Genomic DNA, 72,089 nt, shown 5'->3' with positions numbered 1-72,089 from the left:
GATTTGTTGGCAAGATTCTGTGAAGTATGACAAGCAACATCTGAGCTATGTGCTTTTGTAAGTTGTTATATTTGATTTATAGACTGTATGGAGTGTAAACTGCACTGCTCTGCTTAATATCAAGAGTATAAGGGGCCCTGAAACAACAAAGCTGTTTATATTCTTCAAGTGTTGATATCCAAGGAATGCATCAGAGTGAGGTTTGCTACGAACACAATGTATTTATAACTTTATATTATATATTTATAACTTATAACAGTTATAAATATAACTGTTAAAATGGCACAGCCAACCATGTGGAACTTGGAACTATATAACTGGTATTGTTCTTCTGATACACTGAAAGGATATCTTGCATCCCAGAACCTTCTTGATGCAGCTCTATTGAGTAACTATGTCCTAAAATATGACTGGATAATTACAAAAATGAAGGTATACTTTGTAGAACCAAAAGAACAGTCTATGTTTGGCATAATATAGTTCAAGCATTAAGTCAGACTGACTTCTGGTATTTGCTCCTGGTAGGAAAAAAAATCAGAAAACCTGCAAATTACACTGTTATGATTTTAAATTACTAGATTTCTAAACTGGTGAGCATTGTATTAAAACCAAATCAGAGTGATTTCTATGTAATATAGCAGTTTATCAAGTGTGCACAGTGGGGCACTTCTTATCTTGAAAGTGATCTTCTCCCTGTTTGTCCTACAATGCACCAACATGGAAGGTTCTCCACACACCCAGAACTAAACAAATTTATGTCAATTTTTTGTGTTTGAACTTAGGGGTTCAGAATTGCAGAGGAGGCTACATCCCTGCTGAAATGTCACAGAGCTCAATACTCAGCTGAATTGGTCATTCACTCAAAATTCTTTCAAAAAACCCCCAACCAAATCCAAAAACAAGAGTCTTCAATTTTCTAAAAATTGCCTATTGGGAAAATTTCTCTAGTAAAAATCCCATGTATGTAATTTACATAATATGTAACTTTATATATATCATATATATATATATATGTATATGTATATGTGTATATATATGTGTATATATATATATATATATACACATATATATACACATATACATATACATATATATATACACATATATATGTATGTGTGTATATATATATATATATATATATAAAGCTATTGCCTAGCTTTAGGTGGGTGCAACCTTTGTTGCACTTTGTACATTTTCATGGTTTACATATGAGAGTAATTGCAATAGCTCATGGCATCTGATAAAAATTTAATATGTCATGTATTAATTTTCAGTGCCTTCTACAACAGTAAGAAAACCAAAACAGCCCACCAACCACAAATAAACCCTGTCAAAAATTCCTCTGTCAAGCGGTGAGCAAATTCCTTGTCAAGAAAGGATTTGTGATCCAAATATAGGAAATTCAAATGCCCCAAAGTTTCTAGCAGAAAAACAGAGAGCTAGTCAATGTGAATTGTAAATGTACAAAGAGGAGCCTGATCCAAATTTAATGAGGCTAAAAAATGTTTTTGTAATTGTTAAATTAAGGGGGTCTAAACTTTAACATTAAATTCTGGGTTGGATCTATAACATTGTTATATTTGTTTTCTACATAGGTCTTCAAAATCTTTAATATAGATAAAGTTATTGAAAATACATTAAATTATCCCCAGTAATCTTAATTTCTAGATCAAAGCAGTCAATGCTTTTGGGAAGGAAAAAGCTGAACTAATGTTTTCCAAAATGTATCTGAATGTGACTTGTTAACTGGGGATTTTTTTCAGCAGTAATGAAATCTGTGCTGGCTCATCCATTAGACAGAGATTTTTACTGGTGTGTTTTTTAGGACTAACCTTTCCATCTCTCACAAATAGCTATCTTATCTGTGTTATTTTCAGTTTCTAACGGGTCTTATTCTTGGTTTATGACTATTCTTAAAAATGCATATTGTGTCTGCACCTTTGTGCATAGATGGCACAGTGTTTGTGCATGTTGGACAGCCCAGGACAGAGATGCTGTGGGTTGGGGTTCCGTGCGCCGTGGGGTCGCTGCAGCAGTGCCTGAACAGCCGCGGAAGCCAGCTGAGGTATGACCCTGCACAGCCACTCCTTTCTCTCAGGAATCTGCTGGGATACCACCACACCCTCTCCCAGGCTGCCCCCACACACACCTCCCTTCTCTCTTTTCCAATGCTAGCTCAAGAATTACTCTTCCCCCAGTTTTTCCAGGTTACTCCTGCAATTGTATCTTGCTATTTGAGGTAGAAATGTTGCCTGCCAGCTGGAAACTGCTGGAAACAGGGAGGCCTTTTATGGAAATGCTGACACAACTTTATCTATAGCATAGCAGTGTAAAACATCTGTTTCCAATAAGGTGGTTGTTATCTTTTCTTGTCAAACTTATCACTACAAAAATATTTTCAGTTTCTTCAATAAAAAGGGGTGCAGTTATAGACATGATAAGAAGGAGCTTTATGAAGGATGGTTTTCCCTTTTGATACTAATTTATGCGTGTTTATTTCATTGCCAGAGGCAAAAAGCTATATTCCTTTTATATTCTCCCAGTTCATCAGGGATACAACACAGAGGACCACATGTAGACATGTATCTTATTCTGCAGCTTTTAAAATTGCTACATTCTCCTTGTTTAAAAACTGGTGCACAGGTGACTGTGCTGAAGGGCAGTTGTAAAACAGTGGGAGAGTCTGTCAGTGAGGATGCTGATCCATGAACTTCAGTGCAACTTTGCCTCTTCACACATATTCCGTACATTTAGTCTGTGAGAATTTGTCTGGTTTTCTCTTTTGCTCACTTAATGCAGTTCTGTCTGTTGTTTTATCATGTGTAATAGTAAGATTTGTGACAAAAGCTAGAGGTTAGGAGAGCACAGGCCTTGAAGGATTTTACTTTAAACATTGAATAAGGCCCTGGTGAATAGAAGTAGAGAATTAATTCATATGGTGGTATCAACTCAGTGCTGAAGGCCTGCTTCTTGTGGGTGGTCTACGAGTATCAATTTGTTTTATTACTGGCATCTAGTATATGTTGCAACATTACTGAAAGCCTGAACTCTTACATGAAGTTTTGAAAAGAGCCTGGCAGAAAGCCCTCTCCCAAGGAGATGTGCACTGGTGTGTCAGCAGTTCCCTTTTAGATCACTGCTCTCTTTAAGGCAGAAGTTATGTTATACTTGAAGGCTGGTGAAAAGCTATTTTAGAGTACTGGCTGTTCACTGAGTATTTGGGAGGTCTGGGTGCAGCACACAGGTGAGGCACTTCTGCCTGGGATGAGATACAGAGCTTGGCCTCGCTGCACAGAGGACAGTCTGGCTCATTGCCCATATCTCACCTCGGTGTTCATGCAGATCAGTTGTGTCTTGTGTGTTGTAGCTCTACTGTGGGACACTCCTCCCTCAGAGTGCTCTGTCTTGAGCACTGGTGTGCACCTTTAATGGCTGAAATAGTCACTTCTTATGTCCTGCAGCACATTTTATTTGAGAAAATTTGATTATAACAACCCTTTAATAAATTTGATTCCGAGCCTACTAACCTGTTAGGATTAGTGATATTTAAAAAATAATATAGTGATGATATATTTAGACTTATTTGCAGAAAGGATTGCTGGGAGTAGCTGCATGAGGCTGTGTTAGCCCAGACCACCAGTGAAGAAGGGGTTAGTGAGGCAGGGCATTGGCAATACTGCATTTCTTCAGTAGTGTAAATAAATTTAGCAATAGGACACTGTGTTCTGGAAATTGTCACAAACCTCCTGTGCACTTTGTGGATAGATGCCAGCTATTTCTAATCCTTTGAGAATTGTCCAGTAGATAGGTATCTATGTGAAAAACAGTTCCTGATCAAGGGACTGTTAAGTCAAAATCTTTAGCTGGTGTAAACTGGAGAAAGTTCAGTCTACTGACAGCTCCTGATTTCTCAGAGCTGACTCTTCTAATCAGCTGTGAATGCAACACCCTATTTCCAGGCTTTTTCTTCAAGAAATATGAGTACTTTTGGTGGTGCCCTTTGTGATTGTAAACTTCTGAAGGAGCTAAAAGATCAGATTTGGTTCAAAAGCTCTGTTAAGTCTGCAGTATAACATCCTTAACTGATTAATTGAATTGCAGTACCAGGTAGAAGAAAACATGTTAATATGCAGAGATGTTCCAGTCCTGCTTTACACAAAAATGCGAGTAGTAACCAGGCAATAAAGCCACCTCTTAAAGGACTTGAACATAAATATCTTACAGGCTTTGAAGAACCAAGATAATGTTCTCACTTCTGTCCTTTGATGATCACAAGCATTGGACTTTACCGTTTCCTAGAGTGTGTTCCAAGATGTCCAGTACTTCACTGAACTGGATTCATATTTCTAAATTAACAGTAAAAAATCTCAAATGACTGTCTATTTAAGGTGTTGTGGTTTACTTCTTGCTATGGAATTACTGACCCTTAAAAAGTCTTATCGAGCCGTTCTTGAATGGGACATTGTAATGTTAAGGTGCCTTCTTGGTGTAACACTCGGATGTATAAGGTGGAAAAGTAAAGTAAATATATGTTTTTTACTTAGGGAAAAGGTTTCAAAGAAAGAATTTGGACCTTGAAGGGAAAAAATGAAGTGGAAGGGCTTTGTGGTTCAGAAAATGAAAATGTGTAGGAATCTAAAAAGATAGGAAATGAGGGTGCTTTTTGAGAAGTAAGACCTTTGAAGACTCTGGTGAGCTTGTGATAAACTGGAGTTTATCTGAACCAAGCAAAACATTATTTGAGCTTCCACAGGGAGTGATTTGAAAAATACTGCAGAGATTTGGTGAATGGACTTGTATGATGTTTGTATGCCAAACTGCTGTTTCAGTCACAGTATATTGTTTTAATGCAAAACCTGCAATAATTCCCTGTTTAAATAGAGCCCACCAGGCCCTAAAGTGAACCTTAATGTCCTTTATGAAAAGTCCTAAACTGTCAGGTTGAAAGAAGTAATTGGGCTGCTGTTGTTTGTTGCTCATATTGCAGTCTTAAATGCTGTGTGAAAGATGTAATTTGAGATGAATTTCTTGTAGGACAGATAATCACTTCTAATGATCCACTGCATTAGAGAGAAAAAACCCAAAACTATGCTGAAAGGTGTGTATAAGGAATTGATATGATGCATCATGAAATTTTAGTGCCTCTAAATGTAACACAATAATGCTTTACATGGGATCAAAGCCCACTGACATTAATAGGTGTCTTTTGATGCCATTAGCTCTGTCCCCAAAGGTTTATCATTTAATGGCACTGAAGACTGAATTAAAAAAGCTGGTTTTCAGCTGGGTTTGTGCTACTATCATGTAAGTTTGGAGATGACTAAACTAAGACACTTTCACCATTAAACTGAGTCTAAGGTGTTGTGTAGGACTCCTGGCTTCCAGCTGGTGATTTCCACTTCAAAGCCCAAAGTTTGGTCATGTTAGAGCCCAGTTCTATGTCAAGGTTCCCTGTGTTGTTTATACCGATTTCTGGGTGCAGTGAAGGACCAAGTTTTGATATGAGCAATGGGGCATAGTCACACTAGAGTGCCCACATACCCTGAATTGTTCCCTAGAAGTGATCTTGAGTCTAATGTTTGAGTTACATCCCTTAAGAACGGATGCTTCTCTCAACCACACACAGGTTTTCATTCTTTTATAGAAATGTTTTATTTTCTCTTTTGTATTTTATGCATTTACATGAACCTAATTGCAGCTCCTAGCTCTGCTTTCGGAGTTAAGTGATTCAACAAAATGTCAGTATTCAGAATGCTTTGCTTTGGAAAAAAACGTTATTGTAACTTGGATGCTGCCTCCTTGGGCTTTTAAAGGCTGATATCAAAGAAACAATAGTAGGATAAAATTAAAAAGATCTGAAAAATGATGAAATAGTTTTGAAAGGAGGAACTAAGGGAAATGCTAAGTAGATTATGTTCAAAGCAAACAGTAGCTGGAGGTGATGACGGCTGGTTTGTTTTAAACTAGGCATCCCTACTTGAATTTTAATTCATTCCAAACTTTTTAGTATGGATTATTTGCCTGACAAAAGTTCATTATGCTTCCTCCCTGAAGTATGGAAAGATATCCAGTGATTAGGAGCAGGAGAGCCTGCAGGAAAGCCTTTCATTTCCTCTGTCCCAGAAACCATAATCCTGCACCAGAGCAAAGTAATGGCTGGTATGTATCCATTTATTACTGCAGTGCATCTAAATGACAGGGTGGATAGTATGTCGTCTTTGCTGTTTTTTTTTTTTTTTTTTCTTTTTTTTTTTAAACTTTTGTATGGACCAAGAATTGGGACAGTAGCAAAGACAAGTTAGAAATTAAATGGAAATAAAAATTTGTAACTTTATTCCAGTGCATCATACAGTAACACAGAATCTCCAGGGGGCAAAGATACCTGTAGTTCTTCTTTCATGGGATTTTTCTTGCCAAGTTAATGTCCTTTTCTACTGTTGCATCAAGGCAAAATAAGAAACTGGGTTTTATTTAAAATTCCTTCTTAAATTTAATGAAGTTATGCAGCACTCTGAAAATGGAATGAGGACGTTCTTCACCTGACCTAGCTCTGCTCTTCTTCCAGTGGGATTCAAAGTACCTTGGTCCACAAATATGAGTCTACTTGAAGTCATCCTTGTTGCAGTGTACAATCACCAGCCTATGCTAGAGGGGAAGCTGCTCTTAAATAACTGAGTTTTCCCTAGTCAGCCTGGATGAGTTGGGGCATCCTTGAAAAGGTCTCATGACTCAGAAATGATGAAAAAGATGGAATTGGGTCAGGTCAATGAAAACATTTTTCCGCAGCTTAACTTGGATGTTTTTTTACAAGACTTTTATTGGTGTGACGTTCCCTCTAGCAAATCCCAGTAGGTTTTTTTGACTGAAATAGGTGATTTCAAACATCGTGAGAATGAAAGAAAAGGTTTTCAAGTTATGTAGCTAATAAAAGGACTGTCCGTGGTATTTCGGTAATGAAATGCTTTCCAACAAAAAAAAACCCTCAAAAAACCCACAACCCACATTGTAGAAAAATTCTTGAGCAATACTATTGTCTTTCTTTTATATTCAGTCTCAAAGATTTTTTTCATCCCAAACCTTTATTGAAATGAACTGAGTCCTACTCACTTGTTACTTACTAACATTGTTACTTTTACACACTGAAAGGAGGAAACTACTTATTGCTCCTGCATCTATAAGTAATAACTAAGTTTCACTCTCTTGGGCATGAGACACATCTAAATGACTGTCTTTTCCTCATGTACATGTGTGATTATCTTCAGGATTACACTTGAAAACTAGTCTGCTCCTTTAGAACCTTCCTCCCTGATGCTGTGCAGAAAGCAGCCATGGTGCCCTGAGGGCTGCCGAAGTCTGTTCCATGTCAGCTTGGAACCAGAAGCTGCTGACTGAGCTGTCTGAACTGTGGTAAAGGTAATGGTGGCAGAAAAGAAACAAGAGGCTTTGTTCCTGAAACTTTTGCAGACTTTTTTGCTTACCATTCTTCTTTTTTAATTTCTCACAGGCTCAGAATTTCAGCAAATGAATGGCTTTGCTGTACAAACAGTGTATTATGAGTACTTTCCAGCAATACCTTCCTACTCCACCCAAACACTGGGTAGTTTTCACTTCAGTTTGCAATGCTGAGGCTGTTGGAATGCAAGGATTTTTAATTATGGAATTGAATTTTCTTGCTAATTACAAATCTTTAGTTGAAAAAGAGGGTGATATTAGCCAGCAAGGATGCATTTAGGGGATTACAGGAGTCCACTTTGCAAACCGCAATGTAGAATAGCTTTGTGGAAAAGGCAGTGTGTAATGATAGGTTTCTCTTGAACTTTGATGTGTATGGCTTCAAAGAATGAGGGTGTTTGGGCAGCAGCAAGTGTGTTTCTTTTAGATATAATAAGAAAAGACATCCATATGCATTTTGTGTGACTTCAAAAGAGCTAAATCCTACAAAACAAGGAGGGCAAACCAGTTACTTTGCAGTGCATTGCTATTTTATTACTTAGACTCTGAGTATTAGAGCATATGTGAAACTGGTACAGTGGAACTTGTAGGATTTGGAATGGATGGGTGCAGAGAAGAGCAGACAGCAGTTAGAGCTATTTATTTAATGCATTTTCCCCTTTCCATTAAATTGATTGAATCTGATTGCCTTCTACAGTGAGATGATTGGCTTGGTGCATAAGTGAAGATGTTTACTTTTGGTTCAGCAACGCTTTTGACACCATCTCCCGTAACATCCATTGGCAGTTTGGAGAAGTGCTCAGTGTGGGACTGAATGGGTGGGCAACAAGGTGAATGAGGACCTGGTGGGACTGTTGAGTTCAAAGAGTAATGGTTGGCAATTCTTAGTCCAGCTGGTGGCTAGATGATGGTGACATTCCTCAGGGATCACTTCTGGGAACATCAAGAGATGGTAATTTCAGAATCTGGCTGACACAGTGCAATCTTACCCCGCATGGCTTGTTACTTGGGCCATTGCTTTCTGGCTGACTGCACAGCCAAGGTGGTTTCTTGTAAATTGTCCATAGATTTACTACAGGAGTGAGTGGAAACTGTGTCTCACTGATAGTGACACAGGAAGCAACTGAGAAAATTTTCGTCACAGCCAAAATGCTTTATTTTTACTAATTCACCCAAGTCCAAGTCTGGCTTTTCGAAAGACCAAAATCAAACATTTATGGATTCCAGAACAGGGAGCCAAAATAGACTGTAGAAGAATATTACATTTTCGCTGTAATCTTGCTATTTTAGACTTAAGTTTAGAAATATTATGTGCAGTTCATTATGTCCTAATCAGATTGGCTTTAATTTGCAATAGCAGCAAGTTGGGCAGAATTTCCACTGTTGGGGTGTGTTTGCTTTCAGAATGAAACCTCTTATATTTTAGGAAATGTGCTAATTGCAGGTTTAGTTTTGTTTTAATTTTGAAGACAATGCCTGCATTGCTGAACTTGTGTGTGTTCAGCAGTGCCAAGCCCAGGCCCTGCCTCCACCGCCTGAAATGGGTTTGCTATGTGTTCTTTTTGTGAGTTGCCCACCAAAAAAATCTGATGTTTCTCTGGAACCAGCCTGTCTTCATGCAAATGAAGTGATTCCTCTTAAAAATGTCATCCCTTAGTCAAGAATGTGCTCCAGCATTTTGCTTGTAAAACTGAATGATCTCTGTTGCCTCAAGCCTCTTTTGAGATAATAAAACATAATAATTGCCCTTGATAAGCACTTTCAGGCTTTTTCTGCACTGAGTCAGCAGTAGCTCAACTGACTTTAACTACCTTTCATGACAAAGTCCAAGCAGAGCGTTTGTGGCCATATGGACTCCAGCAGAGACCAGGGACCCCGCTACCGACTTCAGCTTTTGACTGATTTGCTCCAACTGCTGGAATCTGCAATAGTGTTTTCTCAGGCGTGCCCTGAATGCCTCCCCATTACAGTCTCTGTGCAGCCTTAGACATTTGGAAGTAATTTCATTTCCCACTGTATGCTGGAGGCTTGATTGCTGTCATCTGAGAGTATTTGTATAAGCACTGCTGGCATATCAGACTCTTCAACTCTCTCCTTCACCCTATTCTCCTGCAGGCACCTAGTGTAGGAACCCAGAGTGCCAAGGATATTTCTCTGCCTGTTCTTAAGGGTTTTTACCCCCCTGGACACCACTGGTATAGCTTTAAACCTTGGAAAAAAATACCAACAGTCAGACAACAGCTAGAAAATACAGTGGTGTGAATTAGGTGATAGACTACTATGTAAGATTGTCACAGGGTGAAAAATTTAGAGGTTTTAGGCTTCTCTTTATAGTATATAGATAAGAGTAAAAAATATCAAAATGGAGGATTATTGTTGTTCTCTAAACCTTCTTCTCCTTCTTCTACCACTCCTTATTTTGCAGTAAAAGTAGTTTGGAATGATTGGATAGAAAATTCCACAGTTCCTAGTCGTGTTACTGAATAATTGGTAAGAAAGTAAAAATAATGTATGTTTTTAGTAACTATTGGTTAAAATGTCTTTAAAAGGCTGTGTAAATCTTGATAATGGCTCTCATTCCTGCTTTTCCTCCCTCCATGCTGTACCTGGGTCACGCTAGTGGCTCGGTTCCTCTGATAAGACTTCATAAACAACTATCTAGAAGCATTGAAACTACAGAAGAAGTCTCGTTTTGTCTTTTAAGCGCCTTGCAAGGACTTTCAGCAAATTCTCTCCCATCAGGAGAGACTCGATTTATGGCACGCTAAAGTGTCACCTAGCAATGTGTCCAGCCAGCCTACTTGTGAACTGAAATAAAACCAGAGAAAAAGAAAGTTAAACATGTTTATATCTAACCTTGTTCTTGGGATAACTCTAATGAGTTAATTTAACTAAGTGCTTTTCAAATAGACTGGTCCAAAACTGGGATAACCAAAAGGAAAGGACCAGTCTGACTAAACTTTGAGCAAAGTTGCTTCTGCAGTGTCCTGCCTTGTCTGGGGTGTTTACAAGGGTTGAGTCCTGTTTAGCAGCTCAGGACCAGTGAGCTTAAGATGCAGATACACCACCATGATTTGCTTTTGAATAGTATAATTGAATAGTATAATAAACATTGGATAGTGCTGTGGGACCAGCGAGACAAAGCCTTTTTACTGGAAGGGATCCCAGTGTATTCTGCCTTTGTATTCAGCATGTGTTGGATCTAGCTGTAAAAATATTGTTCTTGATTGTCTTGGAAATGAAACTTATCCATAAAAAGGCAAGCAAAACTTCTGTTTGCCCTGATGGAGACATAAATCCATGTACCTGTGAGAAAAAGGGGAAATAGAGGCCACCAACCCAAATGCATGGCAGAATTGATTCCATCCAGGTAAGTGTAGAAGCAGTTGTGTACTTCACATATTGATATAAAATTAATTTGGAGGTTTTTAACTGTATCCTAAGCATGGTTTTTCCTATCCAGTTTTCCCCATTCAGTCAAAATTGAAATCACAATGCTGAGTGGAAAACAGATTTATTGATTTATTTTGGCACAATTTTCTGGAAGAAACAAACCCCAGCTGCCAGGTCACACTAAGAGTGCCCTTTGCCTGAGAGATTATTTCTTCTCCCGAGTCAGGGTATATCGTTCTGCTGTTGCTTTTTGCTTCTAACTGGTGCTTAGAGCTTGGAGGCTGGATTTTCTTAGTTAGTGAATCTCAGACGGTGAACTCCCTCCCTGTAGTGCCAGCCAGATGGAGTGTATGGCTTTAGGAAGGCTTCGTTGATAGTCACAGCAATTTCAACAATTAATTAAGTCTCTTCTTGGGGACTGACTTGCACCTTCATGCTTCACAGTATTTATTCATACTTACTGGTATTTGTGGCCTCTGCAGGAAAACCAGTTGAGCCTGTAATTTTCCAGGTGAAAATATGTGTTTTAAAATTACCTACATCATTTAAGGGAACACCCTGGAACTTTTCTATTTCTGAAGGCTTGCAGCTCCTTGTCTAGAGAGATGGCCTCCCCAGTCACATTGACACTCACTTGGACTTAAAAGCATTCAACATCTTTCATTCTGTGGAATGCTGTTAAAAAGGTTTATTAATTGTCAACTTTGCAAATTATCCCCTAGGATTTTTTTTAAGCAGGAACTCTGGGGGATAGATTAAATGCCCCCACCTCTTTTCCTAAGAAAAAGTTCTGATGAAACCCAGTTTCTTACAGGTTTGTGTTTTAAACTTCAGGCTTGTGTGCATTCCCAAAAGTATAATGCAAGGGATTTGTTCTTACCCACTTTTTTACAAGGGAGGTGGGGCAGTAACTTGGAGCTCCCTTCTCTTCCTGAATGTGTATGTCCACGAAACTGTGTATCAGTTCAGTCTTTTATTAGTAAAGTATTCCAGGTTCATCCTCATGTGTGTAACTGTAAAGTACTGATGTGAATTCTCTCTATTAATCATCATTAACAATAATTGTTTCTATGTAACAAATGCAGAATAGATTTTGTATTTGTCAGCACTCCTGAGAACTAGCTGATGTTTCAGAATAATTGATGTTTACATTATAATTTGTAAGTCACAGTAATTTGGATAATACGTTATTATTACTCCAAAAAAAATTTACCAAAATATAAACAAAACAGGCAGTCTGATTCTTATTGGAGTAAATGAGAGGGTTTTTCCCATTGATTTAATGGGATCTGGATCAAACCCTACATTATTGTTGCAGCAGGCTGACAGTCAAACATTATTAACACCAAGCTCCTCTTGTCCCCGTCTTGGCAGTCTGCACACATGCACAACAGTACATCTGCAGAATGATTGTTAGCACGTATCATCTTTCACTTTGATTTACTTCTGTACCTCTGCTTTGTGAGTCAGCAGGATTAACTTTTGTAATTCATATCTCAAAACTCAGCTTTTCATTTTCTAGCTTTTTAAACTTTAAAACCACTGTATCTGTGTAATCTCGTATTTCCCTATGCTTTTCACAAACTAGCGCAAGGATGACAAAGAGAGGATGACAAGATACCTGTGCAAGCTGTTTTATTTCTAACCTTTTTTCATTAAATAACTATACCTCTTCTGTTGCAGTCTTTTTATGTTAAGCAATGCAAAAGAATTGGGGTTTGGTTACACTACACATTAAGATGCCCCTCCTAGCAGAAGAAAGCCTAAAACTGGCAGACTGTGCTTTCACTACCAGTCATCATCTTTTTTGTTTTTGTTAGGCTGTGTACTCTACCACTGTAGGTCTGTCAGCCTCTAGATTCCTTTAACTAGCACATTGGTAGGACCACTAAAAATGCAATGAAATGGAGCTGCTTTGATGCCAAATACTTTCCTTTTCCTTGCCATTTCCTCTATGAACCTCAGTTGTTCATGTCTGCAGAAAAAACTCATATCTGCAGGTTTTGCTCGGGCCGTTTATTTTCTTCAAGTAGATCACTGAGAGATGTATTCCTGTCCTTCATATACCTGCCATCACCTCAGCTGAGGGTAGTGGTGGTTCACTGCTTCTACTTTTTATGGTGCACATTTTTGTGGTGTCATTTTCCCTCTTTCTTTATCTCTCTCTCACTCTCTGTCTCTCACTCTCATTTGTTTCTACCCAGTTCCATGTCCAGGCTTTACTTTACTTTTTCCATGTGCAAGATGTGAACCAGGAATCAGTGAAAGCAATATGGGCACAGCAATGTGAAGCACATAACTTTAAACAGCAAATGAAGCAGCAGTAAATTTCCAGGTGTTGCTTTCAAAATGATGTGGTGAAAAATTGAAATGATTTAATATGCTGTCTTTTCAAACCCTTGTCCTGCTGTTGGCTTGTTGAGGAGTGGAATTCACCTTGAGAGAGATGTACTTGAAATGAAAACAAGCTCAACTTAAGCAGCCCAAAGCAGGGTAGGCCTTACACGCCTGGTCTGTTCACAGACTTTGACACTTGCTCGTGAAGACTGATGGGCATTGATAGCCATCTAGTGGCTGGGATGACATGTTGGGGTTCCTGTCCCCTTCTTCCTCCCCCCAGTAATTAGTGCAGCTTCAGTGGTGACACCAAACTGGGCCTGGGTAGGTCAGTGCCTGATGTGATTTTTACTTCCAAGCTACTGATGCGTAGTCTCTGTGTCTGAGGATCCAGTAAATTACCTGTAACTGACTGTTTGACTGCTGATAAATCAGTTCCTTAAAGTAAAACCCATATTCCAACACATCAATATATAGCAGAAAGAAATTGCATTTTACTTACTGTGCTTTGCGTTGAAATCCTCTTTCTCAAGGTTGGTTGTTGTGTAAGCTCATGAATGAATGAGTCCTTAAATATATCATTGCCTATTTCCCCTGCCTCGCCTTTTATATTTGCAGACTGTATTGAAACTCGATGGGTTTTGAATCCTGTTGGATCTTTACTCAGGTCCGATACCAACTGGAGTTGTACTTTTCAGTTGGTAAGAAAAGAATTGGTGAATGGCCTAGCAGATCCTTTTGCCTCATTAAAAATTTCCGAAGCTGCTTCTCAAGCCACTCGGCACCTTGTGTTACAACTGTAGAGGTAGAAAGAACATGTGATATATAAAGAGTTTGTAAGTTTGTCCCTGTGATTAAAACAAACCTGCAAATTTCCAAGCCATAGAGGAAATGGTAGAATGATTTCCTTTGCTGCCTTTGCTGCTCTGGGTGTAGCTGGATAACACGCTTGCAGTTCAGGCCTGGGAATAGAATGTCAAAATGTTCTTGTGAAATGAGTTGGCTTTGAAACAGCTGCTCTTTCCAGGTTACTCTTTCAGTGTAATGCAGTCACAGCAGAAAGAAAAACTAGGAGCACTGAATTTAATCAAAAGATGTACAATTGTCTTTTCTGACAATATTATATGGTGGTGGGTTTTTCCTTTTGTTTCTTGGTTGGTGGTTTTTTTTAATGACCATCATATCTGCAATCTGATAGGGGAGCAGACTTAGTAGCTTTCAGAAGTTGGTATATGCTTTTTTCCCCTGTGTTTGTCTGCCCCTGTCTTTCCCAGCCGCTGAGCGGGACCCAGGCAGAAGCTAGTCACCATCTGGCTGAGCTCTGATTTGCCAAAGCAGTTGCTATGTGGTTTATTTGAAGTTATGACAGAATGCTGACTTTGGGCTCAATAACTTAGAAATTTCATTTATGCAAACTGCTGCTCTTTTGAACAGCACAACGAGTTCTGCGGGTGATACGTTAAAGAAGACACAGACCATATGCCAGACATCTGGGGCGAAAAGGCTAAATATGTCAGACAGTGCATTATGTCATGCTCACAAGGGAGAAGTGAGAAGAGTGGTTTCCAAAATACGATCTGCAGTTTGGAAAACGATTCTCACAGTGTCATAAATGGACTGTACAGCACACTTGGTTGATGTCTTTACTTCACACTGAAAACATTTCCTCCCGAGCTTCTGCAGCACCTCTTCGAGTCATTTTGTCTGTTGGTGTAATAAAGCGGTTGAAGAGGAGCTGACCTGGTGAAAATTTCAATTTGAGTTTGTGTTAGAAAGCTGTTAGTGATGGCAGGCAACAGTTAATGACACATCTGCTCCCCTTCTTCAAGCTTTGACATTGATGGAGTAACTGGACTTGAGATGAGGCACGAAGCTGAAATTCCAAATCTGCTCATGTTTATTACTTGGTAATTTTCTGTTTACATCTGGTTTAAATTAGGACAGAAATGTATGGAACAGTGAAATTGTCCTTGTGCTTAGAGCTGTTAATTTTTATACTAGTAACAAGTTTGCTTAAACAAACAATGGTTGTGATCTTTGACTAAGGGGATGTGTCCTGTGTATATAATTGACCTTACTCTCAGTCTTGTATCAGTTAGAAATTAGACCTGTTTGGGAATTTTCAGTAGTAGTTTTAACTGGATTGTCCAATTTCAAAGAGATTTTTGAGGGATTTCTGTGGTCAGATGGCGTTCCCACCCATGTAAGATCAGTCTTCTCTGCAGCATCTCAGGGGTCAGGAGAATAATTTTTGGACTGTGAGTGACAGCTTTGCTGTGTATGACTCAGAAACTGTCTTGGCACTGGGATTCTTGGTTTGCAAGTTTTGACACATGGTCTAGGGACAGCCTGGGGATGGTTCTTTGGTCTTGCGGCTGCTTGCTCTGTTAAAGGATGAAATATTCATTGGGACAAAATGAAAAAATCATTTCTTGCTGCTAGGGGATTCTGTAAAATACTGGATGCACAATCAAAACTTTCCAATTTACTTCATTTTTGAACTCTTTCTCAGACATATTTTAATTTTAGGAGAAGATACTGAGATATACTCAGCTAGTGATTAAAAAAAAATTCCAAACATATCTGGAGTGTTTGGTTACAAAGTAGGAAAAAAACAAAGGCAAAGACTTAAGTATGGGTAAAAACAGTACAAATGTGAGTAAATGTGATTGTGTGAATAAATACACAGAGAGAGGATATATGCATATAGTCAGTCCCTACTGGTCCTATATAAATAGTGACCTAGGATGGTCTTTCATGTATGGTTAAAATATTTAAGGGGTATTTTTGTATCCAGTTAAGATATATCGTGTGTGTGCTGGGTTGATCATGTGGGCCATGACCAGCTGGATTATAAAAACTGAGCATAAATTATGTGAGGAGCCTTCTCTCATCCCTCAGCTGGAGACACTGCTGCAAGTGCCACAGCAGTGGGTGCTGCTGTTGCCACTGGACAGAGGCTGACTCTCCTGTTCAGAAGATTTGATTCTCTGTGCTGGTATTCCCATACACCAATAAATAAATCTTACCCAATAAATGGGATTGTCTTTTTTCTTTCCCCCAACTGCTGCTGTGTCTGTCCCATCTGGCTGTATAAGCCAGCAGGGAGCAGGCAGCGTGTGCCGTTCTGGACAGAAGTGTCACAGGTTCTTGTCCCCGGTCAGACCTCTCCAATGCCCTGTGCTCAGCACTTATACAGAGCAGGGAGTTGGAAGGAGTTCCTCAGGGCAGAGGTGACACCTCTCTGAGCAGGCTGACGTCCAAAAACTTATGAGGCATTCACTTGGTACTGTGGAGGAATTGTGCACTCCATGGCGATTCTATTTTTCTTCTTTCTGATCAAGAAATAAGGTGGTAAATTAAGAGAGACATGTAAGATGACTGGTATTTAAAAGTCAGGAACATCAGCTTCAGCTATGCTGGTGCACTGTTTTCTCTGCATATGTGATGCTGCTTCTCATCTTGTGCTCTTTCCTTGTCCAGTCCTATTCCTTTGATTTTGTGGTTGGAAAATGTGTTGTATATTCTCTCCTCTGTCCCAGGAGAAGATGGTGAAGAAATAGCCTGCACTCAGAATGGACAGATGTACCTGAACAGGGATATTTGGAAGCCCTCACCATGCCAAATCTGCGTCTGTGACAATGGAGCTATTCTTTGCGATGAAATCCAGTGTCAAGATCTGCTGGAGTGTGAGAACCCCCAGGTGCCCCCGGGAGAGTGCTGTCCTGTGTGTCCCCACACATCTCGGGATTTTGACCCCACCATTGGTAAGAGCCTTTTCTAGTTTGAAAGGAGAGACAGCCCAAAGAACTAGGAAGCATGTGATATTGAACTTTCTAAGGCTATTTTTATGGTGAAAATTTAAATCTGAAAATGGTAGGTAGTTGACACTTACAATCCCTCTTGGGTTGCCCCACAGCTGACTCAAGACAGTTTGCTTTAGGTTATGAATCTGATATAAGCCCAAATGGCTTTACAGCTAAAAGGTTGATCTGAAATCCATCTTGATATTAGGTCGAATACTTGCTTCTTTTTGTGGCTTATCTGCAACATAAATATATATAATAAACATATTAAGATAAATGTATATTGAATACATAATGATATGTAATAAGCGCATTCTTTAAAGTGCTCAGTTCAGGGACCCTCTAATAGATGAATAAATGTAAACAGTGTAAAGTGTTTCTCCAAAGTGAAAACAGGGATCCTTTTGTGAGACATAAAAGAAGTGTGAAGTATTATTAACTCCCTATTTGCATCCTTTCTGTTATATATCTTGAAGATTGTCTTTTCCAGTCAAGTTCTTCTTCCTGGAGAGATGTGGACAAAGGAATCCCTCCTCAATTTTTCTAAAAGAAAGTTTCTTACTGTGCAATGAAAGCTACATAATACTGTGTAATGAATTATATAAAACTATGTTCAATGTATAATAGTTAATTTCTTCAGGAGATAAAATTGTTGATCAGCTTAATATTGAGCAAAGTAGTGATAAAGACCAAAGCAGAGACTTGTGTAATTGAGCAGTGGAGCAATATGTGGTGAGTATTAATAAAGAAATGGTGCATCCTGCTCTGTTTTGGGAGGCATTGGGCCAACACCAACACGGTACACCCAGCAAATATAAAAGCAGTATGGATACGTTCCCAAATTCCTTATTGGTATTTGAGGTGTTTATAAAATATTCTTCTGAAGGACTTTTTTGGGCATGAGTGTGGCTATATGGCTCTGAATGCAGGCCCATGGTGTAGTGCAGGTGCTTTTTAAACAAGAAAAGGTCAAAAATCCCCCTGTGAGCTCTGTCTTCTGAAAAATACCATGTAATATGTTGTGGATCCATCAACAGTTATTGCTGGAGTCAGTATTAAAGCTTCCCTTGACTTTCTGTCAGTCATTAAGCCAGCATCTGACAACCCCCCGCAAGATACTCTGCTTTCCTGAAGTGTTTTTCGTTATTCTGTGCAATGAGGAAAAAGGCTGAGGATCAGAGGACATTTTTGCAAAGTGTTTTGGTTCCTCACGCCTGAACAAGGGAGTATGTGTGTCCCTGGGATCTCTCCCCAGCTCCCTGTAGGCAGTGCACTATCCACTCTGCACTCAGGATCAGGGATGGCTCTAGCTGCAACACCTTCACTCAACTCTTACTGTATTGTGTCTCTCAGAGTAAAACCACTAATTTCTTCTCTTTTCTTCTTTGTCCTTTCTCATAGGTAGAGGAAGAAAGGTAAGATTTCCTTTACTTTTTTTGTAATGTATTACTACTGTTAAAAGATTCCCATGTATCTCCTTGAAGCACATCACAAAAGATATATATCAGCTCTGTTAAAAACATTTAGTTCTTTCCCTTGACCTTCCTTGGTGGCTAGGGAGATTGCAGTCCACATGAAAAAAATGCTGGGATGCAGGCAGAAATCCTGATCTTAATACAGAGAATTCCCTGGCTGAAAATCCCTGCTGTCTACATCAAAGAAATTCCAGTTTGAGTAGATTGGTTGTTTCACCTCTAGCAGTGCCACAGACTGGTTGGGAAGGTAGTAATAATGATGTCAGTAGATGCTGAACTGTTAAAGCTCGCAGCTGGTTTTTGTGCTGAGGCTGAGCTGCCCAGCGGGCAGGAGGTAGCACTAGGATCGTGTGTTTTTGCCCAGAGCCACGGTTCTGTGGGTAGCTCCTCTTGTGTGCAACTGAACAAAGGGAAGACCTGTTCTTACAAGAGAAATTAAAATGCATTTCCATAAGTAGGCCTCTAAAATAGTAAGCAACTGCAAGAAATAATTGAAATTGTTTTTAGATGATCAAGTACATACACTCACCAAAACTGAGTACTCTCTCTGCAGAGGTAGCTCATGGAAATAAATGGACTGTAACCTCCTTATTATTACTTGATAGGCAAGGCAGGAAATTTTTTATCTTTACAAAGTCCTCTTTTTTTCCTTAAAAAACCAGTTACCACCAATAGGCCTAAGCCCATGTTATTTGCTGCAACATGTAATCATTGTCAACACATTCAGCTCAAAGAAAAATCAATTGTTGAATGCTGTTGTTCTTCACTCTGTAGCTATGCAATATCATTGTCTTCTGTCCCTAGGCTGCAGATGGATTCCTATGTTCATGGATTTGATGATACATATTTTAATTTAGTATCTTGAAGAAATGGAATCTGAATGCTGCCCCAGGCTCTGTATTTCACATGAATCAAATCATCCAACAACAGAACTTCAACATATTTTCTAGCACTTTCTAGCGGTTCCAGCAGAAAAGTTTCATATTTTTTTAGTTTGATTCTTCTTTCAGACAGTATGTTATGCAGTTAGAGAATAATGTTAATTTATAGCCTTCATTTAATCAGTGTCTAGTCATTAAAATAATGCGGATTATTTGTCACAGGTACTTTAATCTTGTATCGTTAGAGAAGCCTTAGTTTTTATCACAGTCACAGGGATGGTACTGGTGAAACTGGTACTGTTAATTGTACTTGCACTTGTTTTCTGGCATCTGATGTTTTGGTGTCTTTTTCCTGCAGGGACAAAAAGGAGAACCTGGAGTAGTGCCACCTGTAAGTCAATATTTTCTTCATCCATCGGCACACCCTAGAAGTGTGCATATTAGTGCTTTAAAGCAGAATTGCAGTAATGTAGTAAGTACAACAGAACTGTATAGCCTAGGAATGAAAGGAATGAAATTAAGTATGCTGTTTCACATATGTAACGTTAGAAATTCCTGTTAGTTGCATTTTGGGTAAAGTTTTTTGCCATAATCTTTATTTTTATGGTTAGGTTTTTGTGGGAGTGTAATGGTAAATTAGTATCTAGAAAGTGGTGAAATAAATTTCATTATCTATTAATTCCTTTCTAGTGTGAAGGCAGATTCAAATAATCAATAAGTTGAGCCTAACTCATTGTAATTCACTTATTTATTTAATCTTTTTTAGAGTAGCAGTGATACTTCTAGGATTTCGCTCACATTGCTAATAAAAAGACTCCAAACTGGAAAAAGATAACCAGTGGAAATTATATTTACTTTTCTTTTTCCCTTTCCCTAAAAAGCCTTTTAAATTGCTTGGTGCTTTAATGTCCTACCTTGCTATTTGGTTTTCAATAACTGATTTTCTGTAGGGCAGTCATGACAAATGCAGCTATGATGTGTGGTAACTTTAATTTGTATTCCCTGCTCAAGGTTTCAGGGATACGAGGCCGCCCGGGACCAGCCGTGAGTACTTTTCGATCTTCTGCTTCTCTGATGAGGCATCTGCCACCTTCTGCCATTTCTGGTTTGTGTTGTGAGGGTGATGTGAAGGAGAACTCTTGCATGCCTCAGTGGGTATTGTCTGCAGAGCCACTGGCTTTGAGGAGGCAAGAAAGTTACGGGATGTTTTTACCAGTGTCAGGTCAGCCCATGGCAAGTGAATGGATGTGTGCTTGTAGCACATGAACGTCTGAGGCCCTTTGTGCCAGGTGGATGCTGGATGCTGGGGAATGCCTCTCCAGCAGGGACCAAGCAGGAGCAGGAGGAGTTGCAGGATGCTTTATGCTGTGGCTGAGCAGAGAGCAGTCCTGGACTAGCTGGGAGGGTGTCTCAAACCTGTACATCTCCACATGAAGAGCCTCCAGCATTCAGAAAATCTTTGCTGAATTAACCTGTGGAGCATGTGAGAGGTGAAACCATTTTGATCTCTGCATCATGGTTCTGCTCCCGTCACGCAATGTACAGTTGAGAAGAAATACTGAATACTTGGTGATTATAGCTGTTTTCTTCATGATGATGTAGAAAAAACCACACAAATTAATTTTCAAATAAGCACTGGATTTCATATTTGCAGAGCTTTATTAATCATTAGATAGTTTAAGAGACTTAATATTTCTGGTCTTTCTTTTAGGGACCTCCAGGCTCACAAGGTCCACGAGGAGAACGAGGACCAAAGGGAAGACCTGTAAGTTATTAAATATCTCAGAAATAAATTATCTGAACCAACCTTAAAAGATTAGATGGCTTTAAACTGTCTCTCTGTCTCCTAGAGTTACCAAAACTCCCCGTATTTTCCAGGAATCAGGTAACAAACAGGAAAACATTACTATTTCATCATTCCCAGAGTAGATTGAAACCTGAATATTTTGAGAAATGGACAGAGGTTTAGCAGTAATTCCATTAAAAGCTATACTTTCTCAACAAACATCCTCAGACAGAACTGGAACATCATGCTCCCTTGATTAGAAGTCTATGCCTGTTTGCTGGTGACTGCTGTGCAGCAGAAGCAGTGTGAGCTGTGTGGCTCAGAGCTCTTCAGAAAAGACAAGGCTCAGAAGTTAGCAGGAGTTAATATGTGACTACATTTGTTGGTATGCTGGTGAATAATGTAACCAGGATTGCTCAGTGGAAATAAAGACTTCATAAGGGAATTTTGGTGTCTGCATGTGGAGAACCACAGAAAGGCCAAAAAGGAGTGCTGAAAATACCCAAGATGACATGTTCCTTTTGAAAAAGCTAGGTCAAAGAGCAGAAGCTGCTAAAAGCAGATTTTAGAGTCGAATCATTGTAATTTCAATGTGGATATTTTCCTATCCCTCAGGCAAGCCAATACTGAGGTTAGGCATAGGCCGAAACCAGACTCCCTTGCCCTGTTTCCAGTGTGTGCCTGTTGTGTGTAGATGGTAATGGTGTTTTTAAAGCAGTGGAGTAAGTGTGTAGCCTCTTTGAGTTGGTTGCCAATCCACTGCTACTCTTCAGATCTCCATAAGAGATTTGTTTGAAGAATGAGTATCAAAATGCTTAATAGAGCTCTGGGAGTAATTGTGCAATCTTGAGGAGCATAGAGGGATCTTGACTGTGTTTTCTGAATCAGACTGTGTCTGAAGTGCTTTCCCAATGTGCAGTATTGTCAATGAGACACTAAATAAATTCTGATTGCCTGCCATGCATCTCTTGTGTCTCTACAGAGTGGTGGCTACAAGCACCTAAAATCCCAAAAGGTTGTAAATGCATTTGAGTCCTTTTGACACAGGTTATTATTCTGCTTTCAAGGAATAACAAAGGATTGAGAATCAGTAAGCTCCTTTGCAAATGTTCCATAAGAGGTTCTGGTGAGCTGTGTGTATGTGAGTGTAGGTCTGAGACCAAGAGCACTGCTCTCAGAGTCACAGTGACTGCTAGTGCACGGATTTTGTTTTTACTTGTGGAAAAGAAATGTTAGCTCGCACCTGCAGTTTATATTATGAAAACCCCTCATGGAGCAGGTAGCCTGGTACAGACTGCCTTTATAAAATTAATCCGGGTAAGTACATTACTGACTGGGGTTGTTACTAATGCACTAAGCACGTTTCCAAACTATTTATTTCTTCAGATTATTTTTTGTTGTTCTTTAAAGTCAGGCTCCTCCTGACTAGTGAGCAGAAGGACTCTGCCGTGGGTCTCTGCCTTCTACAAAAGCAGGACCCTTGGGTACAAAATGAATTCAGGAATATTAGCATATTTTTTTACATCAGATTTTTTGCTAGTGTAACAGTGAGAGACAGCTAGGGAATAGTATGGCTGCATTTGCAAAATGCATCTAGGGAGGGGGAGTTTTGGAGCATGATGATATTTTAGTTGTTTACAAATGATCTTTTGAAGACAGAAAATAAACTTGGACATCCTCAGAACCATTCATATGTTTTTTCTTTCAATGTGGATTTACACTTGATTTTACTTGCAGTAGCAGTTTCAGTAGATAGAAATTTAGGAGTGTTCTACCATGAGCTGCATTTATTGCAAGCAAAACCTTTGTTTCCTGACCAGCAGCAGCGATAGGCCAGAACGAGACAATTGTGTGTTTAAATGGTGCCACCTCGTGGCGTTTGTGAGAATGTTTTTCCTTTTTCCTCTTTTTTTTTTTTTTTTTTTTTTTTGTTACACTTCGCTGACCTTGAACTGGTGAAAGAAAAGGGCTCTTTTCTATACATATTAACATGTAAATACTGTAAAATTCATAAAATTACAATCAATATTTCATTAAAAACCCACCAAACTGGTTATATACCACTAGTTACTTGCTACCTACAAATACAGACGTGTGGTGACTTTTTGGTTTTCAGGTATGTGGTTGCATTTTTGCTCTTGAAGCAGTTTGAGTTTTGGTGACTAAAAAGCAGGTCCTTTTCTAAAAAAGAAATTTAAAAAGGCACTTTTTCTCTATTAGATTTTGTTAAGGTGTCTTGTTTGGGTATTAAAAATCAGCAATCCTACAAAAACTTGCTAAATTCTTTATAGGCAACTGTGGTTTTGTGTTTTTTGGTGGGTTTTTTTTGGTTTTTTTTTTTTTTTTTTGTCTAATGCTTAGCTTTGTTTTCTTTTTGTTTTGAGAACAAACAAATAAGGTATCTCCATTCTTTTCCTCCTTGGGACAGTAAGCACTTTTAGGTTTGGCAGTGTATACTTGTGTTTATAATTGATATATTAAAGAATGAAGTTTTGTGCTAAAACCTTCTGTTTCCATCCAACATGCACAGACCTTCTCATTTGTTCAGAATGCCATCTCTTCACAGCTCCTTTTGTGAACCATATGAGTTCAAACCATACCAGTTAAGATACAAATTCCACTGAAATGTGTTGCAGACACAGTCCTCAGCTCATGGAAATAAAAGCAATCAGTCTGATTATTAATTGTGTCTGAAAAGATGACTCAGTGAGCCAGGCTTCTAAAATTTTCTGTTTAAGGATTCTTAAAACAGAAGAGCTATTACATAGTCTAAACTTCTCTTTGCTTTGGTCAAGCATTTTATTCTAATGAAAAAAAAGGAGTAGTAACAAGCACTTTAAAGTCTATATTTCTGACTGAAGCATGTCTTTATTGGCCCCATTACTACTCATTTTGTTCCACTAATGTTTTATTACCTGCCTCCATATTTAATTTTAGTTCTTACATGAGTAAAGATGTGTGTAATTTAGGAATTTAAAGTGGGGATGAAAATGAGAGCTATAGGACGGGCTCCTAACCTATTCTGTAAATACTAGCTAGAGGTGACTTCAACACCAGATAACTTACCCTGTGTTTCTGGCATTATAACTGTGTTGAGAATTCAACAACGGTATGAACTGGCTAAACCATTCATGATGTCAAGTAAGCTGTAAAAATTCAGCATTACTCTGGATTTTCCTAAGCTTCTGTGTGTCTTTACATTTATCTGAGCGGTACACATTTTAGAAGTAAATTAACTTTATTCCTTATGGTGTGCAAAACCAAATAGTTTTTCAGGAATAGGATACTCTAGTATGGAATGATAGGAAGCCTGAGTTTCTAAAAGAGCTTCTGATAGAAATTACTGCAGTTTACTTATGTGTTGGATTCATGATTAATGTTAGTGCTTCTGATCTGAAGGTGGGAACGGATCTTTAGGGATGTTGTTTGTTTGAAGATCTTTCTGTAGAAATACAGATTTATCCAAAGAGGCAGGTGTTCATCAGTTACAATGATTTCAATTAATACCTCTGCACACTGTTGACATTCCTGATTTTCTTTGTAGGGTCCTCGTGGTCCTCAAGGGATTGATGGGGAACCTGGTGTCCCTGGCCAGCCTGGTGACCCTGGTCCTCCAGGGCATCCCACTCACCCGGGACCAGATGGAATAAGCAGGGTAAGTTTTACATTTGCTGTAGCCGGAAGTGAAGCGAGTGTTTGGCCAGATCCACACGATATAAATGGTATCTTGCCTTTGGTTCCATGACTGTGCAACACTGTGCCCGTGCTTCCTCTCTCCCAGTCACGAGGGGCAGCAGCTAGTGGCACTGCAAATCCTGCCAAAAGCTGGGGCAAGCTGAATGTGAGAAACCTTGGAAAGGATGCAGCTTTCACAGCAGCTTTTAGCATCTAGAAAAGCCAAACTGCCCTAATCTAGAACCACCACGAGGGTTCTGTCACTTCCACCAGCCAAGGGATCTGAGAAATAGCACAGAGGAAATGAGCGCACCAAATTAGGAATATAGAAAAGAGAAAATGAAGAATTATAAATAACTAATGAGAGAAACTAAAATGTGGTTGATTATACTTCTTGCTGGAATTATTCAGACCAACACTGAGAAGATTAAGAAAGAAATTATTTGTGAAAGCAATGCTAACCAGCCATAGATACAGACAAGGTATTTGGCAAGATTTCTTTTCCTCCTCCCTCTTCTATTGGACACTAATTATGGTTGATAATGAAGTACATATTTGAATTTATTAAGTATATTCAGTTACACATTTATTGCTGTTTTGACACCTGTTTTGACTGCTCATTTCATTGTTCCTGATGTGTTACTGGAAACAATAGAGTTACAGTGACAAAAATCTGCAATATTTGTGTTAGGCCAATGGCTTGCAACTTTGGGCAGCATTTCATGACTTAACCACATTTCCAAATAGTCCTGAATCCAGCAGACTCAGACCAAGTAAATATCTTCAGCAGACAGGAATCTCTTAGAATCACAGAAGCACCATAATGGGTGTTAGGCCATTATCCTACTTAAAATTCCACAGAAAATATGGAAGAAAGATGTGGGTGGAAATCTAAGACATTTTTGTTTGTATTCCTGTCTCTGACGTCAGGCAATCTCTGGCCTTTAGAAGATGTGTTTGGGGACCAATCTAATGAGGAGATAACTGTAAATGTTGGGGGATTTGAATCCACGTTTGAGCAGTTGCTCAGCCCCTGTAAACTCTGGCCTGCTGTGAATGAGGATCTGGCTCTGAATGAAGCAAAATAAAACTGTTGATTTCAGCTATGTACTTGCAGAACAAGGAGGGCACTGCAGTTTCTCCCTTCTCTAACTCTTTGGTCTCTGTGAATTGATAGGAACAGCAGTGCCTTTCCGCTTTGCTGGATAAGGGCAAGATACTTAAAAATTCTAATCTGCAATCATAAAATTGGCTACATTTCTGTTTATCTTAAGATATTTCTGAACTTGAAGCATGGTAAGTGGGAAAAAAAAAAGGAAGGAACATGGTAGTTTTGGTTTAGATTTGAAGGTCATGAAAAAAATGTAATTATTTTAATGGGAGGCTTTCCTCTTTTTAGGTTATTTTACTACTTGTTTAATATTAAAGTGGAAATAGAATAATAAGCATATCATGTATTCATGGTGTCTTTGAAGCTTTAAACACCTCAAATTTACAGGAAGGATAAATTTTGTTTTGGTGATTAAAACAAGAATTTAGTTGTTAGTACTGCAAAAACAAGGTAAATAATGAAGATGTGATTACATGGATTTTTGCCTTATAAAGCATCACAATGACTTACAGCTAAAATCACCCATCTTATTTTTCCAGCCCTTTTCAGCTCAGATGGCAGGACTGGATGAGAAATCTGGACTTGGTAGTCAGATGGGCCTGATGCCTGGTGCAGTGGTAAGACCACATTAGCCCTGTACAGTAAGAGAGGCTGGAAGTGGAGTGCATGTACAAAAACCCGAAAGCTTCCTATGCCTCTAGAACCTGGATAGAACCTCTAGAACCTCGAGTAGAGTTTTGCACAGTACCTGGGGAAAAAAGTGAAAAAACCCCCATTTTTCTGTAAAATGACAGCTGCTTCTCCCACCTCTAGCCTCCCACCTCTATCCTTCTCTCCTTCTGAAATATAGCAGCTACTAACAGCAAGGCACAGGAGAAAAAAACAGCTCCTTTTGAGTTGCTGCAGAGTGACTGAAAATTGTCAGGTATAACACAAAGCAGAATAAACAAATATGTAACATCTTTTCACATGGTGACATCAAATCAGAGATTTTTTTTTTTTGTAGAAATTTAAAAACTTATTTCCGAAACCAACTCTTAAGTCTATGCTTTGTTATTTGAAGACAGACTTCCTGTTTCTCCAGTGGGTCCAGTTTTTTCACTGGCATCCCTCATTATATTAGATATGCCTCACCTCATTAGATATGCTCTTTACTTTGAGTGCACTGGGGAATTTCAATGGTAACATTGAAATTTTCTACTGTCTGTGAAAGCTGTTTCACCCCCCTAAGTTTTTTCTTCTGGGACTCTTGGGGTTGTTTCTTAATAATACCTCTCTTCACGTTTGATACCTTGAAAATACTGTTACCCTCTTTACCGATATTTTTTAACATCCATTCTGAAGGAAACCATCTTTTAGTGATTTTACTGCCCGTGAGTTTGCCCACCTGAATCGTACCCAGGTCCCCACTGGTAGCCTTCAAAATCAGTTCCAATGCCATACAAAAGGTTCTAAAAATAATTTGATATTTTGCCTTAGGACTAACCTTTGCAATGAGTTCTTCAAAGAACTTTTTGCTGAATGTCTCTCTTCAGTGAATTTGCTTTCTGAACATAACAATGATTTGTTCCACATGTCTGTCCTACTTTGTTGCTTACATTGTTTTGCTTAATCCTTTCACTCAGTTTGTCTCAAGGTATTGCATGTCTTGTACTGCCTCCTCTCTTGTCATTCTCAAATATGGTTAATTTTAATGTTAATATATCTATGGCCTTGCACAAAATCTGCTAAAGTCAGCTGGCACTCACTTGTGGTTTTTGGATCGATTCACCATGTTACGTGACATCCTTTTTTTCTTCTCTTGTAAACTGGGTAACTGACAGCTGAAACATTGTGTTGTTTCTAATGTTCATTAGCTTTTTTTTTAAATGGCCCATTGCTAACTCTTCCACATTTGCTTTGTAAAAATTATTAAAAATTAATGAATTTTAAAAGACATAAATCTTGAATTTCTGTCAAAATGAATGGTTGTCTGTTACAGCTATTTTTGTATTCCTAGAACCAAGATAATGACTTTCAAACAAGATAATGTTTATTTCATGTTACAAGTTACAATTAGATTTGAGATTTTTCCGAAAAGTCCCATATGACATTTTCTAAGGGACAATCTGAGTTTTGTGTAACAAACCACAATGATTTGGAAAGCTCCTTTGGTGGTTCATATGATATATTTAAACACATCCTTTCATTACTGCTTTTCAGCTCATGACTGAGAAGAACAAGATGAATTTATTTTGTCAGTGATTCCATTATGGGATTCATCTGAGTAATGAGATTCCCTTCAAGTGAAGACTATTCCCCCCAACTCTTATTTTGTTACTACATTTTTTTTGTGGAGCTAGACAGACAGTTTGGTTATTCTGATTCCAGAGACTGTGAGGTTGCAGAAAGCAGCCAAGTCCGTATTTTCAGCTGCTAATGAAATTATGCTCCTGTGGCTTTTGGACTTTGAAGATTTCATTCAACATGCATTTGTATTTCATAATGCCAGTTTTGAGTAAAAGCCTTTCTGAGGTTTGACTGTAGAAATGCTCATGGTCACTATCAGGCCATTTTGCTCTTTCTAGTGTGAATGTTACTTGGGAAAGGTTGTTTTTCAGTGTGTAACAAGTTGTGTGTTCAACAGGGTCCAGTTGGTCCACGAGGTCCTCAGGGTCTCCAAGGAAAACAAGTGAGTGCTTCACCTCAGGGGATTTAATTGGCCAGAGCTGAAGGCAAAGCTCGTAGTGATCGGGGTTTGTACGTCTCTGGGGCAGTGTCCCTCCTCAGTGACTTGTGGCTGAATGCACCTTCCTCCAGAAGGGGAATTTAAACAAGGGCTCTGCTCCACATGGACTCTATACACAAGAATTGGCTCCAAAAGAACAGTTTATTAGATCTTTAACAGGGTTTTAACCCAACACATTTTTTAATGAGTGAGCAGCAAAGAAAATGGAGACTGTTCTGGTTTTGTTATTGGCATGGTGTTAAGTTTCCAGTGGCATTTGTGTATGGCACAGGATTTATCTACAGCTTGAGGGGTTTTAGTATCCAACTTTCACTCATATGGAAATGTGAACTGGTTCTGAATTAGAATCCAGACTCTCTCATGGACTGTGATTTTCCTGGTCATGGATTTTAATTTATATCCTTATAATTGCTTTTGGAATTTGTAACTGTATTAATCTTTGGTTAATTTTAGGGTGGTGCTGGCCCCACAGGCCCACCTGGTGAACCTGGGGATCCAGGACCAATGGTAAGACCAATAAATGCAAACATTTCTACAACAGAATTGCAAATATGCTATACTTTTTTATTTTAGAACATAATTTTTGTCATGTTGCTTCAGCTGAAACTATTAAGCAACTTCAATGAAGAGTTGTGGTGTTCAAAGCATGTTGTCCTGGATCTGTGAATTTGAATTGTTTTGAATGTGAATAGCAAGAATTATATTATGAACAGTCATTGTTTTCCAGCACAGGCCTGAGGATGATTAGGCACTGGTAAAACCGTACCTGATAGTGTACGCTTACACAAAGGGTGATAAGACTATTTTTTTTTGAGGCAACAAAATGATTCAAAAGTAAAAGCAAGAACCAGAGATTTGAAGCAACAGCGACTGTGATTTTTAATGTTCTGGTTTTTTTTCCTGAAGAATTTATCCTATAACTTCTTATAACATAATGCAGATTTTCTAGGGTCAGGATGGTTAAAAGAGCACCGCAAAATTAAGCAAGTGTGCTTGGGCGTAAAATCTTCCTTTTTCTACATCTTTTTTTCGTAAAACCAGACTTTGAAATGGAGGAAATAGATATTTTAGTGATGGCTAAACTGACTTCTCAACAAATATATTTATTTTGTAGGGGCCAGTTGGCTCTCGTGGACCAGAGGGACCTCCAGGCAAACCTGGTGAAGATGTAAGTTTGTTATTCTTTGTATCTTGTTTTATTTTTAATAAAACAAACATTGGCATCTGTGAGACAGTGACTAACTAGCAGATGTGCCTGTTCTAACTCCTATTGTCTGCTTACTTTGCTTTGTAATTGTACTCCTCATTAAATCCACTGTCACAACTGTGAATCTTGGCAACCATTTTCCAACCCCTCCTTTCTTTTCCTTACATGTCATCATCATACCTAAAGTCTAAGCACCAACTATGCTATTTCTTGCTTCAGTAAGTTCTTAACTGAGATATCTTTCTTGAAATCAAACATAATAATAAATCACAGTTACAGGGGGTCATCTGGAGGCATCTCATGTCTTTTGGGATTGCATGTTGGGGTAGAAGAGCTATAGTGGCAGTATACATGTGTGTCTGGACAAGATTTTAATATTTAATTTCTTTAAAAAATTGATAATTGATATTCTTAACAGATTTTTTTTTCTTTATCCATGTATGCACACATATATATGTAAAATGTATGTTTTATACATGTTACATGAGTGTATATGTACTGCACGACAGCCGAAGACCTTACTGGTCGATGTATATTATTTGTTTGCAAATCACATTAAATCCATCTGAACTGTAATTTATAACTTGGAAATTAATTAGAAAACTGCAGATGCCATTTTAGTATGGAAATTAATTGTGTAATAGCTACTTTCCCATTAAACTGTACAAAAAGTTTTAAGAGTCCTTGGCAACAGTTAACTCTCAGCACAGGGAAGTCAAATCTTGACACTGTTCTAAGAACTTCTTCCATTTCCATTGTTTGGGTGTCTTTAATTGCATTTATGAAACACTTTGCCTTTTCTTTGACCTGCAATTATTTTTCTGAAGCCTTTCATTTTCCTACTACCCAGCGTCCTGGGTGTATTTGAACTGATTGATGCATGTAAAGGACTGTTTGGCTGTGACTCTGAAGGGCTTTGACTGATCTTCAAAATATACTTGTTTGGTTCCGACTGACCGTATTGTTTTTCCTATTGCATTACAGAGAAAATAGTCACTGTCCTAGAATGAAATGATACACATTTTAAAACTTTTGAATGGAAGGAGAGTAAAAAGCTACAACGCAAGTAGTTTTAGATTGCTGTGGGAAATAACAGCAATTTGATGCTCTGTGTGAAGATGACAGTAGGTTGCCTCATTAATTTCCATCAGGGAAACCAGGTGACAGCACCATCTCCTCATGGCTGGGATGCATTGTAGGCTCAGCCTTCAGCTTTCCCAGTCCTCAGTTAAAAACCCTTCATAAGTTAATGTGTCTAATGCACATTTGCTAGGCATGCGTGCAGTTGGTTTATGTTACTGACACTGTTACAGCAAAGAGAGGATGCATAATACTGATGTGAATGTCCTCATTTGTTTGAATGGAAGAATGATACAAAAAGTCCATTTTCATATTTCCTGTTTTAACACGTTTCTTTTTTTCCCCTTCTTCCTTAGGGTGAACCTGGCAGGCCAGGACAATCCGGTGAGCCTGGATTTCCAGGATCTCCAGTAAGAGCGTGATTATTTACATTTTAGCAAAATAATCATATGTCGTCATATGATACTGGTTTCTTATCGCTTCATCCTCCTGTGACTCATCAGTTTTGCTTTTAATTATGAGTGCAAAGTTCTGCCATTCAGTATCTGAAGTCCTTGTCTTAGCTCGCTCTTTGGCTCCAGATTGGTGTTTGCTTTGTTGCTGAGAGGATAACTTGTTATCTGAGATCTTTGTTCTAAATTCATATGACCAATATTCTGACACAAGGCGCTTATCTCCCTTCCATTAGCCTTTCCAGAGAAACTTGGTAGGAAGCTAAGTGAAAGAGAGCTTTGGTTTAGTTGCTAAATGTGTTTTAGTAGCAGTGGCTTATCATGTTTCTGGACTGGCATATTCTGAAAGAACAGGTACAGTGTGCAGTTCTGAGTTTCTGTTTTATTTTAAATGATTGTTCTGAGTTTTGATCTTGGCTTAATTAATGTTTCTCCATATTAACCCTCAAAACTTGACCTGCTGCTCCTCTTATTTCATTGCTTCCGTTGAAAGTTGAAGTTTGATCACACAACAATGTAAATGATAAAGCTTTTAATGTCAGTGAAGATGTTAATAATGCTGAGACTAACTTCAAGGCTGTATAATCTGTGACCTGCTCAAATGTTGTGCCTCACTATGATGAAGGTGAAGGAGTGTTAGCAATATTAGTATTACTGCTGCTGCCCTTGTCCCTGTTAGCACCATTATTGCTCGGTTTATCTGCAGAATCAGGATTGGATTTGTTTTTTTCTTTTTCCTACCTAGGGCCCTCGAGGCTTTCCTGGTGCTCCTGGTCTCCCAGGTCTCAAGGGTCACCGGGTAAGAGACAAGGTTTTCCCTCTGTGTATAGATGATATTTCCTGGCAGCTTCAGAATGAAGTTTTTTCTTTGTATCTGTGCAGCATTTGCCTACACTAGAGACGAGGCAGCTGTAGCAGAATTACTGACATTTGAGAGAAAGAGGGCCTTGCAGAAAATCAGCACTATTCCCCTTTAAGCTGACCTCTGTATTACATGCTCCAGTGCTTTCTTCATTCTATTTTCAAATGTTCTGGGAATCTGGAAGGAGTTTGCATGAGCCCTGCCAAGCTTCAGGAGGCGCAAACCTGACAGTTCTCTCACTTTGTTGGCAAGTCTTGTATTAGGGTGGGGAACTTGAGAGGTGGATATGTTTGCAACATGGAGTGATTACAAATTACCAACTTTTCTGGCCAGAATTTTACTTCAGGGAGGAATAAATACGTTTCCTATGGCTCAGAGCCTCCTCCTTGTTGTTTTAGGATTTTTTAAAAAAACTTTCTTGTTTTAAAAAGGAAACCAAATCCAAGGAAATGTACCTTGTACAAATGGTTTCCATTTAGGAAATGTTTAAAAACTTTATTCCATCTGTTTTTTTTTTTCTTCTTTATCTTTTTTTTCTTTTCTTACTCTTACCACCTCAGATCCATTTTTAATCCTTTAGTATCAAGTTACTTTAACAATAATAGTAGGAATGCTCTCTGTATGTACATCTATAAATACAATTTCTTCATATTTTTATAACTTATAGGGATTGAAAGGACTTGACGGTCCAAAAGGTGAAATTGGAGCAGCTGGAGCAAAGGTATTTTCATGGCCCAAACAACTAAATGGTTAAGCATGTTTTCTGTCATACCAAGATCATGAAAGGCAGGAGATCTTTCAAACACAGCTTTGTACCCTCCCTGACCTTTGTATGGGGAGGGAGTTCAGTAGTGCCAGTCCCAACTTCAGCTGGGGCTGCTTTAGGCCTGTAAGGGATCACTGGCTGAGCTGAGTGCTCCATTTGTGACACATATGTGATACTGAAGACAGCAGAGTCTGTTAATAAAGGGCCCTTGCACTTCTTGCAGTTTTCTACTTGAACAGTTCGTGGTTCTTGTTGGCTCTTTGTGACCAAGTTGAACATTTTTTAACATAATCAAATAAAGCAATGCATAACTAAAACCTGATTCTCCTCTTTCAAATTATGAGAGATTGGCATAAAAGAAATAGGCATTGGAGAGGAGAGGGGATATATTCTATGAAACTGACTATTTTATTAGTGTATTCTCTTAGAATTTTTGATCCCCACTGGCACTGTACCACTCTTACAACTTTAGATCAAAGCAGTGGTAACACAGGATAGCCAGTTGGAGTCAATCCTTTCAAGATAGGTTAAAAGATGTTTTAAAAGAGCATACTTTTTTCAAGCTTTTTTGCTTTCGTCAGTACTGGTACTGAAACATTTTTGGCCTAACATAGGTGATAATTGAATATGGGACAGAACTATTCCTTTAGATTAAAAAGATAGTAAATGAAGTGAATCTTCCAAAATCTGAATTTAAATGTGAGATCAGTAGTTAAGGAGAGTTTATGTAAGAAAACATTTCTTTCCCAAGATTGCCTACCACTTTCGGTGGAGGCAACAACAGCAGCAGTCTTGGCAGAGAACACATAAACACTGAGAACACATTGACATTGCATTTCCATCAGCATGGGGAACAGAGTCCTTGCCATGTGTGATGCACACAGGTACCTGTGCAGATCTGCCCCCGCGGTCCAACATAAGCATGGACGACAGGGATGAGATGTGACTCTATTTTCCTTTCACCTATTTCTATAATTGTGTCATTTTGCTCTCTTTTCTAGGGAGAGTCCGGACCAACGGGAGCCATGGGTCCAACAGGTCCTCTAGTGAGTGTCACATGCACTGGGTATTGCAGAAGCGATTGTAAATATTATTGCCAGTGGGAATTTCAGGGGTTTGGTACCTGTATTTGAGCTCATGGAGCTGAACTTTCTCTTCATGAAGGCTTAATTTTCTATTACTCTGACAGTGAATTTGGTCCACTGTAAGCTGTTACTGCCCTGCATTCACAGACATAGGTAATAATGATAAATCAGAAGGCTCAACAGAGACTTGGCTGCAGGTGTGGTGCTTGTTTCCCAACTCATGTAAGTGTAGGGTGATAGTTTTGTCTTTTTTACAAGTTGATGCCTCATATAGAGTGATTTCAACATAAGAAAAACTGGCTTAGGTTGCTCTGAGATAGAACTGGAGTAATTTAGATCAGGAGTAAACTAGGTAAGAAAACCATGGACAGAGGGTTTTGGAGGTTATGGTGAGGATAAGTATGCATGACCTGGAAGTGAAATGGAGAAACTTTTTCTTAGAGTAATCTTCATTCAGATGTGGTTTTGGACAACTGAATATGTGTGAGTAGTGTTACATGACAAAAATTGACTCTTGGCAGTGCTTCTGGAAGTAAAGCCTCTTTCTGATATCAGATAAGGGCATCTCTCTGTGAAGCATTATGTTGTGTGTAGAATGTAATACCCCTGAAGTGGAATCTAATTTGTGAATAAGATTTAGTGAAGGAAGTTGCATTATTGTCACTGGTGAGAAAATACAGAATTAATTCTAGTGTGTTTAAAACTGGAAATACTGTTGGAATGCAAAAAGAGAAATTACAGTTTATTAAGTTTCCACTTGTGAGGCTGTAAGGATTTAGATGAGCTGCTACTTCTTTTCTGCTATAGGACAAGATAAGCTACACCTGCAGGAGTGAAAAAAACCAACCCTTTTTATTGTTCTGACATGAAGACCTCCTAAATGAAGCACTTTTTTTTCTTTCTTCAAGGGACCTAGGGGAATGCCAGGAGAAAGAGGACGAATTGGACCACAGGGTGCCCCTGTAAGTAGCATCTTCCTTCTCTCTTGTAATTCTTCTCCTGTTTTACTTAAATTTAAATCCCTGAGCCTGAAAGTGTTTGTTAATGTGACTTGCTACTCACTTGTGTGGTGAGCTCTGCTGTAGCTTAAGAAAGTTAGGTCTTAGCAGTTTTGTGGGGTGAGATCTTTGCTATAAATTTTAGAAGTTAAAAACAGGTTTAAAATAAGAATGGTTACTATATGGTAATTTCTTATAGCAGAGCTGCCCATGAGTCCAAATACCCTCACAGCACAATTTTCTGGGCTATAAAAATGTCTTCTGTGTTTCTGTGGAATTTCTTGAGAGAGGTTCTTTTCAGAAAAAATTATTTAACTGGAAATAATATGTTTCAATTTTGTCTGGAAAAAGGTTTAAAATGAATGTTTAGATGCAGCCTTTCCATTCAGATTTCAATTTAGGTGAAATCTAAAAATTCAAATCCAGATAATAAGGCTATCTTCTTAAAAAAATTTTGACTTTCAGCAAAAAGAGAGATTATCCTTGACATGAGATCATATTTGAGTTAGAACTTTCATCCTGCTGCTTTTATGTCCAGTGTCAAGTATTGTTTTCTGGCATTTCTCCCTATGACTTTCCTATGCTCCACTTGTGTCACGTGCCCTATACAATGACACTCTCAGAATATCGTCCTTTCTGAAAATAGAGAAATCCATTAACTCAAATGGGAGCATAATTTCTTCCAGACGTTTTCCATGACAGTGTTTGGAGGAATTTGCAATCCAGCATTTCTTCAATCACTTCAGTATATGGCTTTATCGCAAATGCTGACGAGAGGTAATTAAAAAAAGTAGGTCGAGGTCTTACAAATAGTCTGTGTTTTCTGTTTTCATGTCTAGGGTGGACGTGGCCAGCATGGTATGCCTGGGAAGCCAGGCCCAATGGTAAGGGATTGGTTCTCAACCACCTACGTTTTCACTTCATATTTCCACTTGCCTTTTGACACTACCCGAAAAAACCAAAAAGAAACATTGGCAGTTGGTGGTATCAGTTAAGTGCATCTGGAATTAATTATCTGAGAATGATTCCTAGTTCTACTCTGTTTTAATGCTGTCCTCTGCAAAATTGTCCTCTGTAGTTTACTTCATCTAAAGGTTTTAATTTTCAGAGGAGTAGGCCATAGCATTTCCCGGGGAGGTGATGCTCTGCTGCTCTTATGGAGTCCATATGGTAGGGAGGAAAGTGCCTGCACTGCAATCTAAAGCAGTTCACAATTGCCTGTTATCTTCCTTCACATGCAAAGTTGGCAAATGAGGCTGTACCCATTGTCAGCAAGAAGAAAGGCGCTCACTGATAGCACAACTTGCTCTCTGCAATTGTTCCATTAGCAAATGTGTAAAAGAGCCTTTTAATTAGGGACAGTCACTTTTTGAACTGAAGAACCAGAAGCCTGTGTCTGAATGTGTGCCAAGCTGAGAAAGCCTGGCCTGCATGGCTGTTGAAGTTCTCCCACCACGGCAACAGGGCTGCAGAGGAAGACGTGGCTGTTTACATTCAGGGTGTCAATGTAGCAAAAGATGTTGGTTTTGATCTTACAGTCCAATCTCACACTGCATTTGCAAAATACATTTGTGTATTTTGCAATACACGAGTCAGGGATTATTCCCATGCATACAGTTAATTTTGTGTTGCTTTTGCATGTGAAAACTAGTGATGATTTTGTACTATTTTTGCCAGGCCAGCTTCCACTTCAAAAATGTAGTATTTATGTTTGCTTTTTTTATAAAAGCACCACTTGTAGGATATGGTGGACAGCTCCTATCTGTTGATGTAGTCAGCCTTTACCGTTTTGCAATGTTCAGCTTAGAAAAAACCAACAAACTGAACACAAACCCAACAACCAAATGCCCCAAAAGCACTGCACCAAAACCCCCCCCTCAAAACCCTAAACCACACCTGTCTGCAATTAGAATTTCCTTCTGTGCATACTCTTGAAGAGACTTTCTCAGACTAAGTTCTGAGAAAAATTCATTTACCTGTTTCATCTTAATGAACATACTGTTTTATTAAAAACTTCGTTAAAAAACAATTAACTGTAATGGAAGCTCAAAAAATAAGTGTGAATTCCTAAAAGCTACAAAACTCAATTATTTAGTTTATCATGAAGGAAAGGTAAGTTGTTATAAGAAACTTTAAAACAAAGAAACGATTTAAAAAAAAAAGTTCAAAAAAGCTGGGTTGCAAGCTAGGAGGTTTTACATGAAGCTTGTAATTTTTCTTTGGCATAGATTGTGAGCTCAGCTTCACTGGACATGATAAGTCGTTGGCTAATATTTTTGGAAAATCCGACGTAGTGTCACAAGGGAGACACTCGTCCTTAATGCACATGTTTCTCATTGGAGAAAGTGTTAATAAAATGTGTTGTTTGGGTCAGTGCAGTGGTACACCAAAATCCTGGAACTCTTCCTGCAGAAAGAGAGAGATTTGGCAGATATTATTTGTGATCCAATAAACTGGGACATAGGTTTTCAAAGATATACTTAGTGAGCTGTTGCATCAGTTCTGTAGAAATCCAGTGCAAGGTCACAGCAGAAGTGTTGTTAAGCAAAATAATCAGATTGTTCTGATTAAGTTTGTCAGGAGAGCTTTATTACACAGAACATTTTTCTCAGTATGAATCATATTTTACAAAAAGAAAATCAGAAAAAGATAAAGAGGAATTATCTGGGAACAGTGTTGCAGTGAGTATTAATAACCACTGTGTGCCGCTATCCAGAGACTTTGGAATACAGTAGAAAGTTCTGTGAATGTCTTGTTCAACCCAAGAGGCATTATGGAAATGGAAGCATCTCTGCCTCTATAGCCCTGAAACATTGATACAAAGTCTGTGTTTCACAGCTTGCAAATGAATTTGCTGTGAATTTAGGAATCTTAATTCCCATAATTGTTAACTGTGAATTGTGTATGTTGCAATTTGGGCATTAATAGCTGAATCAAGAGGTGTAGCTTTGCTGAAATCAGCAAACACATTTTTAAAGAACTGCACCACAATCCCATAAAATGTATATGTATCTCTTAAAAACCTGATATTTATAGTTATTTTGGTTTTGTTATAAACAAATGTTTTATAACCAAAAAATACATGTAATCCTAGACCCACTTTTACCCGGTGATGAGATAATAATCTGTGTGATCTAAACTGATGAATTACAGCTTTATGTGTCTGTCTTTTATAGGGCCCACTTGGCATAACTGGTTCTCCAGGTTTTCCTGGTGTTCCTGGTGTAAAGGTAAAAAATAAAATGAAAGTATCTTTTTAAAATGTCTAACAGCACACAAGTGAAAACGTGGACTAGACTACACAAAGCTCAGATTGACATGTGTACAGATCCCCAGGAGCTGCTCTGAAATCACTCTTAAGACCTTCAGGCAGAAGATAAATGAAAAAAAAAAAAAAGCCAAATGAAGCAATTGCAATTCACCACTGTTAAGATATTTTCCTTTCCCTTTTTCTCATGTCAAGGGGTAATTATAAGATAACTGTCATGCTGTGCATCAGGAATCTTGTCCAGTATATTCAAAGAATTGCAAGCTACATATTTAGAAGTGAGTTTGTGGGGGCAAGTCTAAGACAATATGGAGGCAGGACCTTCCAGTGCTGAAGCTGCTAGTTTTGGCCAAGAACATTTTTTGAGTTGATCTGGACTGGTAAAGGAAATGCCTGAACCCCAGCAGAGATGTGCTGCAGTTCATCACAACAGAGCACATCACAATTACTACATTTTGTGGCTTGGAGTGATTGGGCTGTGAAATGAAAAACTTTCATTGGCTGCAGCACTGTCTCTATGGCACTTCCCCCTCTTGCTTTTCAAAAAAGTGTTCAGGTTTTCTTTCTTCTTCTCAGCCTTGAGACAAGATAGAAAATACACCTCATACAGCTTCCTTATACATGCCCTTCACCCAGCTGCTCCTCTTTGTTCCTTTACACTCCTAAAGCCTGATAAGAAAATGTTATACAAGAAGAAACTCTCAATTGGTCGGGTAGCCAAGTTCAGCAGATGTTGTGTGTTGTTGTGAAGCTGGCAACATTCATGAAACTGTTTGGAAACAAGTCTTAATAACAGTATCAACTTTATAATAGAATAGCAGGTTGAAAGGGGACCTCTAAGATAATCTGCTCCAACCTTTCTTGGAAAAAGCACACTCTAGACAAGATGAGTATACAGTTAAATGACAGCTCTTGTAGTGCATGTCATAAAATGTTTTAGTATGGCTCAGCATGATATTACCTAAGTAAATGTTTGAAAAAGCTGTCACATGGTGAATCGATTACAGCTTTTGAACAGGAGAAGCTACCTTCAAGTTTGATCATCAGATGATGTAAAATTGGAATAGTTGCTTTGAACTCATGAAAGCTCAGCAGATTATACAATGAAGATGTGGATTTGAAGCATGAAGATGTGATATTAACAGCCCCAGTTCCAAAAGGCATATTTCCTCATAAAATTAAAATTTGAAGAAGATGCTGGGAAGAATTTTTTGTCATCCAGTCTAATCTTACAGGGATTTGATATTTAATAGAGTGCTGTAACAGTGAGTTCATCTGTACTGTGCAAAATAAACCCCAAACCAACCAATTCCAGATGTGTTATCACATCTAAGTCTTGAGTCTTGCTGTTATGAAGGTAAAAAAAACCTTGTAAAATTACAGATAGTAATTACACATAGTCGGATTTTAAAAAGACAGGTCTGTTCGTGATCTGATTTGGACTCCTGGATAGTGCTGCTTTTCTGCAGTTTCCTTGTCTTGTATACATTGAGAAAAAACCCCATCTATACTTTTAATGTTGGCATTCACCTAGAAGTAACAGAAGCAAAATTAGGTAAGCAAAATTGTATTTTCAGGGTAATAAACTATATGTCAAATATGAATTGGTTTTCTGTTATAGCTCAGTATTCCTCCTGAGATACTTTATAGTGCTGCTTTTTAGAGCAAAGTAATCTCCAGTTGTTTTCTCATGTGGAATCTTAGGGTGAAGCAGGCCCAACAGGACCTCGTGGCCCTGAAGGTCCTCAAGGACAAAGAGGTGAAACAGGTCCTCAGGGACCAGCTGGGTCACAGGGTCTTCCTGTAAGTACATTGAATTGAGTTCCTCAGTGCTCAGCTTGTGCATGTTCACCTGCTTTGGGGGTTTTTTACTGCCCCACCCTGACAATGAGTTTTATTCAAATTACCTTTTTTCCCAAGGAAAAAAGGTCTCATTCCTTTGTTTTGTGCTAATTGTACTGATAATAACTATTTGTTATTTTATTACAAGTTGGAAAACTGGCAGTTACACAGCTTGATACAGTCTCAATCCTCAAAGTACTTTAAAACTTAAGCTTAAACATAAGATCTTCAATATTAAAAATCACATTAACTTGCCTGCTTTATTGCCCTTTTTAGCATTTGCATATGTTGCTGCATTTATTTAGCAGCCTTTATTTTCTAGTCTTGTAACGTGGATAAAATAACTATCTTCTGCTTTTTTAATTGATGCCCTTGTCATTAAAATGATTTTTAATGATTGGTACCATATCTTCAGGGTGCTGAAGGGACAGATGGTTCCCCTGGTGCAAAGGGCCCTACTGTAAGTAATCATATATCCTGTTGAAGGAATTGCATGATTTATTTTTTTTTATTTCCTTATTTTGCTTGTGTTTCCTTACTGTGCTTGCTGTTTGTATTTGTAGGGATCTCCAGGCACTGGGGGGCCCCCTGGTTCATCAGGCCCCCCTGGTTCCCCAGGACCACAGGGCAGTACCGGACCCCCTGGGATTCGAGGCCAGCCGGTAATGGGATCCTTGTCTCTTTGGGGATTGTAATGTCTGGCACATGTGTCACTCCCTGGAACTAAAGCAGTGATTAGCAGTGAGCTTCCTTGGAATATGGCAGTAGCATGCCAGAGAGAATGCTTAGACTCAGATCCTGTGAATCTTCTGTGTGTCCAAAATACTATTACTTCTTTGAGAAAGAAATGTGTCTTTATAAATATGGGAAAAGAGATGTATTTTTAAGTTTTTTTCTTGATAACATAATAATAAACAAGCTTAATAAGGGTAAAGACAAACCATTATAAGCAGTCTATTATATTGCCTACAGTTAGTGACTAAACTAGGAAATGCTTCTCTGTTTCATGGCATAATACAAAATGATGAAGTGGTTTATGCAGATTTTAACTTTACGGGTGCTATTCATGTGTTTGTTTTCAGGGTGACCCTGGTGTCCCAGGTTTCAAGGGAGAAGCAGGACCCAAAGGTGAACCTGTAAGTCTCCATATGCTTTTTAAGATGAAGAGGAAACACAGAGGCTTATAACCATGTAACTTTTGGCAGAAAACTGGCTCTGCAGACTCTGAGTTGGTTTGTCAACCAATCTTTACCTTTTCTTTCTCACCAGTTAAATGATCATGTAATAACTGACAAAAATATAGAAGTAATAGTTTCTTTACCCTGTCTTCTCCTTTGAAAATTTCTATTAGAACCTCACTGAATTTTGACTCCTTTGCAGCTTGACCAAATACAAATTATTGTGGGTGATTATAAGAATCAGTGTACAGCCCAACTGCAGAGTTACAGTTTATTAGCTTATAAACATTGTAAAAGAGAAAAGCAGATGCTGAAAAGCTGTTACTTTTTAACTGATCCAAAACTTTACTATTTTTTTCTCCTTTATTTGGAAAAATGTTTATAGTGTTCAAAAGACAGTCTGTTTCATTATGCCTGAGAAATGGTGAGCTTAACAACTCTTTTTTAAGTAACATTTTATTCTCACTAGGGCCCACAAGGTCCCCAGGGTCCCATTGGCCCCATAGGTGAAGAAGGGAAAAGAGGTCCTCGAGGTGATCCAGGGTCAGTAGGTCCACCAGGTCCTGTTGGAGAGAGGGTAAGCAACATAGAGGAATAATATGTTTTAGGAGATGCACTGCTAAGGTGAAAAACCTTTTGACCTACCCATGGATATTCTTACAGCTTCATTGTGGATGTAGTCAAACTTTATTTTCCTAGCAGTAGTTAATACTGTGTGTTATTTTTTTTACACTGGATACTTTTATGTGGAGATCCAGTGCAAAGGATAATATGGTAGGAGAAAGGGTGGAGATAGGACAAGCTCATCTGCAGACTTTTTCCTACACCTGTACAACTGCTCATCTTTGCTTTCAATGAGGCTGTTCATGGAGAAGGAGCTGTCCAGCATGCATGAATGAGACATTGATATTTTTACCACTCTAAGTCATAAACCTCCCCCAAGTTTAAGTACTGAAGTAAGAAAACTGTGAGGAAATGAACTGAACCCTCAAACCATAAATCTGGTCTTTTATTTGTAATAAGTTATGTAAAAAATAAGATAATCATCTCATTTCTACTCCTTTTCCTAGGGTGCTCCTGGTAACCGTGGTTTTCCAGGTTCTGATGGCTTGCCTGGACCAAAGGTAAATTAAATTAAATTAAAGCGTCCATCTTTTATTGTGTAGTCTGTTAAATTTTCATACATCCAGACATATAAAAAGCAAGAGTTCCGTTAAAAATGTCTGCTTCTGGGCAAATAGGCAGATCCAATTTACAAATGCCAAAAGGGGGTCTGAGTGTTTAGAGGCAAAAATTTTTTGGGAAAAGTCACTTTCAGTTCCCATGATGTTCAGCTTTGCTTGCTTGTCCCTGGCTTAATGCTCCCTCATTTTGAAATGTGCATGGATAAGGGATTGACCTGTTCTACTCCTATATTGCTTTATGTGTTGTTCTGTAGGAGTTGGCTCTGTGAAAAATTGCCTATTCTTTGTGTGTGGTGTGATTTTCTAGACTTGCCCCTTAAAAACAGATGGGTTTATCTGGCTTTCCTAACTGCTCTAACACTTCCAGGGAAGTGACTCACATAGGCATTTGTCTAGTACTCCTGTAAATTCCTAACATGGTAAAAATACAAGGATTCTAAAATGCTTCTATGAACTTGCTTTAAGGAAGAGACAACTTTTAAGTAATCATTTTGGGGAGAAAAGATAATAATTAGAAAACCAGTAATAAAAAAAATATTAATGATTTGTAACTTTGTTTGCAAAAATAGGTCCTTAATAGAAGATACTGTTTTTATTTAACCTTCTCCTGCTGTCACTGTTCTAGCTGTTAACTTGTAGCTCACTGGCGTCTTTCTAGGGAGCCCAAGGAGAGCGTGGTCCAGCAGGATCTTCTGGACCTAAAGGAGGTCAGGGAGATCCTGGACGCCCTGGAGAGCCTGGCCTTCCAGGTGCACGGGTAAGGGACTAATAGCAGTACACTATAAACTGCGGTACCTTTCATTCAGAAGCTGTTATACAAGGGCAGACTGGTTTCAGTGGGGCTAAAGGCCAAAAGACCAGTCTTTATTTCCTGCTGATGTTGGGAAGCACAGGTTTTGTCTCAGAAAAAGGAGAAATAGCCCTGATTGAGAACAGCTAAAGCAAATGAAGGAAGTGTGTTTGTAAAGCACAGTTGCCACGGAAAATGTGAAGTGAAGGCCAATCTTCATTAAGTTGGTGATTGATAACGTACAAGGTTGAGTGGTGTATATCACCTGGAGATTTTTTTCAGGAAAATTATTGGAGGAAAATTCAAAATACCAGAAGAGGGGATAAAGGGAGAAGTAAAATGTGATATAGATCATTGGGGAATGTTGGCAGAAATAAGGATGAGCCTGTGAGAAGCTGAAGAGGCGTAAAAGCAAGAAAAGAGAGAATAGGGAAGAAGGAAGATCAAAGACAGTGAGGGATGAAGCTGTAAAGTGAAGATAAGGATGAAGACCTTTGATATAGAGAGGTTTGTGCTATGGTAGTAACTGAGCATTTCTTTGGGATTTATTTCTATTTCTTAATTGTTACAGAATTATAGAACTAACCGTAACACCATACTATTCCTGCTTTTAGGGTTTGACAGGGAATCCAGGTGTTCAAGGCCCTGAAGGAAAACTTGGCCCCTTGGTAAGTGACAAAAATTAGTTTTTTTCAGTTAATGTCATAGTAATTCAAAGATCCTACTAAAATTGCTTTTATTAAGATGAGTTTCCTTGATTTATTAAGGCTCATCTTCTCTTTTGATAGTTCCCTTACATACTTTCCTAACTTCAAAATTAATACCAGTAATGTTTGTTTAGTTTTGTCTGTGTAGCAGTGTCTTTTGTTTAGCAGCTGCAGCATCATGGTTAAATGTTTGAACTAAATATTTTCTAGTTGTCGCTTTAAGGACACAATAAAATATTTGTACATGATTCAATTCTAATAATTGCACAGCAGTTGGTTAAATCCAGCAGTATGGCTATTGCTATGTCTGCTCTAAAGACATTTTGACTGATAAGTGAAGCACTAAGCCACATTAATGTTATTTTCTTTATATACACAGGCATTTTCTAGGGGTTAATAAGTTCATATTAATAAATATATTTAGAATTTAATGTGGAAAATCCTATATCTCTGCAGGGTGCTCCTGGTGAAGATGGACGTCCAGGTCCTGCAGGTTCCATAGGAATCAGAGGTCAGCCAGGCAGCATGGGCCTTCCTGGGCCAAAGGGTAGTAGTGTGAGTATGGTAATCCCTGTTTAACCATTTTTGTATGTTTTAATGGATGAAAAACATATCCAAACCTGATCATTTTTATTTCTGCAATTTAGGGTGATCCTGGAAAACCTGGAGAAGCAGGCAATGCAGGTGTCCCAGGGCAGAGAGTGAGTGTGGCTGTTATTTGCAGTGATTACAGAAAATGGTGCTTTTCTGTTATGTGTGTTCACCATACAAGATTTCTTTCCCTGTCATTTCAATGTAGGGAGCCCCTGGTAAAGATGGTGAAGTTGGCCCTTCTGGTCCTGTTGGCCCACCAGTAAGTCAGCTGCTACCTCTCAGCCTGCCTGCCTGCCTGGCACTCCATCTACTCGCTACTCTTTTGGCTTCTATTGTTACCAACCTTCATGCCAGTTGTTGATTCAAAGCAAAAAATTCCAAGAATGTTTAAAGAAAAAATCATCCTAGAAAAATTGCTAGCTTTGTATTAAAATATATATATTAGTAGTTAAGTTCCTTTTACTAACCATCACAAAAAATAGTGCAAGGAGTAAAATAATCCTCGTGGTTCGTTTTCTGGGCTTTCTTGGTTTTAATGGAACTGAGTGTTTTTCTGTTACCAGAGAACCTTTACGGGAAGGATTTTAAAGAAATAATACACGTCTTACTACATCTTCTAGATAGGCCACCTTGTCTTGGGATAAGTAAAAATGTACAATAAACAAATACCTAATGGAAAATATGCATATTCAGAGAAAAGAAAAATGGTGGAGCCTTCCTATATTCCTCTACTGTTTACTTACTACTTCCTTATGTGTAGGGTCTGGCAGGAGAAAGAGGAGAACAAGGCCCTCCAGGTCCTACAGGGTTTCAGGTATGTGCATTCATTTTTTTTTTTTTTTAAAATTAAAAAATAAACAGCCATGTCTTTATCAATTTAAATTGGGGAAATTCAGCCAAGTGATGTATAACGTAACACAACCTCAGAACTAAGGCAAGGATGTTCAGAATAGTTATTGATACATAATTTTCATATCAGCTGTGCACTAAACCGAACTGGCAAAGGCTTAAATACCAGCTCTGTATCCCTCAAGAAAACCTTTGATGTTATTAAGTTTTGATTTGAAGATTTTCCAAAAAAGTTCCAAATACAGAGCAAAATAATTGTCTTGATAATGAAGTGTTAGTTAAATCAATATCTGTTTATAGAGAACTTTACTTTTAGGGCTGATGTGTCCTGCAAATGTTAAGGGGAAACACTTTGATTGCAATATTTAGAGAGGGGGAAACACTTTGGTGCAATATTCATATAATTGTTCCTTGGGGACCTCTGAGGGTGTGCTCTTGTACTGAGTGTACTGCTACATTCATAATCTTGGTGTCCTAGTTAAATCTAGTTTTACATAACTTTCTATCATGCTAGTGACTATTTTATTTACTTTTCACAGGGCTTGCCTGGGCCACCAGGTCCCCCAGGTGAGGGAGGAAAGCCAGGTGATCAGGTAATATACGTTTAACATAACATTAAAAAGAATACACTTTATAAAGTAGTTTTACATTTTCTTCTCTTTCTAATTGAATTTCCCACTCTTTTTCAAAATACACACTGATGTAGTCTGCAAGCTGTCCAAGAACTGCTTTGGCATAAAATAATTACAGTAATCTGTGTTCTTGGACTAGGATGGATTATCACCTCTTGCCATTGACAGATAGTATTTAGAACTGGCCATTTACATTCACAGTGCTTTGGAAATAAAAACATTTGTCTCTAATTTCCATAACTATAAAGTTATGAAAAAATATTTCATTGTAATGGTGAGTTCTGTTCTGCATAGGGTGTGCCTGGAGATCCTGGAGCTGTTGGTCCATTGGGCCCCAGGGTAAGTGTTTTCTTTCAGAGCTTAAATATTCATAACAGTTCTCTGAGCTTGGAAGTTGACATGTAATATGGACTTTAACAGCTAAAGTCAGTATTTGACCTTTTTCCCCACCAACAAAATGTTTGTAAATATGGATATGTTTTAAGATAGTTTCTGTAAAATCTACCACCTTTAATTATTTTGTAGCTCCTGAAATGGTGTCGAGTACTAGCTGCTGTATTATTGGTTTATGCTGTGAAATGAGTTTTTAGTTTGCTTAGCAACATATGTCCCCCTCCTCTAACAGTAAAAGCCTAAAACTAGTTTTAATTTGATCACTTCTCCTAGAATTTGTTCACAGGCTCTACTACACTTACGTGTATTTAGGATTTTGTCTACCAGAGCTCTACTCTGCCTTCTAAATAAATACTAATCTTCCATTTTGTAGGGAGAACGTGGCAATCCAGGGGAAAGGGGAGAACCAGGTGCATCAGGACTCCAGGGTGAAAAGGGTATGGCTGGAGGCCACGGTCCCGATGGTCCAAAGGTAAACTGAGTGGAGATTTGCATTGCTGCAGTGATGTGATGTATAATTCTGCTCATTTGCATGAACATGAGAGAGCTTTTTTATTATAAATATGAAAGGCATCTCCTTTGTTTAAGGAAGGGCGCATAAGTTATTCCAATTATAACAATATTAATAATTGCAATGTACTTAAATGTTGAGAACTCACAGTAGAACTGGGCAAAGCCATTGCTGAACTGCAGAAAACCTCCTAGCAATGTTTTACGAGCCATGCCAGTTTACACAAAGACACTTGGCAGGACTAAGCAGTTAAAAGAAAATGCTGAAAGCTTCACACCTGCATGCATGTACCTCCTATTGATGTGATTAGGCCAAGAAAGACAGGGCAAGCAGGGAGTGCCTCTAGTTACGTGAGACCTGTAATAGACATGAGCATGTCTGTCCCTGGCAACTTCGACCTGTACCTACTTTTAACAGTAAACCTATGTGGCATCAAGGTCAAGGCAGAAAGATGCTCAAACTTCTTTTATTGTCTGTTTTCCTCTCCAGTATGCGCCAATTAAATACTAATGTGTTTGGAAGAACTATGGTATTACAGTTGAACTTCCTGAGTAACACAATGGGAAAAGAAAAGTATTTGGATGTGAATAAAGTCCAAATTTCACATAAAATTATTAGTTAAAACTGTACCCCAGAGACTTCAAAACAGGCACAGCAAATTCTGCAGCCTAGAGACAAAGATGCTTCTCAGATGAATAGGCAAAAACTTCTTTCTCTGTTCCAGGGAAGCCCAGGCCCTAGTGGGACACCTGGTGATCCGGGCCCACCAGGCCTTCAGGGCATGCCTGGAGAGAGAGGGATTGCTGGAACACCTGGCCCTAAGGGTGATAGAGTAAGTCTGCTTGTTTCTGTCCTCCTGAGTAGAATCACCTGTCCCTTGAACACTGCAGTTATTCCAGGGTATGACCTGCTCATCATTCAGTGCCATAACTGGGACTTTCTGGGTATTTTCCATAGGGTGGCGTAGGTGAGAAAGGTGCTGAAGGTACAGCTGGCAACGATGGGGCAAGAGTAAGTAAATCTGTCACTCTCTTTAGACCCACTCTTCACACATTGATTTGTTTACTGTGCTAGGGGACTCAGCTTGTGGAGTTAAACACTGTGCAGTGTTATCATGGTATATCATGGGTTTATAGTCATTACCTCACCCTCTAAATTTTCAAATTTTCAAGACTGCTGTGCACAACATTTTGGGGTGTCTGTGTTCCAAGCCCCTATTTTGTGTCATTAATAATGTGAGCTAAGAGGTCAATGGAAAGGATTCACAGTTGATTTGGGATTCCTCTAAGTTGACTATAGTAAAAAATACGAAAAAATGAACAGGTAGAAATGAACAGGCAAAAAGCAGACCTTCCAGCTCTGAGCCATGGACTAAGGCAGATGCCTCCTTATTGTCTACACTGAGTTGTCCACAATCTGTCCTGAGTTTGACAGGTGAAAATTCCTGTAAATGTACTAAGCTTCACATAAACAGTAAGTTGCTGGCAGTTCTAGAAAGTTCTGAATCTCCATTGCATAAATAAGGTCTCTAGTCTGCTCAAGATCTGTTCAAGACACATTGCACACACACTGCTGCATAGACCAACTGTGCAATTGCACTGGGTTTTCTTTGTGTGCACTGACCATTTTTCCGTCCCAGATGTTATTTGAGTTACTTTTTACGTGAATTGAAAATGTATCTGAGATTCTTGGGTTGTGAAAACCAGTTGGAATACTAGCTGCTAAGCATTTGGAAATCTGAGGTACAGTCAAAATATGAGGATCCTATCTGGACTAAATTTATAGTTAAAGAGGAAAAATGTTTTTGAGAAACCCTACTACATGGAAGCACTAATGAAATGATCATCTGTGAGCTGGAATTGGTTATATAATTCAAACATTATCCAGAGATACGGAGCAGTTCTTAGCCATGGTAAGGGAGTTTTAGAACTTACAGGGGTTAATGAACAGGTGAAGTAATGGTGAGCTGATGGATCATTATGTGGAGTTGGTGGGTTTGGATGGAGAATTTGCAACCTCTTTGCCTAACTGCCTCATGAGGAGAGAATGGACACTTTTGAGGAGTTTGCAAGATCTAAATGAATCTTCAGAACTAATGATGGATACTTTAATTTAAAAAGTTAAATGTGAACATAAAAGAAACAGCTCTCAGCAAGTGGAGAAAAAGGGCATGATTTCTTATTGAGAGAGTAAAATAAAGCTGGGGCTTTTTTTTTTTTATATCATTGGCCTTATTTGCAAATACTACATAAAGATGATGAAATTAGAGAAGAGAATGAGGGAAAGTAGCTCTTTTGTGGGGAGTCTGGTCATTGGGAGAAGAAATGCAAATCAATTTTAGATAAAGAAGACAAAAGAAATTTCCAGAGATAAAGTAGAAGAATTCAAAGGAATGAAAAAGCATATGGGAATGGTAATATATGAGAAGTTTTAAACTAACTGTTTTGGAGCATCACTTTTCTAACTTCCTTTCATCTTAATTGTTCAAAAGGGTCTCCCTGGTCCAATAGGCCCAATGGGTCCAGCAGGTCCCACTGGTGAAAAGGTAAACAGTTTTTTATTCCATTCCCTACTGAAGTTTCTTAATACTATCCGACTTCTTTAAAATTTTAATGAATCAACAAGTAAGTTACTTGGGAAATAAACACCTTCAATTTTATTTTAAGGGTGAACCAGGTCCTCGAGGTTTAGTTGGTCCTCCTGGCTCTCGTGGAAACCCTGTGAGTAAACGTGCTTTGTTTTTGTCTGGTATAAGTTAACAATACCTAACACTGATCCAAACTCCAGGCATTTTTCTTATTTGCTGATATATTTTCCCCTTTTTCTTTCCCTTTCTCTGTAGCTAAATGTGAAGTGCTGACTTGTTGCTGTGCACTTGCAAAACTATTACCAGATTTTCCTCCTGTGACCTCTACTTGTGTTAGGGCAGGCTTTATAGAGTTACCCTCACTGACCTCACTCCTGAAACTATGCCACCACTTTTAATTGTGTCAATGTTTTTAAAAGCATGCCCCTAGCAGATACCACTGTACAGACACAAATATTTAATGGGCAAAGTGCAGAGGTCATCCTTAGTTCATCCAGTTATGTAAGTCTTGTCATCTTTCATCTATCAGTGATTTTAAGTATTTTAAGGGTTGACTTCAATTAGGAAATTAGAGGCTCAGCCCTTGTAGATCCTTCATACTGTTTGAAATTGATTATGTCCCTGTCATAAATCAGAACAGTCTTATTTCCAGTATAATTTGGAGCAGCTTCCACCCTTTTAGGGAGTGCTGGAGTTGGCAGCCTTCAGCTACTTCTTTTCCAATCAAATGTTGTGGGGAAAGCTCAGTTGAAGCCTATTCTGACCTTATAGAAGAGTACATCTTTGAACTACTTTTTTTTTGCCCAGTGTGATTGGAATGGTAGGTTGCATGCAGTATGTGCTCTTTGGCCATCCCTGGAAGGGGTAGGTTGTGACCAGAATTTCTCCTAGTGCTGTTTTAGTGCTTGCCTGTGCCTTCCATCTCTGAATTCTGAAAGCTCAATATAGTCTTGAACACATGGCAGATTTTAACAGCATAGCTAACATCCTTTATTTTATGATTAAAAGATCATTTGATTCTGATTAATAGAGCAAAAGTATAATGGCACTTAGGACATTAAACAGTAACATCCTTTCTTATATATTTAACTGTAAATGATACTGTCTATTGAAAAATGGTCATTAAATACAATTATTTCAATTTTTCTGACCAGGGTTCCCGAGGAGAAAATGGCCCAACTGGCGCTGTTGGTTTTGCTGGCCCCCCGGTATGTGTTTTGGAGCGCTAATGAGTTTCCTTTACTCATGCTTTGACACACTTCATTTCCTTCATTATGAATAATATTGCAGTGTTCTGGATCAGGAGTCACATTTTTGCTGCAAAAAGAGCTGTTTCTTTTTCCCATCAGTATATCAAGTGAAGAAAAGGGCCAATAAGTGCCCTAGACAGTTGAAAAATGGTTTTCTTGTTAAGATTATGTAATTGCTCACCAGATTTCATATTTTCATTAATATTTTATGTTGCTCCTTTGAGATTAAAATGAAGAAAGTTAAAAACTGTCTACTGAAGGTAGCAAAGATTTGCACTGTGAGTACTGAAGGCTGGAATGAAGTGATGGACCAGATGGAATGGAATACCCTAAACTTTCCCACAGCCTAAATATCCTGTTTCAGGATCCCTTTCGCAAAGAGTCGTGCACCTGCTTCCTTTGGTGGGAAAAAAGCCTAGAAAAGACAATGTTTGTTTTGTAGCTGCTGAGGAAAATAGAGAAGAAAAATATGAGCTAGATAAGTAAAATATTTTAAATGGAAATACTGGCTTCACAGAAGGTTCAGAAAATCTCATGTGTGATCTTCTAAAGACCACGCTGAATTGATAAACAAATGAATTGTTTTCTGGACTGATTTGTACCCCTGGTATTTTTTTTTTTTTCATTAAAAAAATTATCTACAGAATTATTTTGTTGAGAAAGATTTGGTATTGTCTGACCTGATGTTTCTTCTAAATATTATTTCTTATAGGGTCCTGATGGTCAGCCTGGTGTGAAAGGTGAACCTGGAGAACCTGGACAGAAAGGAGATGCTGGATCTCCAGGTCCACAGGGTCTTGCTGGGTCTCATGGTCCACCAGTAAGTATGAATAACATCATCACAGAACCAGTGACATGGGCTGATCTTGCTTAATTAAAAAGTTCTGGGTGTTCACTATCACCCCTCTCTTTCTCCTTTCCTTTTAGGGTCCTCCAGGTGTTCCTGGTCTTAAAGGTGGTAGAGGAACTCAGGGTCCACCTGTAAGTAGACTTTGTGTTGTGACCTGACTGCAGATAATCTAATACTGAAATTTTATGTAATGTGAGTGTTATTCCTTATCTTAGCTTGTTTTGTCAGTCTGTAAATTTAACATATGCTCACTAAGCTGAGAACATTTGAGGAAACTAGTGCTGTATTCCTTTTGATAAAGATGACATTAAAAAGGGTTATTTTTTTTCAGGGTGCTACTGGATTCCCAGGATCTGCTGGAAGAGTTGGGCCTCCAGGACCTACTGTAAGTCAATTATAATTTTCCTAATAGGTGTGTTTTAGAAAATGGTCATCAAGAATCTGAAGACTAAATAAAGCAGGAAAGGTGAAGCAGTGTTTAAGGCCTGATGTTATTGAAGAGAGCAGTTTGTCAACACTGACTTCTCTGACTGATTGTTTGTATCATTAAATAAAGCTCATTATTCTTTAGCTTGGTCCAATGCCTGATATTGGTCCAAGGCTTTCCATTGGGTTGAGTAGCCTTCCAGATTGCTGCTTATATTGCTCCAGTGACTTGATTGCTTAAAGGAACAAAAAACCCACAACTTATATTTTCCTCTGTATTTTATTTTTTGTCCCTTTAGTGGTGACTGAAGTTAGGACAGTTTTTGGAAAAGAAAGAGCCTCTTCCGGGCTCTCTCACTGGTGGAGTTACTCTCAAGTTCCGTTAAAATACGTTCAAAACAAACCCACAAACACAAAATCTCTTGTGTTCAAACATTTTCAGAAACACTATAAAAAAATAAACTAGCTGTTGATCAAGTTGAGGATTGAACTCCACACAGAGAACTGTGTCATGCTTCATATGCCTTTTAATGTTATGATGAGAAAAACAACTTGCAGTCGTCGTAAGGCTATCAAATGTGAAGTTTATGGAGAACTTAATACACATGTGAAGTCTTTCAAAAGTATTTGAAAAATAAACAAAGGACAGTTAAAACACTAATTTGTACCATGGGAATGAAAAGTTTGGATATAGACTTTAGCTTGATGATACTAGAAAGAATGGGCAAGGGTGAGTTTTCTAGCAGTGGTTGTACACTTGAGGGGAAAAAAAAAGAGAAAAAAAAGTGTCTTTTAAAGGAGTGAGTTTGGAATTGAAAATGAGGGGGGCATGGGTGGAGCTTGGACATAATTTGATGAGATGTTTAGTTAATTTCATTTATTTGGTCATAAAAGAGATGATAATAGCTTTTAGCTCATTCACATTTTTTGTTGGCCTTTCTGAGTATGTATATTTATAGTTAATCGAAACACAGTCCTTAGAATTTTATTGTCCTGATCAGAAAAAGGTCCAATGTAATGAGGTGTTTTAATTTTCTTAGGGTGCCCCAGGACCTGCTGGGCCTATTGGTGAACCAGGAAAAGAAGGTCCCCCAGGTCTTCGTGGTGATCCCGGTTCACATGGCCGTGTGGGAGATCGAGGGCCAACTGGGCCTCCTGGTGGCCCTGGAGACAAGGGTGACCCGGGGGATGACGGGCAGCCAGTACGTCCCTTGGTGTTACTGATTGTCCCTACTCCAGCTCCTGGCTTGGTCTCATTGTTTATTGCTGCTGACATGACAGTGACATTGCTTTCTCCTCTGTGGATTTCAGGGCCCAGATGGCCCCCCCGGTCCAGCAGGAACTACTGGTCAAAGAGGAATTGTTGGTATGCCAGGACAGCGAGGGGAAAGAGGCATGCCTGGGCTGCCAGGTCCTGCAGTAAGTAACAACCAGGCTATGTGCCACCAGCCTGGGTGTTCTCTGTGTGGGATTCACAGCGTAGTGCCCCTTAGCAAGAGCAGAAAGCTGGAAAACTCCAGTTGCAGGAGTGAATAGAGAGAGAATAGTAAAGAACTAAATCTCATACAAATGCATGGAGGTGGAAGGTTTGTTTCTGCCATAATGCAAAGTCTGAACCTGAATTAAGAGTAAGTGAGCAATAGCATTAAGGCTTCTGACTACAATGTTCCTATTTGACTTAAAACTCGATCCCTGAAAAAAACAACCTCAAACTCTCCATTTAGTACCCAAGGGTGACTTGAATGTGAGTAGATACTCCGTAAGCACTGTTTCATGAATTGTGAACTACAGCCTTCCAAACTGCCATTTGAGCTCTCTTTGCTTCCATGTAGTATTTGGAGATATTTATTGGATAGCCTTATGATCCAGGAGATCAAATAATTAAATAGACTATTAGTAAAAGTGTTGCTATGCAGGATCTGTCATTACCACGGAATCTATTAAGTCACTTTATAGCTAAAGTTGGCCAGAAATTATGCAAGGCTAACAAGATTTGTCGGTGTTGAGACAGAGAAAAATCATGTTAATTATTTCAAACTGCTTTCTATTTTTCTGAAATCTAAAACATCTTACCTATTGCAGATAATGACATCAGACTTACTGATTTATCAGTAACTTCTTAAAAATACAAAGTATATTACGTATTCAAATTCTCTAAGAACCTTTTCTTTAAATGTCAGGCTTTTTTTCATTTGCAAATGTAGATGGTATTTCACTCTGGATTAATGAGTAGTTTGGCAGGTAGCAGGGTTTCTGTGCTTTCTTTGATTTATGATTAAATTTTTTATATGATATTTCTCATCTTTTTTAGGGTACTCCAGGAAAGCAAGGTCCCACGGGGCCACCTGGTGACAAAGGTCCCCCAGGGCCTATTGGCCAGTCAGGTGCCACTGGGCCTGTAGGTGAAGCTGGTCCAGAAGTAAGTATTACAGCATTGTAGCATGCAAGAAAAGACTAGTGGTTGTTACCCACAACTTGAAGTTGGAGGTGGAGAACAACTTTCTAGTTACTCTTCTCGAAGTGCAAGATAACAGAGTTAATCAATAGCTTTATTTTACCCATAACTCCAGGGACCTGCTGGTAATGATGGTACTCCTGGACGAGATGGAGCTGTTGGAGAACGTGTAAGAATATATTATTTTCTTAATTTTCTTCTGGAAATCCCTGTTTTATTATTGACTTACTGTAGATTTTCTTTTCATTCACTTAACCTGGATGGAGAGCTTGTTCTGAAAGTGTATCACAGCTTTGAATATAGTACCTGTCAAAGCTGAGGATGTCTGGCTAAGAGGCTAAGAACATCTGCCTCCACAAACTCAGAGTTGAGTTTTTGCAGCAGGAATATCTTTGTAGGCTGCAATTGCTCAAAAATAGACTGGCAGTGCTGCAGTTTTGGTGCTTTGGTCTAGACCAGTCCTCTTTAGATAAACAGTTGAAATTCTGCTTTGCAGGGTGATCGTGGTGAACCTGGCCCTGCAGGCTTACCAGGTTCTCCAGGAGGTCCAGGAACTCCGGGTCCCGTTGGCCCTCCAGGAGATGCAGGACAAAGAGGTGAAACTGTAAGTGAGGCTTTTTTAAAAAATCATTTGTTTATCAAAACCAATTATGTATGTTTTTTGTGCATTGCTTCACATACTTTCTGTATGCAATCTTTGTAGGGTTCTCGAGGTCCGATGGGTCCCCCAGGACGTGCAGGAAAAAGAGGTTTGCCTGTAAGTTGCCCATGGTCACTGTGGTTTTTTCTGAGATACCTTCTACAGGAAAGTGTGTGAGGAGTTCAGCCCAAATTAGAATGCTAAGCAGGGCTTCACCTTGTGTTCTAACTGCAAGTAGGTGCAGGTAATTCTGAGCTGCAAAGCTGCACAAAGTTGGATATTTGTATTTGGATACTCCAGTAAAACTTGGAAAGCCTCTTTGGAGCATGTTGCTGTGTGGATAATGGTAGGACCTGAGTTAGCAAATGGCTGGAGTCTGGTCTAAATGAGGGTAAAGAAATGAATGCTGAACAAAAAGGGATGTTTTTAGAAAAAAATGGCAGAAATACAACAAAATCACCTGCTACCATTAAAAGGCCTTAATTCAACTCATGAACTTCCGATTTCAGTCCAAAAAGGAAAATAAACAAAACTCCTCTTTTTTATGTTACATAAGTCTTTTACAATCCAAGCCTGGAACAGAAAATTAATTGCAAACTTGGGAAATTCAAAACAATGTTGTCCTGTCCCTAAGCAGATGTCATTTGAGAGACTGTAAAGTTTATTGAGCAGTTAGTGATAATGATGCCATTGATAAACTATTTGGAATCTGGCATTGAGAAATTTAGCATGCAATTTGAGCTGGGAAATACAGAATTGAAAACAGCAGCCACATTTTCCATTTATTCTTGAATTAGTGTAAGAAGTTTGCAATTATTGAAACTCACAACAATGAAATCGTGACAGTAATAGAAGCAAGGTATTTGTGTTGCCTGGATGTTGTTGTCTACAGTTAGGGAATGAAACTTCAGTTGTACTTTAATCATAATGAAGGTGAAAGAATCTGCGAGAAGTAAAGGTGTAGCCTGGATGATTTCATACTCAAAATATGCTTTATCATAATGAGTCTGTGAGAGGTCAGCAATATTTCAATCTCATCAACAAAAATATTTTGCCATATACAGTAAGGCAGAGAAATATATACCTATTAAAAATTTGGTTGTGTAAATTATTTGTTATCATTATTGCAGGTTTGGTTTTTTACTGTATTATGTAGCTAAGTAGAATAAATTTGTTTCAACTGTATTTAAGCACAGCACAGTTTTCTGTAATTATTTACTTATTCTTTGGTGAAAAATTAAGATTTTTAGGGCTGCCCTGACATCATCATCTTTCCAGCTTTAAAAGGGAAGGAGGTCTGAGTGCAGTGTTTAAAAGTAAATGAGGGGTTTTTGAGGTCGGGGTTTTTTTCCCAATTCAGAATTTTAAGTTTCATTGTTGATATTTACAGGGTCCCCAAGGACCTCGTGGTGACAAAGGTGACAATGGAGATCGAGGTGATAGGGGCCAGAAAGGACATAGGGGTTTCACTGGACTTCAAGGCCTTCCTGGCCCTCCTGTAAGTTGTTCTGCTTTTACTAGAATTTTATTTGTTTGGTAGTTAAATAGTGTATCAGGAACATAGTTACTTAAAATGGGGGAAAAAAAAAAAGCACACTAGTTGTTTTTTCCACACAAGGTGTTTGAGTGGCCTGCTGTCTGTACTTGCTAATATTTTTAATGCAATTTTACAATACATGTAAATATTTACTATACATGTTGTGTGATGAGGTGAACCTGTTCTTGCAAGATGCGTGTTCTCCTATTCTTGTTCTCTTTGCAAGACCAATCCCTGACAATCAATGACGTGTAAGCACAAGGTAGTAACACAAGCTGGTAGTTTCAGATAAGCAATTTAGAGTGTGAAATGCTTTTTGGCAGTGTTTGAATTTGTAAGAGTCAAGGAATCCAGTGTAAAATCCCAGAAGGACTGTGAGACCATCTCTTGCTAATACTTTCAAAAACTTTGTGATTTCATTGTCAGTTGAATGGAAATATCATGGAAAACTTGCTTTTTTTTTTTTTTTTTACATTTATTCACTTGGTCCTGTGCAAACACTGGAAGTTTCAACATGCAAGAACAGCAGCAACAAAAAGACCTTGACACCCAAATTGTCTTTTCACTTTCTCAAAGCACTATTTACTCTCTTGTAATCCACTCTGATTATAAATACCTCAAAACCAAGGCTTTTCTAGAGAAACAGCTATATAGCTAAGCACCAGTAAATTCTATTAAGGTACTAAGGGATTAAGGGAAGGGTACCACCCAGTGTTTATGTATATTTTAATCCTATTCATACCAACTTGTGTATATCACACACTAATGCCTTCAAACTAAAGTAATATGCTCTAAATGGCACAATGATAAGATAATTTCTTCTGTTTAGGGTCCAATTGGTGAACAGGGCAGTCCTGGCATTCCAGGCCCATTTGGTCCTCGGGTGAGTATGACTTTTAAGGTTTTTCTTGCTTGGGTTTTGGTGGTTTTTTTTAATGCTCATATGTCTATTTCTGCATCACTTTATTTCAATAACTTTCTTTGACTTCGGTATCATATGGTGATTACGCTGATATCTTTTGCTGAGACATCACCTTGTTTAATACAGTAAAGCTTTGTCATGAGCGTAGTTTATAGTTAGATAAAAATGTCAGCTCAGGATGACTACAGAGCTCCAGTCTCTTTTAGGAGGCACTTTTGCTGCAGCTGATGCAAAGCCAGATATGTGGCAGCTCTGCTAAATTGCTACTCTGCATCTCATTACCCCCATGTATGTCATTCACTCAAAAGTAAAGGAGAAATACTGTCCCTGGGGAACATCCAAGGGAGGCATCTCCCTCTGAGCCTGTATCTGTGGGTGTACAGGAGCTACTCCAGTCTGCACAGCATCTGGAATCTGGAACTGATCCCACTTAAATGGTTAAGGAAAAAATACAGTTGAGCCAAGTTATATTGTCTGAGGTGATTCACTTGAGAAGAGCAGCTTTGAAACTGCCTTCTTGCTTTTACAGAAGATTCAAAAAGGTGATTTTTAAAAGTTTGGTAATAGGCATGACTAATCAGATTGCTTCCTAACAAGATACTGCTTGTAACAGGCTGTTTTGTAAAACTTTGTTATTAAATGCTAAAATACATTCCTTCTGTCTCCTGTATTTTCTAGGGTCCTCCAGGTCCAGTTGGTCCTTCTGGAAAAGATGGAAGTCCTGGTCCACTTGGGCCAATTGGGCCTCCTGGTGTTAGAGGGACTGTGGGAGAAGCTGGACCTGAGGTAAATTGATGGGAATATGGAGGGGAAAGGTTTTCTTCAAATAATGAGATTTTTTTTTTTATAGTCCATAACATTATTTTCTTAAACATCTGTGAGTTCAAGGCAAATGATAAAATGTGATAGCTTCTTCAGCAAACATCCAGGGCAACTGTGAAATTGAAAGGGTTCATTTCTTACTCATTTTCACCTTCTGAACCTGGGATGATCCCAGCCTCACCCACCTGTGCTCTCCTTAGGCCGAGCTGGATCTACTTCTGCAGCTGGCTCAGTGGATCCAGCTGGATCTGTGGTTCAGCACGGCTGTTTGGTGAGTGGGGCCCTAAGCCCTCAGGCCTAAGCATGGGCCAGCAGTAGCTCAAAGCTGGCAGTCCCACAGAGGTGGCACTGAGTGAGCACAGCCACGAGCCTGACTGCCAGCACCCTTCTTGTGCTGTGTGTTAGGGAGATCCTCCAGTCCAAATAAACAGCCCAAACTCTAACATTGAGCCCAGCTGACCTTCACCCTGATCTGAGGTTTACAGACACCAAACATGAGCTGATTCACTACTGATGAAAACTGGTTTAACCAGTTTGGAAATAGTCCTAAACCTTTGCTGAATGGCCTAGACATATTTCACATGTACCAAATCAAAATATCCTGTCAAAAAAGGGTAGTTACACTATTTGAAAGAAGATAAATTAAAAAAAAATAGAGGAATTTGAGAATAGAGTGACCTGGGTAATCATGTGGGGAATTAAAAAATTGATATTGCTTATTTTGTGGAAGAGGTGGAACAAAATAATGAGCAAAACAAGGGAGGCAGTTTTTGCTGTCTTTCTGTTTGGTAAGACATGGTGTTTCCTGTGTTTATCATGTGCTAATATTCTCCCCATTTCATTTGAATTTCTACTAATTGTCAGTATCTCCACTTCTGCCCAGGCACCAAGACCTGTATGAAAACTTTATGGCAGAGCGTAAGAATATAATATATCTAGATACTTCATCTGTATAATGAAACCATACAAGAAATATCACATTCCAGTATTTTTAGTGCTGCTTTCCTTGGGGGCTTGCATGCAGCTATAAGTTGGAACCAAAAAGCAAGAAATAAAAGTTGAGCTGTCACTTGTCAGACACAGTGTGTGTTAGTTTGGATGTGTGCTCTGTAGTAACCATTCGGAGCACTAGTTATGAGTTCTGAAGTACTGACTCTCAAAGGAAGGGCCAGTTCTGATCCACCACCTGATGCACCAGAGCATCAAACTTCCCATGAAGGTATGTTACAGACTTTGTGCTGCCAGAGAAGAGCTGGCAGGGTGACACATGGTTATTAACAGATACCTTCTCATGTGTCACAGTACACGGTCACAGACAGACCTCACAACCTGCCATTTGGGAAAATTTATTCAGTCAGGAAAACACCTGCTTTTCCAAAGTGAGGATGATTTAGATTCTTTCCCACAGAAGGACCCAAGTTTGGTGGCCAGAGAGCTCAGCACTGTGCTGGAAAAATACAAAGATATTTCTAGTGCCAAATTTTCCATCCAGGAAAATGAGCCTGAGGCAATTCAGGGGAAGCAGGAATTTTAAGAACTGAAGTTATTAGCCAGGTAGCTGCACAAGAAAGGACAGATGATTTAACAAAGGAATGAGGGCATTCCTTGGTGTTTTTCCAGCTGTTAAGTTTAAAATCAGGAGTAAGAAAAAATTGAGCAAGGCATTAAGGCAATCAGAGAGGAGGACATGAATCAAAGTGAATACCCCACATGCAGTTCTAATCTCTTACCCCTGTTTGAAAGGTGAATTGTTTATATCTGAATTATTCCCTGTGCTTTAAAGTGACCAGTCCTGAAGTTTTGGCTTTTTTTTTTTGGTGGGAGGTGTTGCTGTCATTTGGCATAGTAGTTACTCTATTGGACCTCTGTCACCTTTTTGTTTTGAACCTTAGGGCCCACCAGGTGAACCTGGTCCTCCTGGTCCTCCAGGGCCTCCAGGCCACCTCACTGCTGCCATTGGTGACATCATGGGACACTATGACGATGCTATGGCAGATCCACTACCAGAGTTTACTGAAGATGAAGCAGCCCCTGATGACCATAATAAAACAGACCCAGGAGTCCATGCCACACTGAAGTCCCTGAGCAGCCAGATCGAGACCATGCGCAGCCCAGATGGCTCCAAGAAGCACCCAGCACGGACCTGTGATGACCTGAAGCTGTGCCACCCGTCCAAGAGGAGCGGTGCGTGTTCACACCCTCTGCTGTGTGCTGTGTGAGGCTGCCTTGTGTCCAGCACGGGCTTAGTCACTGGCCTGTTCTGCACTGCTGTAACGTATTTCTGCTTATGTCTTCCCAATTGTTTCAAAAATCTTTATAAAGTAATGGAATCACTTCTTATGTTTTTTGTAGGTGAATATTGGATTGATCCTAACCAAGGATGTGTTGAAGATGCTATAAAAGTGTACTGCAACATGGAAACTGGGGAGACCTGCATTTCTGCCAACCCATCTACTGTGCCCCGCAAAACATGGTGGGCCAGCAGGTCCTCGGACTTAAAACCTGTTTGGTATGGCCTTGATATGAACAGGGGATCACAGGTAAATAAATAAAGTCACTGTTAAGAATTGGCTTCTGTAAAACTTGTTGCCTTGTGGTTTGGAACTTCATCTGCTGCTCTGAGCAGGTTCTGCTACAGTCAGAACATTATACTTGTTGATTGACTGGCATATATTCAATTGATTGTTAGTACCATAAAGTAAAGATAGGAAATAGCTGGGAAAAAAAAAATGCAAGTGCTTCTAATGCAGGATTGGCTAAAGTAGACCACTGCTGGAATGGATTTATTTTTCTTGATCCCAAAAACATCAGCTTCTCTATCAGTCTTTTACTAAATGTCTATCTTGTCCTTAACCAAGTGTACTTCTACCCTGGTACATAATCCAGATCCCTGCTGTTTTAATTGAATTCTACTCTTCCTTTCAGAAAACTCTATACTGCTAAGAATTACAAAACTTACTTTATGAATTTGTTTTTGAAAGAAAGTATGATTGTTATCATATGTGTCAGGTTGATCCATGATGAATCCATCAGTCTCTAGGCAGAAAAATTTCCACTCAGCTCTTTGCTGGGTTTTTCCTCAATAGTAACATCTAAAATTAGGCATAATGATCCTAACAAATAACAGAAGTTTAGCCTATGCAAAGTATATAATTAATTAACTAGTTTTTGCCATTTTTTTCCTAGTTTACCAAAAGCACAGAAAATATCTTCAAGTGTTATTTCATTGAGCATTAATATCTTTAAATTAGGTATTTGGTGTGCAAAAAATAATGCTGTTATCAACTGGATTACTGAAAACAGTTCAGAACTTTAACAGCTGAGAACAGATGTGATACTGATGGCTTTTTTGAGATGCTTTCACTTATTCCTAAATTCAGGAAGTCTTGCCATGACCCAACATATCACAGTTGATGTTTAACTGCAGAGCTACACAGAGGGGTTTGTAAGGCAGATGCTCCAAGGCAGATGGAGGAACAAATTATCTTCAGGAATATTGTAAAATAGTATCTCATTATTTTTGAAACACTGTAAGATTTGGTAACTAATAGTATGAGCTATGTAATAGTCACATGCACTCCTTATGGATTTTAAATATTAAATATGTCCAAGATTACTAAACAGAGGTACCACACTTTATACATTATGACGATTTCAGTGAAATGCATGAAGTTTTAGTCATTCTTGACTGTTTTTTATGTTGCAAGGATTCACAAAACATGAATAAAATGAAACCTGCACAGATAGGGGGGGAAAAAAATCTCAGGAATTTTAGAATTTCTGTTATTGCTAGAAAAATTGCTTGTTTTTTGTAGAAACAGTGGCACTTTTTAGAACATTTGTCAAACTTCCATGCAAATTGATTCATTGATAAAGCCTGTATACAAATGTATAGTTATTTTTACACAGTCCAACTTTGGTAAAGAAAGGGCTTCGGTGGATCGATGCTGCTCTTGTCCCTGCTGGGTCCCTCGTGGATGGCTTAGGCAGCGCTCTGCCAGCACCTACGTGGGCACACAACCTCACCTGTGCAGGTGGTTGTGAACAGCCGCTCACACCCACAGTCTGTGCACGAACCGGAGACACAGAGGCGAGAGGGGTTCTCTGCGTGCAATTCTGAGGTGTTTAATGGCAACACACCCGAAAGGAACAGAGGCAAGAAGAACAACAACTGAAAGCCCGCGCCCATTTTATCCCGAAAACTCCCGAAGGCGGGCAGAGCATCCAAAACCAATAGTCTGAGGGCTAGGGGGCAGAGGCAAGGTTGAATGGCATAACAGGGACCAATGGGAAAAGGGATGGGAGGGGGGAGAGGGCCAGTGACCAGCAGAATCTAGACGAAGGGACAACTTTCTAGCACAGTGTTGTAAGGAGAGACCACTTTTAAGGCAATTTTAGGGGTGTAAAGTGGACTAAGCCACTGCAACACATTGGCTGTTTGTGCTGCTTCTAATACAGCACAAAGCCTACAGAAAACAAGTTCCTAAAGTTGCAATATAACAGGTACACTCTAAAATGGTTTTCTGTGCCTGATATTTTTTACTTGATTTAAGGTTGCTCTAAGCGCTATTTCTTATGTAAGAATCCCTTTTGGAAATGAGGCAGAATTGATTCCAAAGCTTGACATGTTTGTGGAGGCCCAACTTGAGTTGTTCAGTTGCAGAAAATTACAGTTAAAATTCTCCAAAATTCTCCCTGTTACAGAATGTTTACGTTTCTTTGTCCTCAACTGGCAGCAAATTACAAAAGAAACCATCCTTAGATTTTATGTAATAGGGCTCCTACTAGTCATGTCTGACAGATGGCAATAATGGCAGATGTTTCTAAAATTCGCCAACTCTTAATGAATTCCAGTGTACTCTAAGTTGACCTATTTCTTTATCTCTGCAGTTTGTGTACGGGGATACAGCTGTCACTCAGATGACTTTCCTGCGCCTCCTGTCCAAGGAAGCTTCCCAGAATATCACCTACATTTGTAAAAACAGTGTTGGGTACATGGATGACCAGACAAAGAACCTGAAAAAAGCTGTGATTCTGAAAGGGGCCAATGACCTGGAGATCAAGGCAGAGGGCAACAGCCGGTTCAGATACACTGTTCTGCACGACAGCTGTTCTGTAAGTTTGGGGCTTTTGCCATTTGCTGGGGGGGAAAAGGACTTCAGTCCCTTTTCACTTCTCTCTTGAATTAGAAAAAAAACCCATACAAGGAAATAATTAAAATGCTGCAGGATTTTATAATGAATTCTAGATGTAACTGATCAAACAGGGGTTTTACTATAATTCTAGCTTCACATAATAGAAATCTGCACTATTTAGAGGCTGTTTGCAAATTCCTTCTTAGCATACTGAGATACGTATCTTGCCATTTTGGATTTCCCAATACTTGTTTACCTCTGTGTGGAATCACACGAACTGGTGAGATAACCACAAACTTCTGTCTGCCAGATGGGCAAGATTATTGCAGCAGTACTGTGGAGGAAACTTACTGGTACTGTGACTGAGCTGGAAAGGAATATGTCCCCCAAAACTTCGTGGTGGGCACAGAAACCAGCAAGTAGTAGATTTTTCATGTTCAAAAGCAGTTTCAGCCAAGTCCAACATAACGGCAAATATTCCTTAATCTAGTCTTGTACCTGAAAAAGCTAAGTACTCTCTGTGCTTTAAAGTAAGCCCCCAGTTATGTGTGCAGGAACATATTATTAACACATAGAAAAGAATTTCATAGCATAGAGAAGCATCAGCCCTGATGTGTCAGTCTGATAGATCTGCTCATTACTGTATTTAGATACATTTCAAAATAACCCAGGTGCAGGACAGACAGTGTTGCTCAGGGTGTTACATAGCAAAGGTACAGTGAGACCCTCCTGAACAATCAGACAGCTGACTCACCAGCTGCACTTTGGGCTGGTTTTGACATGAGCTCTGGCCTAAAGCCTAATTTTTTTTTGTTTTTCCCCCTCTAGAAACGTAATGGGAATGTGGGCAAGACTGTTTTTGAGTACAGAACGCAGAACGTGGCACGCTTACCTATCATCGATATTGCACCGGTGGACATTGGCAGTACTGATCAGGAATTTGGAATTGAAATTGGGCCAGTTTGCTTTGTGTAAGAGCGAGGGGGGAATATAACACACTACCCAGCAACAGCAGCAATTGAACATGAACTTAGACTGATTGAAGTTAATCCTGAGACTCTTGAAGTAATGGCTGATATTGGATCAGCATTGTATATACAGCTCTTTCTAAATGCCCAGCCTCCTTTTGAATATTTATTTTACTTACAAACCTTCTGTTTTCAAAGTTGAAACCAACTTTTTAGTACAATTTTAAGAGGATTGATGACCACCTTCTAAAAGTAATATGAATCCTTTTCCTCAGTTTTGTTTCAAATTATTTTGCCATTTCCAGGTATTCAAAATAGATAGTTTTCATGCAGAACTATGTAAAGCTGTAATGATTATTTCTTTTGCTTGGATGTGTGCTGAATAACAGAAAAGTAGAGCACTTTTGTGAACCATTGGCTGTATTTCAATCATACCTGCTCCCTCTACCCCAGTTTGTGTTCCTGTGGTTGCCAGTACAATAGCCATTCACGGAAATCTGTGTGTTTTGTAGAAGAAAATCTCTTCAGACAAGACCATCTTAATTTGGCATTGTTTTTCTTGCACTTTTCTATGTAAGTCTGCTCGGAAGAGTGATCCATAGCCATGGTTAATTTATGAAGTGAAAGCATTACTGGGGTAAATATGAGTTTTCAGTTGGGGTGTCCCATATCTTTAATTTTAAGGCTAGATTTCACTTCTCACAATGTATCTGTGTAATTCTATTAAATTATCCTTAATCTTCAAACTATGTCTTAAACCCAATACTTGTTGATTTTCCAATATTTGCCCATCTAAGAAGCCATTACGTATCAAATTATACAGATGTCTTATATATGGTGCCAATTTCTGTACGTTGCAGACAATTCACATGTATACCAGACCAATTGCTAATAAAGAAAGTTTAGAAATGCATTGGTTTTAGCTGACATCCAGACGTGCATCACCAGGAATTTGACTTACTAGCCTTGAGTTGTCAAGGCAGGAAATTTCCATCATTTCTTAGCATGAGCTACCTCATCTCTGGAAGTTGGGATGCAATTAATACTCCTGTTTTTATTTTAGATATTAAAAGGTGCTATGCTTCTGTTGTTATTTCAAGATAGGAGATAGGCAGGGCAAAAAAAAAGCAACAAAGTGATGGTGCTAAATGACTCTCTAGAAGGCTGATGAAATAAAGATGCCTACTGTCAATGTCATGTTCAGAGCTTAGCTATTAGGCTTACAGTGTTTGAGAGAACAATGTTACAGTGCATTTATTTGTTGGTCGTTCAGTATATAGAATGTTTTGTACCTCCACATGCTTTATTTTGTAAAGTATGTGGGTACAAACTTAGGTTTTTTGTTTCTTTACTGCATCTGTGCTCTCCACATTTTTTTGTTTGTTCCTTAAAAAAAAAAATAAACAGCTGGGGCTCTCCCTAAAGAAAGTCATGCACATAGCTTTATTCATGTATCTTTGCAAAGCATTTAATTAAATACATGCTTCTCGCTATGTAAGTGGTTTCCTTTTTGTAAAACTCCTTCCAGTGTGTTCATTCCATATCAGTTCATTCCCAGGAAATTAAAAATAGAAGTATTTAATTGTTGTTTCGTTGCTCTTTGCATAAATCATTTGCAAGGCATTCTGAAATATTTTGAAGATAGGAATATAGGACTATTTGTAGAGTGCCTTCTGTGTCAGTTTTTACAGGTAGGTCATTTGTATGAAGAAAATCAGCAGGCCTAGAAATAATAGCCTAATAATAATAGCAGGCCTAAATAATATTGTTTGAGACTCCAGAGAGATTTTTTATTCAAGAATGAAATGCGATTTGGCCAATTCCTAATGGCAATGTGAGTTAATGCTGATAAAAAACAGTTTCTGGACAAGCCATAAAGTTGCATTTGTAGAGAAGCAGGCCAGAATTTCCCTTCCTTTCCTCCTTCTGAAGGGGCAGGAGTTTCTAGGCTGTCTAAATGCATGTCCCTGCAGGGGAGGGAAGGACTGGGAAGTTGACAGGTTCACACTCATGTTATCTCTTTGCTTTTGCTGCCCATGCAGGAACCCTATGATTTCTTTCTTACTAGCATTAAATAATTTCTATAAATATGTGACTCAGGGGAGGGAAGGACTGGGAAGTTGACAGGTTCACACTCATGTTATCTGTTTGCTTTTGCTGCCCATGCGGGAACCCTATGATTTCTTTCTTACTGGCATTAAATAATTTCTATAAATATGTGACTCAGGAGTTAACTTATCATAGTGCATCATAGAGAAGTTTTAGATAACATTCATTTCACTGAATAGCTCTAAGTGTAATGGCTTGCTGGAGCCTGCTCAAGCACAGGGGCTGTAGTCTTATCTCTACAGCACATCTACAGCAGATGCACAAAATCAATAACATTTGGAGTATAGGTTTATGTTTGGAATTTAGTTTAATCTGTAATTTTAATCAACAGTGTGTTATAATCCATGTTTGGTATAAATAGTTTGTAAGGTTGTTGAATGAGAAAAGGATTTCATTACAAAAAGTACTTTTTCTTGTCCTTTCAAGTCTCTGTTTGCATCTCTATCTCCATATGAAGCTTGCAGTATTTCCTCAGCCAGGTGCCTTGAGCACTGAAAAGGAGCTGTAACTAGAGAGTCATTTAAGGTAATATTCTGTAAAACTCAGGGCTGGAGAATCACTGAAAGAAAGTCTGATTTGAAGTGCAAGCTCTCAGGTAGTTAACTGAGGAGTCTGTAATGCAAGTGTTTGGACATGCTTTTCTCTTTCCTGGCTGTGTTCAGAGCATACATAGATATTGTGCTTCTTTCCATGTTCATGCATTTCTCAAAGTATTGTAGAATCATTTTAAGAAGGCAAAAAAAAGGGGTGCGATGGGACATTGTCTTATCCAGGCAACATGGCATAGCCTCATGTAAATACAGCTTTAATTTCCTGAACCAAGAATGAAAGAGCTAATAATTTGCAATTTATAAAGTAGCATTAAGTAAATGTCAGCCTATCATTTAGTGAAGTTCTGTCTTAGTGGAACATAGCTTCAAAAAGGGTAAAAAAAAGCACTTTTGAGTGATTAAAATAATACAGGGTGATTACAATAATATTATATCAGACGCTGCATTTAAATTAAATTTGAGTTACAAGAGTTGGTTCTGTTTTCTATAACTGACCTGTCCTTAGTGAGAAACAAACCTCAGGGCTACCAGCATTGACACCTTCTCTTGGTTTCTCAAAACCAGTAGTGCAATATTTGTGTGACAACCATTCCTTAAAGGCTCATCTAGAAATTAAATTCCCAATCTCCTTCCTTGCCTTCTGTTACCTTCATTGTAGCTATGATAAGTTGTTCTGACTAAAAAGCTTCTGTAGAGCACCAGCAGTACTACATGCAGTAGAACAATGCACCAAACAACACAAAAACATAAGAAAGAAAATACTATGGCATTACAGCTAGAAACAACACAGCCAAAGCCCACAAAATAGCAAGAAAATGGAAGATTTTTCTTCTCTAAAGGCAAGTAAAGAGTCTAAAACCAGTTTAAGAGCAAAAAGCATTATTTTTTTTCTTATATAATGCAATTTTTATATTATTGTAGAATAAGAGGCCCTATGGCTTTCTTTTATCTCCTATAGCTGCCTGAAATTGAGCATAGTAATTGAGCTGGTAAACACTCATAATCTATGGATATTTTAATTGCTTTTTCAGGAAATGCAGGCTACACTGAACGTTTAATACTCACTGGGAAGTTTTTCTCACTGAGAGAGGATCCCAGAAAGAGTAAAGCGATCACAAAAGGAAAAGCAAAACTAAATAGAAATGTAGAAATGCTTAAGGAAGGAAAAAAGATTCTCTACAAGTATGCAAATATCATAGAGAAAACAAGGTAAAAATTATAGCATTAGACAGTGATGGCATTATGGTTTAAAAACCATAACAAAAGGTAAAACTAAATCAGCAGTTCAGTAGCTGAAACAGAAATGCCTTAGAAGCTGTGGACCCACAGACAAGTTTTATTGTGAATTTGCTGCTCATTCCTGTGAGGTGATTATTGGCCAGCATCTTCAGGAACAGTAAAAGAAAAAAAGCCATTTATGCTTTTTCTGCAAGCCAAAGGAGAAAGGGCACAATATCAGAGCCAAGGGCCTGTGCAGAGCTCAGGAGAACCTGAGCAGAGTGGTGCAAATACTAAAACTGAAAAGTTTCGTGGTATTACACAGCACCAGAGAGCTTGATTGCTGATCTATCTACTGTGCTACTGCCATTACATGGTTTATCCTTTGCTGGGAGAAGGTCTGGAAAAGTACAAAAATATCAGGCAACTCTACTTTGAGCAGGATGCTGAAGAGTCCCTTTTTAACTCCCTCCCCATGTTTATTTTGTGCACATTCTCCTTTCCTTCCTGGTAGAGTTAGAAGCCATCTTTCTATAAGCTCTGGCTTAAGTTTTGTTATGATCTGTTATGTTCTCAATATCAGAGAGTAGTGCACTATCAAATGTTTCTATTGCAAAATTTGTTCCTTAACTGAGATATTACTGTCCATCCTCCAGGAAAGGCTGCAGCCTAATTTAGGAATGTTTGTGCATAGAAAAATGAAAAAACAACCAAGCAAGTTCACATGTGCCAAAGCACATCACAGAACTGCTTTTCGGCCTTTAGTCAACTGAGTGAAAAAATCTGATACAAACCCAACCAAGTATAACAAAAGAATGTTACTACAATTCTAGAAATTCAGTGAAATATTTTTGCATGTTTGGTATGGTACGATCTTCCCTGCCACAATGAAGCATGGCAATGACAGAAGAGTGTAATGACTGCAGGAACCATCACTGTAATTCAGGAGCCTCTGCCCTCTGAGGAACAAGCTGTGTGACTCTACACAAAAATCAGAGAAAGTCAAGAGCATTTCCTTCTGCCATATTGCTGGGGTTTAACCCAGCCCCTAAACACCAGACAGACACTTGCCTATTCCTCACCCCACTCAGTGAGGCAAGGAAAAGAACTGAGGGGTAAAAAAATATGAGATTAATTGGTTGACAAAAAAGGAAGGGAAAATAATGATAATAACAAAAGTATTCAAATATACAAAACAATTATGTAGAATGCAGTTGCTCACCACCCAGTGACCTATACCCAGCCAATTCCTGAGCAGTGGCCCTTGGCCAGCTTCTACCACAGATTTATGTGCTAGCGATGACTCCATATGGTCTGGAATGTCCCTTGGATCAGTTGAGATCAGCTGTCCTGGCTGTGTCACCTCCCAGCTCCTTGTGCTCCCCCAGCCTCCTTGCTGGCAGGGCAATGTAAGAAGCTGACAAGGCCCTGACTTAATGTAAGCGCTGCTCAGCAACAGCATCAGTCTGTCAGCAGCAGGATTTTCATCCCAAATCCAAAGACAGTACTGGGAAGAAAATTAACTCTATCGCAGCTGGCACTTATGAGCCATTTCCTAGGAATTTTGATCCCTGCTTTATAGATGCACCCAAACTGAAAAGAGGAGCAAGCAGACTTTTCCAGGTACTTGGAGTTGTTATAACAAATATAGTGAAGTTGAAATGCAAGTTACAATAGGAATATTCACAAAAACCCACAGAAAGCACATCTCCAGAGTGCCTTCTCAGTGAATGTGGACTCAACAACAAAACAAACTTTAGTCCAGAGATGCCCATGGCTAAGGGGTATACTGAAAGGAGAGAAAGTTTGGATAAGCATAGCTTTGCCAGATACAACTTAAGGATTAAAAATAAAAAAAATAAAAAAAGATGATCAGTGGCTTTCTCAGGAGACATCTGAAGCAAGAGGGGTGGGCTGCTGTGATGGGGAAGCAGGAGTGTGCATTACAGTCACTCTTTCTAGAAGACACTTTAGGGTGAAGCTATTGCAGGATGAGGAGCAGTTGGGAAGACAAGACCCACCAGGATTTGTTCTGGTGGACCTTATCCATCCTGGACCAGCAATCCATCAGTGCAGTGTGAACTACATTTGCTTCCTCCCAGTAAACAGGTAGGCAAAAAAATAGAAAGCATCTCTTCATTTCCCAAATCCTAAAACCTCCAAAATATCTTTCTATTCTAGTTCTTTAAACAGAGGTGTCTACAGGTTTTCTTTAACATCATAACAAGATATAATTGAGGACATCTGATTACAAGCACATGTTGAATTAAATACACTACTGCAGCTTAAGATTTTTGCAACATTATGTATCTCATTACTCACATTTCCAGAAAAGAGGTACTTGGTTTAAATATGGAGTTTGCTAGACCCAGATTCTTTTCTTGTGCAAAGAACTGGATGTGCTTTTTCATTGAACCATCAGGCTTTTGGCCTTGGTTGAAAGGACTATGAAATTTGTATTAGGAAACATATTCTAATTGTCTACGATAACACAAAATAACACCTTTTCCAACCTGTTTGAATAACATGCACCTGACAAGGAACACTGGACTTTAGATTTTCCTGGTGAAGGTGTCCAGACAGCCATAGCATAGCAAAGCATGTGTTGGGAAGACCTTTCTCCTTTATTAATTCAAAATTCTTGTAGACAGCTCTTCCTCCAAGTTACTGCCTCTAAATGGAGGCGTAACACTATTTAGCTGACACGAAACAAAATGAGGGCTGCAAATTACACCTCATGCTTATTTAAATGTTGATTTGTTTTCGGAGGGGAAGTTATTGACAATTGGCCAGCTTCCAGAAGAAATTTGAGCAACTGCTCAAATCCGGAAACCATCATGATCCCACTCGAAGTGCTGCTTTACCCTGGCCTGGCTTTAGCTGCCAACTTACTGCTGGGAGAGGGGTTGGGGAGTGTTTAAAGACACCGCCAGCCATGGTGGCCATGGAGAAGTCTTGCCTGTCTCCCAGAGGGAGGCTGAGAGTGTAACCCACTGAGTTACTGGTGTTTACAATTTGTTTGCAATTAGGGCCTAATCAGGTAGCAAAACTTTTCTCTTAGACAGGGGTTGGTTGGGTTGTTGTCATGTTCTAGGGTTTTTTAAGCATAATTTTTGTAAAGAATGTAGAAACGGGATGTTGCAGTAGTCCTTGTGCCACAGACAGTCGTCAGGAAGTCCACATTCACCAGAAGAAGGTCTCTGGTGTCCTGCAAATGAGCTCCATCCTGAGATGACAACTTGCAGTTAACCAGAAAGGCAAAGTTCCAAGGTAATATTAAAGCCTAAATTACTGATATTTTAAAGTCTTTGGTATGCTCTGGGAAACTGTTTGAAGGAGGGCTTTTTTCTCATTTCTTTTTGTCTCGGAGAGCCATGAGAATGTGCTGCTGTGAAGCATACGGGTATCAGCTGGTGTAACAAGTGACTGAATGAGAAGCTGTAGATCAGAGTAAGAGATTTCTTGTATCAGTATTATTATGGTGTGGGCAACTTCTTTCCTTGTTTTTTTCCTGCCATTCATTCAACTTCATGCCTCTCTTTCAACCGTGTAGGCTACAATATTTTCTTCTTTTCTC

The 72,089-nt window shown here is 38.9% G+C and overlaps 1 protein-coding gene across 1 annotated transcript; it reads left to right on the top strand.

Moving 5' to 3' along the window:
- Positions 1-13,816: 13,816 nt before the first annotated feature.
- Positions 13,817-65,431, top strand: COL5A2 (collagen type V alpha 2 chain; the record flags this gene model as incomplete). Its single annotated transcript, XM_082285238.1, has 54 exons — positions 13,817-13,883; positions 16,725-16,949; positions 18,390-18,403; positions 19,703-19,735; positions 20,356-20,499; positions 21,056-21,109; positions 24,675-24,785; positions 26,456-26,533; positions 28,543-28,587; positions 29,098-29,151; positions 29,759-29,812; positions 31,288-31,341; positions 32,129-32,182; positions 32,913-32,966; positions 34,013-34,057; positions 35,005-35,058; positions 35,934-35,978; positions 38,271-38,324; positions 40,067-40,165; positions 40,620-40,664; positions 40,768-40,866; positions 41,287-41,340; positions 41,852-41,959; positions 42,453-42,506; positions 43,225-43,323; positions 43,971-44,024; positions 44,520-44,618; positions 44,711-44,764; positions 44,863-44,916; positions 45,418-45,471; positions 46,046-46,099; positions 46,433-46,477; positions 46,905-47,003; positions 47,767-47,874; positions 48,000-48,053; positions 49,534-49,587; positions 49,709-49,762; positions 50,784-50,837; positions 51,592-51,699; positions 51,807-51,860; positions 52,061-52,114; positions 53,196-53,357; positions 53,467-53,574; positions 54,467-54,574; positions 54,726-54,779; positions 55,107-55,214; positions 55,314-55,367; positions 56,641-56,748; positions 57,617-57,670; positions 58,388-58,495; positions 60,424-60,715; positions 60,884-61,071; positions 63,422-63,646; positions 64,495-65,431. 54 exons carry the CDS (start codon positions 13,817-13,819, stop codon positions 64,639-64,641), a joined length of 4,566 nt encoding a protein of 1,521 aa, XP_082141364.1. The 3' UTR covers positions 64,642-65,431.
- Between the last annotated feature and the right edge of the window lie 6,658 nt (positions 65,432-72,089).

Source organism: Coloeus monedula (assembly GCF_965178545.1).
Source record: "Coloeus monedula genome assembly, chromosome: 7".
Lineage (NCBI taxonomy): Eukaryota > Metazoa > Chordata > Aves > Passeriformes > Corvidae > Coloeus > Coloeus monedula.
This window is presented reverse-complemented; position numbering and strand designations above follow the sequence as displayed.